This window comes from Brassica napus, chromosome A2, assembly GCF_020379485.1.
Source record: "Brassica napus cultivar Da-Ae chromosome A2, Da-Ae, whole genome shotgun sequence".
NCBI lineage: Eukaryota > Viridiplantae > Streptophyta > Magnoliopsida > Brassicales > Brassicaceae > Brassica > Brassica napus.
Window position 1 is genome coordinate 19,880,077 of NC_063435.1, and position 72,089 is coordinate 19,952,165.

The 72,089-nt window shown below is 34.7% G+C and overlaps 6 protein-coding genes and 1 long non-coding RNA gene across 7 annotated transcripts; 4 read left to right on the forward strand and 3 right to left on the reverse strand.

The window, feature by feature from the left end:
* The first annotated feature begins 1,352 nt into the window (after positions 1-1,352).
* On the forward strand, positions 1,353-4,861 carry LOC106406969 (probable inactive histone-lysine N-methyltransferase SUVR2). Its single transcript, XM_013847731.3, has 11 exons — positions 1,353-1,587; positions 1,739-1,942; positions 2,039-2,092; positions 2,163-2,201; positions 2,277-2,475; positions 2,563-3,551; positions 3,664-3,914; positions 4,029-4,095; positions 4,188-4,238; positions 4,355-4,451; positions 4,592-4,861. Exons 2-11 carry the CDS (start codon positions 1,760-1,762, stop codon positions 4,618-4,620), a joined length of 1,959 nt encoding a protein of 652 aa, XP_013703185.1. The 5' UTR covers positions 1,353-1,587; positions 1,739-1,759; the 3' UTR covers positions 4,621-4,861.
* A 63-nt stretch (positions 4,862-4,924) lies between these two features.
* On the reverse strand, positions 4,925-6,822 carry LOC125588264. The gene is made up of 2 exons (XR_007324643.1): positions 5,374-6,822; positions 4,925-5,322 (listed from the first exon to the last, which is right to left on the reverse strand). It is a non-coding gene; the product is annotated as an uncharacterized LOC125588264 (long non-coding RNA).
* Positions 6,823-7,653: 831 nt separating this feature from the next.
* On the reverse strand, positions 7,654-9,517 carry LOC106409327. The gene is made up of 2 exons (XM_013849976.3): positions 9,279-9,517; positions 7,654-8,077 (listed from the first exon to the last, which is right to left on the reverse strand). The coding sequence occupies exon 2, from the start codon at positions 8,041-8,043 to the stop codon at positions 7,756-7,758; it is 288 nt and encodes a 95-aa protein (XP_013705430.1). The 5' UTR covers positions 8,044-8,077; positions 9,279-9,517; the 3' UTR covers positions 7,654-7,755.
* Positions 8,456-9,569, reverse strand: LOC106409328. The gene has a single exon (XM_013849977.3). It carries the CDS (start codon positions 9,509-9,511, stop codon positions 9,227-9,229), a length of 285 nt encoding a protein of 94 aa, XP_013705431.1. The 5' UTR covers positions 9,512-9,569; the 3' UTR covers positions 8,456-9,226.
* Positions 9,570-29,250: 19,681 nt separating this feature from the next.
* LOC106409043 (acid phosphatase 1-like) lies at positions 29,251-31,108 on the forward strand. The gene is made up of 3 exons (XM_013849729.3): positions 29,251-29,788; positions 30,323-30,532; positions 30,723-31,108. The coding sequence occupies exons 1-3, from the start codon at positions 29,355-29,357 to the stop codon at positions 30,898-30,900; spliced, it is 822 nt and encodes a 273-aa protein (XP_013705183.2). The 5' UTR covers positions 29,251-29,354; the 3' UTR covers positions 30,901-31,108.
* A 4,891-nt stretch (positions 31,109-35,999) lies between these two features.
* Positions 36,000-37,228, forward strand: LOC125588266 (cellulose synthase A catalytic subunit 4 [UDP-forming]-like). Its single transcript, XM_048759523.1, has 3 exons — positions 36,000-36,631; positions 36,732-36,924; positions 36,997-37,228. The coding sequence occupies exons 1-3, from the start codon at positions 36,596-36,598 to the stop codon at positions 37,158-37,160; spliced, it is 393 nt and encodes a 130-aa protein (XP_048615480.1). The 5' UTR covers positions 36,000-36,595; the 3' UTR covers positions 37,161-37,228.
* Positions 37,229-57,683: 20,455 nt separating this feature from the next.
* On the forward strand, positions 57,684-60,651 carry LOC106411423 (glutathione gamma-glutamylcysteinyltransferase 1). The gene is made up of 9 exons (XM_013852184.3): positions 57,684-57,925; positions 58,125-58,281; positions 58,364-58,602; positions 58,697-58,860; positions 58,955-59,006; positions 59,232-59,459; positions 59,563-59,746; positions 59,828-60,093; positions 60,306-60,651. The coding sequence occupies exons 1-9, from the start codon at positions 57,851-57,853 to the stop codon at positions 60,390-60,392; spliced, it is 1,452 nt and encodes a 483-aa protein (XP_013707638.1). The 5' UTR covers positions 57,684-57,850; the 3' UTR covers positions 60,393-60,651.
* The last annotated feature ends 11,438 nt before the right edge of the window (positions 60,652-72,089 follow it).

The following is a 72,089-nucleotide window of genomic DNA, read 5'->3' on the forward strand; positions in this document are numbered from 1 at the left end:
AACCAAGTTAAAGCTGAACCGGTTTAAAACCCGTATTAAACCGTTAAAAATCTGAAAACCGACGATCGAATGAACCGGCCAAATCCAGGTTCGTATGTAAATCAAAATTTTGTTAACAAAATAATTGACTTTTCTTCTCTTAAAATAAAATTTAACTAGATCTTGATCCGTATATCCGTGCGGGTTTTTATTTTATACTAAAATATTTTAGTTTGTATCACAAAATTTATCAATAGGTAATGTAATTTAGATATGACCATAAAAAAAAGTTAATGTAATTTAGTGTTATATATTATCTAACTTTACGATAGCTATATTTATGTAGTTTATAATATTATTACTATTTGATCAAAAAAATATTACTATAAACATTTTAGAAATTTGTTATTATTTAATAAAATTTATTTTGAAAACATTATTGTGTAACAATACTATTTAAATAATTTTTGTTTTATTTCTAAATTTGAACTCTATATGGAGATTAAATTAAACTGGATCTACATAATAGCAAATATTTTTTATTGAAATACGGATAATAATAATAAATATTATTTTTTAAAAAGAAAGTATAATATATTGTAGGTAAGGTATTTCATAAAGACCTAGAATTTTTTTTAAAACAACAGATCACACAAATAGAAAAATAACCAAAAAATGTTTCATTAAAGATGTAAATAACAATTATACTATCACTCTATAAATATATAAATACAACTAAATATCTAATTAAAATAAAATAAAAGGACAATTTTTTTATTTTCGAAAGTAACTTATTTTTGGATATGTAGGTTATATATGATTGAAGGTAAATGTATATTTTTGGAGGTTTTTTTTTATAAAAAAAAATAGTTTTAAATGAGTAATATAACTATGCCAGATATATAATTTATGATTTTCTATTTATTTATATGTTTTGACTATTTTCATTCTAAAATTTAAAATCTAAAATCACCATTCAAGTTATTTCAAAAATTAAAATCTACGGTAAAATTTAAACCGACAATTAAAGACCAAAATCTAAAAGCTAAAAACCAAAAACAAAAACATTCCTTAACTACAAAGAGTTTTCAGTTAGATTTTCTCAAATTAACACGCAAATAATATCGCACTATCAATATCCCATTCTTTTTTTTTTTTTTTTTTCAGTTTGGAGACTTTTAAAATTTGTTTTACAAATAAAGAAAAAGCGTTACTGCAGAGTGCAGACGGATGATTGAAACCGTTTTCTAATTAAACACTGAATCGTTAGGGATTCTCGACGGTCATTTTTATCTAGGCCCGGTTAAACCAACTATTAGCCCGGCCCATCAAGAGGAGAATCAGAATAAAGGAGTGGGGATTTCAACAGACGTCATCAGGAACAGAAAGTCTCAGAGTCCAAGATTTAGCAGTACGAGCAAGTGGGGAAGCACCTGTCGTACAGTCCTCGCGTGTTCTCACGCGCCGACTCATTACTCTGCTGCCGACGCCGACATTGGCTCTCCGGCGTTGTCGTTGGATTTTGTAGGCCACGATTCTACAGCTAAGCAGTCAAAACCCCTTCACTCCTTTGACCTTTCATTAAACCCTAACCCTCACCACTCTTTGGTAAGCTCTTCCAGTTTTTTTTTTAGGGTTTCGTTGTGCGTTTGTGATCGCATGCCCGTTCCTCAGCGTTTCGCTGCTAATCGCGTTTGCTAGGTTTCTTGGTTTTGTAATGTTGATCTGCTTGAGTCTGTGTTTTGCTTAACCGTTGCAGAGCTTTGTGACCATAAAGAGCATGGCACCAAATACGCATGTCAAAAGAGCGTTCAAAGCTATGAATGATCTTGGAATAACGGATGCGCAAGTGAAGCCGGTCTTGAAGAACCTTCTCATCCTTTACGACAAGAACTGGGAGTTGATAGCCGAGGACAACTACAGGGCTCTCGCTGATGCTATCTTCGACAGCCAAGAGTCTCATGTATCTCTACCTTTCTTGTCACATTGATCCACTCTCATTTTTATTTATTTATTTATATCACTTGCTTTGTTATGTCCTTGATATAAACATATGTAGGCCACTGAAGAAGTAAAAGGAAAGGAGAAGAAGGGAGATGAAGCTGAAAGCAGCGTATGTTCTTTCTTTTCTGTTTTATTGCTCTGTTGTCATTCTTAGCTTTGTTGTTGATCAAAACTTTCAGGCTGCGGAAGTTGACAGAGGAAAGAAGAAGGCGCTTGAAGTATGCCAGTTTTGATAGAGTAAGTTTTCTTCAAGTTCTTGCATTTATTCAGTTTCTTTCATGTTTTATTATCAGTCTCTCGAGGAAGATGAAGATGAGCTTGAACCCCCTTTAAAGAGGCTGCGACGCAGAAGTGAAGGAGTCTCTGCTTCAGGGGCTTCGAACAATCCCGACTTGGGAAGTCCCAATTTAGAAGAGCACACAACTCATGACGAAGACACTACTATCTCATTACCATTTCATCCTCAACCAACCGAAAATAACGCTGATGCTGGTTAGCTTACTCTTCCTTGCATTGCTTATTCTGTTGTTCAAAAACTGATATGTAACGTCTCTTGGTGTGTTTCTCTGAATTCCTTAGAAACAAATGGACATGGTGACGATCCTCGTACAACTATTGAGAGATATAGTGAGCAGAGGCTGGCTACAACCCTGGAAGAATCTTCGACACTTGAATTAGCTTCTTCTGAGACGGGTGAAGTGAAGATTAATCTGAGTTTTGCCCCTGCAACTGGAGGATCCAATCTACGTGTACCCACTATGGAGGAACTGCGAAGAGCAATGGAGGATAAGTGTCTCCGTTCTTACAAAATACTCGACCCTGACTTCTCTGTAGGTCGTTTTATGGGCGACATCGTTACTTGCTTCCTCGAACTATCAAAAAACGCAGCCAGCCATTCGCCAGAAACATTGCCGTTTCTCGCGACGAATATTGATGTGTTGAAGAAACCTGCAGCCAACCAGTCGCTAGAGAACTTGCCGACGAATGTTGAAGAAAAGGGAGAAGCTGGTGAGTCCAAGGGTTTAGTAGTAGTTCCAGAGTGCCAGATCTCTGCGGATGATTTTAGATTGATAAGCAGCATTAATGATGTCACTCTTGGAAAAGAAACTCTTGAGATTCCCTGGGTGAATGAAGTCAATAGCAAGGTTCCTCCACCCTTTCGATACATACCCCAAAGCTACGTCTATCTAGATGCTTCAGTGAAGTTTTCAGTTGGGAACATGAGGGATGATGACCAACGCTGCTCCTCTTGCTGTGGAGATTGCTTGGCTCCTTCAGTGGCATGCAGTTGTGCAACTGCACTTAGTGGCTTCCCGTCATACACAAAAGATGGCCTCCTGCAGAATGATTTCCTGGAAGAGTGTGTCTCTGAGGCACGTGACCCGCAGAAACATGTGTTGCAATTTTGCAAAGAATGTCCGTTGGAGAAGGCTAAAAACATAGAGATTCTGGAACCGTGCAAGGGGCATCTAAAGAGGAAGGCTATTAAAGAATGTTGGATCAATTGTGGCTGTATCAACAAATGTGGCAACCGAGTCGTCCAACATGGCATTCATAACAAGCTGCAGGTTCTTGCCTTAATTATTTTGCCAAAGTTCACTTTTTAATATCATATCTCAGTTCTGGTTGATAGTTTCTTTTAAACCTGGACATAAGGATTTCTTTAATTCTATGAATCAGGTGTTTTTCACGCCCAATGGGAGAGGTTGGGGACTCAGGACTCTAGAAAAGCTGCCTAAAGGAGCATTTGTCTGTGAGTTTGCTGGAGAAATATTGACCATTTCGGAGTTGATCAAACGTAGCTCGGAGAAGCTTACCTTTCCGGTAATATTGGATGCACACTGGGGTTCTGAAGAAGCTTCAGGTGTCGACAAAGCTCTTTGCCTTGATGGAATGCATTATGGAAATATTTCAAGGTTTATCAATCACAGGTAAAAGGGGGCCTGCCTCTACGAGCACAATCTCTTAAAATGGGTTTATGTTTCTTTGGTCTTGGCCATTTCATTACTTTATAACCTTTATGTTATATATATGCATATGTTCAGATGCTCAGATGCAAATTTGATTGACATCCCAGTGCATGTGGAGAATATGGACTTTAACTACTATCATGTAATGAAACTAACCCTGGTTTATTATCTAATCCCTTGCTTGCATAAGTCTTTGTATAACGGGAAGCTAATCTGTGTGTTTTTTTTTTCCAGCTCGCGTTCTTCACAACAAGAGACATCGAGGCGCTGGAAGAACTAACATGGGTGTGTTAGAAGTTTCTTCAACTGCTTCTATACATATTTGTTTCTTTTAGAAAATTTCATAGTTAGGGTTTTTGTTGTTGTGCTTCGGTCTAAGAAGTGTTAGACTTAACCTGCAGGATTATGGCGTCGAGTTCAACGATCATGTTTATCCCACGCTTCCGTTCCATTGTCAATGTGGTAGCGAGTTCTGTCGGAATGTTAAGCGGATAAGCAGTGAGTAATCTCATCAAAACATTTTTAATTAATAGTCTCGTTCCTTGGTTTTGGCGGTTACAAGTTTTCTATCAGTTTCTATACATGAACTCTTGACTTTTACTTTTCTTGCAACTAACATTAGTTCTGTGGTGGTGCAGAAAGCAAGAAGGCAAAGAAGAGAGCATAAGAGCTCACAGTGTTGTTGTTTTTTTTTTGAGGATGTTTGGTGTCCCACTCTTTTTGTGAATGAATTGCCAACTTTCCAAAAGCTCTGTGTTGTTGTCTATTCATCAAAGGCAAACAAGCTCTACTGTATATCGTAACTTAGGTTCTAATAGCTCTGGCTTTGGTTTGACCATCTAAAATCTGCTCTATCTATGTATGGTTATGGCTTTGGGTTGTCATTATAAAACATGTCTCCCTGTCTCTACATATGCATAATTTAGAAAATAAGTGATCTCAACTTAAAGGTAGACCTCCCAGGAGATTACTTGTGGAAAGCTTATCTTTTCTGTATATATATGGCTGTGAAGGTAAGAAAAGTCTAAATTCAAGACATGATCAGAGTTTATTACATTACAAAATGATACTTTAAATTGTGCTGCATCATGCTCTCATTTTTAGATATGTACAGTTTTCACCGCTTTAAACCGCAAGCTGTTCTGAAACGGTTTTACCCACCGAGTCTCTGTTGTGAGGTCTCAAGAGGACTTTCTCGATCGCCAGATGAAGAAACAACGGTTGGATTCAACTTGCATTTAGAGGAAGTAACGTTTTTTAGTACCCATCCATTATAGTAGGAAGGTCACAACACCAGGACTCTGCTCCAACAACAACAAACGCAGAACATGAAACTCACTTCCAAAACACACTGTATGTTGGGACATACCTGGCATAAACATACAGCATCAAGATGCCAAGCTATGAGCAAACGAGTTACCTGTTAAAGCCATTGTCTGATTCCAAGTTTCGATCTTTCCATTCAATTCTGGCGGCGTTAGATCCCAAGTTAGGGTATCATCGCAATTCGTTTAGAGTCCCGAGTTGAATAACTCGATGATATCGTAGCTCTTTCATTACAGAGAGCATCCTTCTTCCTTGAATCCCCCAACAACATAACGGTACATGAACGACCCAAAACGATGCGTTTCATGTAGATAGGAAAGCAGGCCCATTTAAATTGTGATGACGACAGAAGAGCTATTGATTTGTATTAGTGTGTTGTTGGATTATAACTTTTGGAAATTCATGACAGTGATGATTTCTACTTTGATTTCAAGATTTTCATCTAATAAAAATTGTAATTTCGAAAGTAGTCATTTTCATATTCAATTCTCAGAAAATCTTAACTTAAAGAACAGGTAGGAAATAACAAAATTAAGTTCAGTTAGTTATACACCATATTTTGGTGTAAAAAATTGCACACCATCTTTCAGTATGTTTTATGATTTTTTACACGTTTTCAGACACTAGTTGTAAAGTTATAATAGTGGATATTATATTTAACACCTCTCTAGTACCTTTTCATTTGTAAATTACTACACTCATTATTTCTAGAAATGTTTAGAAATACCTACTACCACTTTTCGAAAATACATTCAATTAAAAACAGTATAACATTTGGGTTAAATATTTAATGATTACTTAACCAGACGCGCACAACCACACAGGTGTTTGTTTTCATTTTTATATGCGTAAAAATTTGTTTCTACATCGTTAATGGTAAATATTCTTAACATTAACCATATTTTCAAACGTTTATGGTTTTTCTGAACAAAATAATGTTATAGTCAACATGTATGGTCTTCTTTTTTCTTTAATTTTTTTACCATTTTTGCAGATAATTTCATAATTTTTAAAGTCATATATTTCTTCGCTTTTACTCCAAAGCATTGTAGTATATATTTTAAATTATTTTTCACAAACAAGAATGTATATCACAAAATAAATTTGCACATTCTATTCATAAATTTAGATTAAAATGTAAACTATACAGTTAAAAAAAAAATAAAATTAAACTTTTAATAAAATATTATGATATGAATTTCAATTATTCATACTAAAACAGTAGGGTTGGGTCATATATCTTTCTAATTCCAAAATTTTGGCACCCCTTAAAATAAATAAAATAATTTAATTTTTTTTTGGAATTATGATTTTTATTAAAATGAATTAGTTAAAACAAATTATTCCGCGCTGTTATTGTTTATTCTTAGAGTTTGACCTGTGACCGTTTGAATATTTGTTTTCAATTTTAATTCTTTTTTGTACGAAATGGTATAATATATATTTGTAATAAAATGTATTAACTAATTGTTAGTATAACATTTTTAAAAATAACAATTTTATTTATTACTTTTAATAATTATACTTTGGTTATTTTAATCGTTTATTATATCACAATGTTTCATAAATTATTTTATTTTATATTTTATTTATATATCATATAAATTTATTATGATATGTGGTTTTTACTTTATTATTTATTACGAATAAATATCAGAATTTAATACGTTAATACAAAATATATTAATGGCATGTATGGTTTTCCAATAAATTTAATTTAATATCAGAATAAATCTATTGGAAAATATATTTTGGTTAAGATTCGATTAATAAAATCTTAATTTAAATTAGGAAAAAACAATCATACTTAAATATAGGTTCAATAAATATCTCAATGACATGTCATTGTAAATAAATGGTAAAATAATGAATAATCTAATTTTTTTACTCCCCTTTTAATAAATTAGATTGTCTAAGGTTTAATATTTAAGGAGCATGGTTGAGTTTTATATACTTCTACAAATGTTTATAAACTGTTTTAAATATTACAAATGATTTAAGAGGGTTTTAATTTATTTTTTCATCACAACTTGAAGGTATTTATGAAAATGGTTATCTTATAAGGATAAATTTGAAAAGTATATTGTCAAATTTGTGGTAAAACTGAAATTCCCATTAATTTCTTTCATAGTTCAAATATAACCTCCATATTTATTTTAGCAGGTATTTGTAAACTAAGAAATGAAATATCAAATTTACATTGAAATTTCAACACATGAAACTAAAAAGCAAAAAAAAAACCTACAACTTTTAATTGGAAGAGACACATGAGAGTATGAATTTTTCTTTTGTCAATCTCAAAGGAAGCATGAGATTATTTTCTCTAATAACTAGAGAATTTAGTCTTAGAAGCATTGATATTTTTCATAAGAAATTTATCAAAAGTTATTTTATATAAGATTGGAACTTTAACTATATACAAAAAAATGAAAATAAAAAGGCTCAAAAGACAATAATAATTTCGGTTTGATCAAAATCACCGTTGACGAGACCAACCCTTGTCAAAATTCAGATGATAGCTTCGGAGATCATAGCTACTCTGAATATTATTACTACCACTCTTCCACGACCACCGAAAACGCTTTTTCAACCTCCAAATAAACTGTTCCACGAGAACGCGGGGAGGTTTTCCACAACATGAGCACGCAAACGCCACGATCGTTCTTTCCTCTGAATTTCCTAGCCTCGCTGAAGCCGTCGTTGAGCTTTCAATTCGCTTTCCCAATCTCTGAAACTGAAGTCTCTTCAAACCTTGTTTGCTCATAGCTTTTAACTTAGTTTACTCTCTGCGTCTCTCTCTGTGCGATTTGTGAGAGTGAGAAAATGTAAATGTAACGAAGTAAAAAATGATAGAAATATTTAAAGAGCTAAAGTTGATAGATTATGCGGTTTATAACGTGTTTATAATATATATAAACTGGCGAACGGCCAATCCTTTCACCCAACTAAACACAAGTATGAAGATTCATGCCTATCTTTACACACCGTACCTAAACATAAAAACTTGTAAAAATTTAAATTGCACATGATAACAAACAAGGTTTGAACATTTTTATATGATTTATTTCTTAAAAAACAAAGCGTCATTTTAACTACTTTATAATCCAATATCCATATATATCGGGACTTTTAACGGTTCAAATACCACCATGTGTGTGAATGTAGGAGTTTCGACGAATTTGTAGTTTTTTTTTTTGCCTAATCGATGACTTTGTAGTTCATATATGTAAATTAGAAAATTTATTAGTGAAGGTATGATTAGGCAGAGTGTAAGTATAGGCATGGATCTTCACACTTGTGTTTTGTTGGGGCACGTATACTTTAAGAATAGTCCAAAGTGCATCATCCTCCACCCTAATCCAATTTTTTGTACTAATATGAAGAAGTTAATTGCCGACAAGTTTGTTGTTAAAAAATTAGTATTATAAAAAGTATTCAATTCTGTATAATCTATTACCACTTTAATAGACTTATACCACCGTGACATGTTTTTGCACTTTAGTTTTATGTTTTAGTAGGTAATTAAACAAAATCATCTATAGGCAAATCAAGGTTTTTAAACGACCATTTTAACATAGAACAAAAACATCTCATAAAGGAACAACACAACATAATCACAGAGAGTATCTGATTGCATCCTCGGTTTATGCAGTGATTTGATTGTATCCAAGCGTCTTGGTGATAATGGAGGTTGACATATCGGGTTGGTTGATATTTAGTCTCAGAAGCATTGATAATTTTTCTAAGATATACGATTTTGTTTATATATTTGATAAGCATTTTGTTCAACAAATATATACAAAGCTTTTCGTAAGAAACAAAATTAAGCATATGAAAAAAGAACGTACACGAATATTATTGAAATGCTTTTTATATAAGATTGAGACTTTAAGTATATACGTAATATGAAAATAAAAAAGGCTCAAAAGATAATAATAACAATTTGTTTAAAAAGACCAATCGTCATCGAAATTCAGATGATAGCTCCGGAGATCATACCTACACTGGATATTATTACTACCACTCTTCCGCGACCACCTTAAACGTGATTTCAACCTCCAAACAAACTGCTTCAGGAGAACGCGAGGAGGTTTTCCACAACATGAGAACGCAAACGCCACAATCGTTCTTCTTTCCTCTGAGTTTCGTAGCGTCGCGGAAGCTGTTGTTGAGCTTCCGATTCGCTTTCCCCATCTCCTAAACTTAAGTGTCTTGAAACCTTGCTTGTTCATAGCTTTAAGTTAGTTTACTCGCTGTGTGTCTCTTTGTGTGGTTTGAGAGAGTGAGAAAATGTTTAATGTAACCAAGAAGCAAAGAATGAGAGAAATATTTAAAGAGCTAAAGTTGACAGAAAGGAAGAGAGAAAGAGAGAGGTTATGGGGCTTGAAACGTGTGGATGTATAATTCGTAGTCTAAAAGTGTATAAAATATAGTCAAAGAATAGTCCAAAGTGCATCATCCTCCACCATATATCCCAATCTTTGTCTAATAGCAATATGAAAAAGTGATTACTATAAAAATAATAATTCAAATCTATGTTCTCTCTAATCTATTACCACTTTAATAGACTGACCCGTGACATGGTTTGCACTTTAATTTTCTGTTTCAGTGGCTAAACGAAACATCTATGGGCAAACCATGCATGGCCTACAATTTTTTAAACGACCCATTGAACATAAAACACAAACATTTAATAAATAAAGGACCAACACAATGACATATGTGTATTAGATAGAATTGGAACTTGTTGGATATATATTAAGTTACAAAAAAAAACTTTAAAGTGATGTTTTCATATGCAAGTTAGCACTTTTCTACGCACTGATAAAACGCACCTTTTAGGTTATTTATTGAGATTTAGCTTTCGTGGTATAACAAAATGATAAAGATAGTACTGAGAGCATCAGAGGGAGTCGAAAGAAGAGGATGAGAAATTCCGAATTTTCGATTAGTTGTAACTTTTATTGTAAGTTAAGGTGTTCATAAACTTCGCTGTAAAAGCTTAACTGCAAATACGGTGTATTAATAAAAGTAAAAAATCTCTCCCAGACACAAAAGTCGAGCAAAGTTAATACCCCCCGGTTATTCCCCTGTTTTTTCACCTTTATGGTAAAAGGTACCCTGCTTTCGACCTGCATTTTCAAAATATTCTCCTTTTTGGGAGTTTGTCCACCGGTCTCTTCAAGCTCTGCTCTTTAGTACACCGGGTTCTTCCCCCGACCTTCGTCGGAGGGACCGCCGCCACGAGAAAAACACCGAGATTCTGTTCAGTATGACTGGGGCTCCGGTCAAGAAGTAAGAAATCTAAAACCAAAGTGCTCTGAACCTTTCTTCTCTTTCTGCAAGAGGTTAGAGCTGAACTTCCCTGTTGGTTATAACAAACTACTGCACGCTGTGGTGGTTTCAATCGATATACTGGTTGAATTCCGATTACTCGATGGCAAGAAGACTATCTGCGGCCGAGAAAGAGAAGGGGGTGGTTGCGGACAACTACGAACCACCAAGAACAGCTCGTGTGAGAGTGCAAGCTCCTGCAAACTCGTCCCACCTAGAGAAGCATTCTCTTACTCTGATTGGCCGAGTTACCAACCCATCGATTCAGAAGGTGTGGAGACTTATCCCCTTCTTTACAGACCACTGGAGAACTGAAAACCCCATCTTGGGAGTGGACCTAGGTCAAGGAGTTTTCAAATTTCAATTTGATACCGAAAAGGATCTTCAGGCGGTCCTGGACAAGCGACCATACCACTACGCTCGCTGGATGATTATATTACAACGGTGGGAACCTACAGTCTCCCCCACCTTCCCATCTCTCATTCCTTTTTGGATAAAGGTGCAAGGGATCCCGGTCCACCTTTGGACGGATGATACTATCAGAAGTCTTGGAAAGGACATAGGTTATGTGGAATCTGTGGAGATCACTAACATTGCAGCTAGGATGCGAGTTCATGTTAATGGGAGGCTTCCCCTTATAACAGAGTCGGTTATTGAGTACTCTAATGGAGATGAAGAACCAGTTAAACTGGTTTATGAGAGATTGGAGAGACACTGTTCATGCTGCTTCAAATTGGACCATGAACTAAAAGATTGTTTGGAAGCAAAAGCACAGAAGAGAACTCAGGCTGAACGCGACTGTGCAAAGGGTGAAAGTGCGGAGCTGAGGCCAAACCAGCCCCAAAGAGAGGAACTGAGACCAAATCAAAACATGCCTTTCAGATTCACTTCTTCAAGAAGTAATGCGGAGAGTCTGTCTACAGGAGAAACAAGATACTCACTTGAGAGGCGTTATGACAGACGCCATGAGAGAGATAACTATCTTAACTCCAAGGACTCCAGAGGTGAGCGAAACAACCGAACTGCCAGAGGAGAAGTGCAAAGGCGACCCCCTAGATATGTGGCACCAAGGGCGTCGAAAGAAGGTCAACTCAACACAGGAAGAGAAGGGGAAGCAAATTCCCGCAGGAAAGAGCATAGATCTCTCTCACAGAGATCACACTCATACTATCGTGAGATAGTCAAACCTCGTGAAGAAGTAAGACGTGAGGAGTCAAATTCCTCAAAATATCAGCTTGGTAGCTCAAGAGGGGTTCCTCTAGAAGACAAGTCTCCCGACCACTTATCTAAGGAGGCGGTAGAAACAGCTATGGGTGAACTAAGAGATGTAATAAACATATACTCAAGTTGTGCTGACCCTGTTGAAAGCGCAGCTCGCAAGGAAAGGTGTAGACAAGCTGAGGAAAATGGAGAAATAGAGGAGACGGCAGTGAATATGGTTCGAGCCACGCAGGCTACTGTTATAACAAGTCCACCTGCTCAGGGAGCTCAATCCCTGGAGCGTCTCCCAGCCACTCAACGACTATCCCTCCCACTATCGACAGAGACTAGCCAAGAGAGAATCCCTGCCACCCAAAGACTATCGATAGGACATCAACCTGAAGCGGATCAGGAGCGGGTACATGTAACTCTCAGGCTGGGACCACCAAACACTGAAACGGGCCAAGGATCAAACCAAGAAACAGTGGCAACTGTGAAAAGAAAACCAGGCAGACCTCCGGGTAAAAGAAGGGTGCTGGCTAGCCCGAGGACTATCACGGGCGCCAATCCAAGGAGGAGAATTACCCAACAATCTAAACCTCCTCATTGCAAGAAGAAGCTGATGCCAGAGACCGGAACTTCTGCAAGAATCCCCAAAGCTAAGAAACAGAGAACAAATTCCAGAACAATTGCAGAACAAGAAAATGAAGCACAAGGCTCGGATAACCAACTGCTAAGGGATTACTTACCAAGAAAAAAGAAGGCGGTGGATTTTCATGTTCCACCAAGTACAGTTCCTTAGCGATATTGAGCTGTCAGGGGTTGGGGAACCCCCTGACAGTTCATCGCATGGGAGAGATAAAGAAGCAAAACGATCCAGATATAATCTTCCTTATGGAAACCAAAAATCCCACAGAGATGATCCTACAGCGACTGGATCATCTAGACTATGAACATCACCACTTCGTTCCTCCGACAGGACATGGAGCAGGAGGTCTGGCTCTGCTCTGGAAAAAAAATTATTATCCTAGATGTTACCTCTTCTGATGCAAACTGTATTGAAATGAGTATATCTTATGAAGGGAAGAAATTTTTTGCCTCGTTTGTGTATGGCAACACTGATAGAAATACACGCAGAACACAATGGAACCAATTACTCGCAAATGCTACTTCTCGAGATGAAGCGTGGTTTGTCACAGGTGACTTTAATGATCTCCTCAACTCAAACGAAAAAAGTGGAGGCCCTGAAAGGCCAGAAGGATCGTTCAGTGATCTTAGATCTTTCTTCTCGGAAGGAGATCTCTACGACCTTCGACACTCGGGTGACCTGTTATCTTGGCGGGGCCAACGTGGAGAACATTTTGTAAGATGCCGACTCGACAGAGCGGTAGCAAACAGTGACTGGACAGCAACATTCCCCACGGCTAGATGTCAATATTTAGCTTTTGAGGGGTCAGACCACAAGCCATTACTATCTGTTTTCGAACCGGAGAGGAAAAGAAGAAAGGGCTTATTCAGATACGATCGGAGACTCAAAGACAATGAGGAAGTGAAGAAGCTGGTCGCAGAAACCTGGAAGGAAGCCGCGGGCATGCCAATCAGCGATAGAATCACTAGAGTCCGGAGAGCTATAGTAGAATGGAGCAAAGCCCAAGGAATAAACAGTAAACTCGCCATTGAAGTGAAAAAGACAGAGCTCGAAGCGGCTCTGTGCAGCACTGGAAACGATACGGCCCTAATAAGCCATATCACATCAGAGCTAACAGAGGCCTATAAAGCTGAAGAAGCCTACTGGAGGCAGAGGAGTCGACTGTTGTGGTTGAGTCTCGGCGATCGGAACTCCGGGTTCTTCCACGCTTCAGCCAGGAAAAGACGACGAGCCAATGCCTTCTCTGTTATCGAAAATGAAGCAGGAGAACCAGTGTATAAAGAGGAGGATATAGCCAAGGTAATTGTCAGCTACTTCATTGACCTCTTCAAGTCATCGGAGGGGGACCGAACAGACACAGTTAACTTTGCCCTCAAGCCAGTGATTACGGATGAGATGAATGCAAAACTCATAGAGATACCCTCCACTTTGGAGATCCGTGACGCTCTCTTCTCTATCCATGCTGATAAAGCACCTGGCCCGGATGGCTTTTCCGCTAGCTTCTACCACTCAAACTGGTCAGAAATTGGAGAGGAAATTGCTCAGGAGATCAAAGGATTCTTTGAAACAGGCTCCCTTCCAGCGGGCATTAACGACACTCATATCCGGTTGATTCCAAAAACGACGAGTCCACAGAAAGTTTCCGAGTAAAGACCAATAGCTTTGTGCAATGTGTACTACAAGATAATCTCCAAACTACTCACTAGGAGGCTACAGCCCCTGCTCGACTCGATTATCTCAGTGAATCAGTCCGCTTTCGTGCCCGGGAGAGCGATATCAGATAATGTTCTTATCACTCATGAAGTCCTCCACACCTTGAAAACTTCTAAAGCGGAAATTCGATGCTCATTGGCGGTCAAAACAGACATGAGCAAAGCCTATGATAGGCTCGAATGGGAGTTTATTGGAGCTGTTTTACATAGAATGGGGTTCCATTCGAAGGTGACAAACTGGATTATGCAGTGCGTCTCATCTGTTACATACTCTTTCCTCATCAACGGCTCGCCTAGAGGAAGAGTTCGCCCGAGTAGAGGAATCCGCCAAGGAGACCCTCTTTCGCCTTATCTATTCATTTTGTGTAGTGAGGTGCTCTCGGGACTGTGTAATAGAGCACAAGAAGATGGTTCTCTCAAGGGTATCCAAGTGGCACGAGGAAGCCCTTATATCAACCATCTATTGTTTGCGGACGACACTATGTTCTTCCTTAAATCCGACAAGAACAGTAGGGAAGCTTTAAAAGGGATTTTGAAGCGCTACGAGTCTGTGTCCGGACAACTGATCAATGCTGAGAAATCGGCAATCACCTTCTCCAACAAAGCACCTGCTTCTCTCAAACAGGCGGTCAAGCTCGATCTGCAAATACACAAAGAAGGAGGAGCGGGGAAATATTTGGAACTTCCGGAACATTTCGGACGTCGAAAAAAGGATCTGTTTGCGTCTATAGTAGACAAGATCAAACAAAAGGCGAGCGGCTGGTCGAATCGTTTCTTATCGTCGGCTGGAAAATTAGTTATGCTAAAGAGCGTGCTCTCCCCGATGCCTTCTCACGCCATGACCTGCTTCAAGCTCCCCATGTCCATAACTAAGCGTATCCAATCAGCTGTCACTCGCTTTCTATGGGATGACAGATCAGGAAAGAAGAAGATGGCGTGGGTTTCATGGAATAAACTGGCACAACCGAAAGGAAAAGGCGGCCTGGGCTTACGGGATTTTGAAAGTTTCAACGATGCCTTCTTAGGAAAGCTTAGTTGGAGAATTATAAACAACCCTCAAGGTCTACTTGGGCAAGTCCTTCTCGGAAAGTATTGTCCGGAAGGAAACCTACTAGAATGTCAGAACAGATCATCAGAATCTCATGGATGGAAGAGCATCTTAATTGGTCGTGATCTGATCTAAAGAAACTCAGGCTGGCTGGTGGGAGATGGAAAGCATATCGACCTATGGCAGGACCCTTGGCTGAGCACGGCAAAAGTGGAACAACTTATGGGACCAGCTCCCGAAAACTCTCAAACTTGCAAAGTCTCAACTCTGTTCCTTCCTAATTCGACAGATTGGGACTTAAGGAAAATTAGAGAAATCTGCCCAGACGCAGAAGAACAGATTCTACAGATTAAAACAAGCAAGAAAGGAGCTGAGGACAAGTTGTGCTGGATGGGAACAAAGGATGGTGAGTATTCCACTAAGTCAGGATATTATGCTGCATTTAAAGAAGCAAACAATCCAGACTGGGAGATGGAGGGGAACTGGAATCAGGAAGTGTGGAACTTACAAACCTCACCAAAGATCAAAATGCTCATATGGAAGGCACTGAGAGGAGCACTCCCGGTGGGCACCACGCTGCAAGAGAGACACATGCCTATCGACGCCCGGTGTAAACGCTGTGGTAACCCTGAATCTATCATTCATCTTTTCTTTCAATGTGAGTTTGCAAAAGCACTTTGGAACTCTGCTCCTTTCACGGGAGACATTGATCTTAGCGGAATGGTAGATTTAAGAGAGACTTGGAACCTCATAAGGGCGAAACCTTGCTTGCCACCAACGGGTATCTCCAGATGCCACCTAGCTCCATGGATTATGTGGGAAATCTGGACTGCAAGAAACAAGCTCATGTTCTCCAACCTGATATTGAAAACAGAGGATTCTCTGTCTAGAGCAATTATGATGGCACGCGAGTGGCAAGACGGACAGGTCACATCGGAGAAGGCGAAACGGATGAGTAGACCACATCCTCAGGCTACCTATCAGACCACCCTTAAAACGGATGCGGCGTGGAATGCAACCTCTCGACGAGCAGGAATGGGCTGGACATTAACGCAAAATGATGAAACCGCATCCTTCGCTGCGATTGAGAACAATGTGAGCTCACCTTTAATGGCTGAAGGACTCGCTCTAAGAGAAGCTCTCCTCAAAATCTGCAACCGTGGTATTGTGAGCTTGAGTATCCAATCGGACTCAAAAACTCTAATCAACAACATTATCAACAGGAGCCCGGCGCCGGAGATCTATGGTGTAGTAGCTGATATCTTATGTATTTCTGCTGCGTTTGAATCTGTTTCTTTTAGATGGATTCCTAGGGAAGAAAACACAAACGCTGATCTGCTTGCAAAGCAGGTTTTAAGTGTAAATGAGGCTTTTATGGCCTCTACCTAACTCTAAATGAACGAATGATGTTGTGTTTCAAAAAAAAAAAAGCTTTAACTGCAAAACAAACTATTATTTACACTGAAAATCTAACATGACGACTACAAAATGCAAACAAATGCTAAAATCTCTGTCTTTAGTGGTATTATTTTTGTACTTTATAATTATTTGTAGTTAATGCTAGAGATCTGTTTAATACTTGGTTAGTGTCAGCTCCACATCACAAAGCCTAACTTTTGGGTCATAAACCCGTCCCACTTCAGGGCGGAGAATCAAATTACCCACCTTTTATAGACCAACGGACAACGGTGAAGCAAAAAATATATATAGGTATGGATAACTATCACTTTCGAAAAACCTTTATCAAAATGCTTAATAATAATAATAAAAATTTAACCAAAAAAGCTTAACACATCAGATGATAAATTTTATCTTAACTTCTCTCTCATCTCTCGTTTCTCTCTAATCTTGCGGACACCAATATTTTTCTTCTCCTTGCCTCTCCTGCGAGGGTTCTCCGCCGATGACGTGATAGAGCCTTGCCTTTTCATTTTTTCGTCGTTTGGCTCAGTTTCCTATGGAGATTCTTGCGGTTTTTCGGCTTTGGTGTCAGATCTAGCGGCGATGGTGGAGTAGGCTCTCTGCGGTGTATGGCTTCACGGGTTGTATCCTCAGGTTTTTGCTGCGTTTTTTGCTTATAGATCCACATCAGTGGAGGTATCTCCATCCAAGCCGTGCGGTGGAGGAAGCTTGTCGGTGATAAAAACACTAGTAAAAAGTGTTATAGCCACGTTTTCGTGGCTATAAGCCAAAATTCGTGACTATATGACAAATTAAACACGAAATGCGTAACAAAACAAAACAATGGAAAAATCGTAGTAAAAAGCCACTACGACGATGAAATCATGGAAAAAATTGTGACGTTTTGCACGTAATTTGTAAGGCAAGTTTTTTTTTTTTTTTTAACTTAAATTTGTAAGGCAAGTTGCTACGGAATAGCCACAAATATTTTCACAGTAATTTGCCAAGAAATAGCCACAATTTTTTTCGTAGCAATTTTCTAGGAAATTGTCAATAATATTTTTCTTACATTTTCCCACAAAATTGTCACATTATCTTTCGTAACCTATTAATATGATGCAATACTTTTCGTGGTATTTTCCACAAAATTGCCACAATAGTTTTGGTGTCCATTTGTCATAGCTTTCCTCTATCTTCCTTCTCTCGATCTTTCAGATCTTGTTTAAATCGATATATATATTAGGGATATATGATGGTTTTTTAGTAATCTTTCGACAGTTCTAGATAAACTTCTACTTTCAGTGGGAACATCCTAGGTGTTAGCTTCCCTGTAATCCCGTGTAAGTAAGGTTGGTAAGTAAGGTAAGCCATATCACGAAGTAATCCCATGAATGTTGTTAGTTGTTAGTAAGGTAAGCCATGTCATACGAATATTTTCTGGCAATATATTCAAAAAGTTTATAAAAATTAATAGAAGAAAAAAAAGGAGTTGAATGCATTGACGTGATTCTCATTTGGGGTCTCCCCTATTGCATATATATAAAGACTATAGAGGAAAGATTATATTAGTTGGGAGAGTTACATCAAACAAAATTAAATGGAAAGCCCAAAGTGAAATGAAACCCCAAAAAATTAAGCAACACCGTACCACAACCCTTAATAAAATGAAAATCGATATCATAAACCGAATCAAACCCTAACGCCAAATCAGTGTTTAAATCTAACCCTAACCCAAATGGAAACCAAACCCCCAAATAAATCAAAACCCTTACCTTAAATAAATCAAAAACCGAAGTAAACATGCAACCAAAGGTGAATCGAAATCGTAACTGCTTGGGAAAAATACTCAGATATTGAATTCTTCCAGACCCCAGGCAGGATACCGGTGTCCGGGTCCCCCGCTAGAAGATGCCTCGGTCCCCGCTAGAAGATGCCTCGGTCCCCGCTAGGGAACGCTCTGGATCCCCGCTAGAAAATATTCCAGGACCGGTCCCAGAGACCACTCCTTCCTCCGGAAAATAGAAAACTTCCTATATGGAGAACCTTCCATATTTCCAAATATGGAAGAGTTAAACCTACTCAAACCGACTCGGGTCGACCTTAAGACTTCTATATAAGGGGAGATTAGATCTAGGCGACTAAAACTAGAGTTTATATACCAATCTATTGTAGTTTGAGCGCTTTGATCTAATAAAACGTCTCCTTCAAACTTAATACTTGCAAATCAATAGTAAATGCCAGGCTTATCTATCGTTTCGTAGTACTCACAAAGATCCTACAGAAAAATCCCCTAAGACTAACCAAACATGCAAAACCCAATGTGAAAAATTACTTACAAGGGAGATTCAATCCTGGGGTCCAAGGTTAACGACAGTCAAAGGTTTTGGTGGAAGGAGTCATGATTGTTTAAGTGGTTGACGAGGAAGAAATGAACAAAGAGGAGCGTTGTGAAGAGAGAACGAGATGCATAGAGATAGACAAGGTGAGGTTTGTTAAAGAAAGGAGAGCGACGAGGGAGACGAGACGAGAGATTATAGAGAAAATAGAATTGTTGACACTTAGTGAAATTAGAGTCTGTGGGAAAATGGGTTTTGAGCCAATCTGGGAGATAGGTTTTAGGAGGAAAAGTGAATAATTTTGGGGAATGAATTTTGGAGCCAAAACTGAAATTTTGTAAATGGGTTGAAGCCAAAACAATTTTTATGGTTGGGTTTCTTTAGGGTTTTGATAGGGTATATTTAGGGTTTGTGGATTCTTTATGGTTTATATAGGGTTAAAAAAATGTATTTATGGAGATTACAATTTTTTGTAGATATAAAAAATATATGGAGAGAAAAATATGCCTTTGTGGTTTAGAGTTTAGATGAATTTAATGTTTTGATTATGGTATATCTTCTTAAAACCATATGTATAATAAAAATTTATTGCAACTCAAGATCTTATATTTTAATTTCTATTACATTAATTTATTAAAACTTAAGAACTTACGAAAAATTAACTTGGAACTTGAATCAGATTGAGAATTAGAATCAGTACAATACTTCTAACTCATCTTCTGAAACATATTTATCATTTGGCGGAACAACTGACATCAAATCTTAATCCACATCATCTTCTAAAACGAACGATTCAATGAATAATTTTTTACTTCGTGCAAAAACTTGGTTATGTATATCATCTTTTAACGCAACAAGAGAAACTTCAGATGTTTCTCAAACCCCTTTAGGCAAAACTTTACCGCAATGTTTTCTTTAATTTTGAATGAGAACATCTTCGCTCTTTGGTATCTTTGTAAAGATATCCGAAATAAGAGTGCTATTTCTACAAAAATTAATAGTAATTAGTCGATAATAACATATATAAAATAATAATTAAGATTAACTACTATAAGATTAATTACTAAAATTGTAATGTGGACATTTTTGGGAAGTAGTTTCCTAAACGCAAATGAGAAAAATCATTGGATGATGACATCACAATCATGACTTTTCATTACTAAAAGCTTCAAATTAATCTCATCAATACATTTACCAACATTTCAAGCGTACCTATCCCAATTTTTTATATCATTCTTCAGCCATTGCAAAAATTATTATTTTTCCTTCCTTAGAAAACCGAAATATCAGGACCACCATCAATCCATTTGCTTTAATATGTAACTATTTCCTTCTGCACAAAGTAGGCAGATCCATCCTTGATTTAGAATTTTACATTGTGATATGCTCAAATTACCATAGAGAAACTCTCTCAAATAAGAGATTGATTGCAGGACTTGGGATCGAATCCACAAGGACTCTATGATTTCACAATAGATTTTAGTTGTCTCAGTTATGCTAGATAGTAATGATTAAAACAGTAAGCAGGAATGAGAGTTATATTGATTGTAGTTATCAGGATGATGGAAGGTAAACTTAGGGAAACTCGCAGGTACAATAGAAATGTAAACTCATAGATTGACAAGGAAAAATTCATAAAACCTTTCTCGAATTCAGACTCATGTAGTGATCAATCAGCTCTCACTGTACTGATGTTCTAATGCTTAAACTCTAAGATCCCAACTCTCGCTGCGAATACAAATAATTCAAACAAGCATTAAACCCATGCTGATATGTTCACCAAACGCCTAAACTAACTCCCGCTGTGCTTAGTCATTTAGTTCATCTAGTTACAGTTCAAGTAAATGACCATGCTCTCGCATGTCCCAATTATCCTAGAATCTAGGTTAAAGACGATCTGTCCTAAACATAGCATTAAGATCAACAAGACGAATAACTGATTTATTTCCCTAGAAGTTCTATCAGATTTATAATTCATTTGATACCCCTTGAGGAACCCTAAATCTAACAAAGGATTACTCAGACATATGCATAGAGAACATCATACATATCCTAATAAATGGCATGAAATAGAATAGACAAGAGTTATAAAGGGAGTTAAAAATCTTCTTTTTAAAGGAGTTCAGATCTCTCTCTCTCTCTCCAATTCTAATCCTTCTGTTCCAAAAGTAAGCGTAGTCTCAAACAGTGGCGGCATAATAAAAATAAATCGGTTTAACACGTCCATGAGCTTCTTTGCAAATAGGGAAACTTATGAGAAAAATGCAATTCTTGAAAATATCATTGGTCTCTCCACTTCACACTACCGTCGATCCCATGGCAACATTGGTCGACGTTCACATCGTATCTTGACTCTTCTCTCTGCACAGCAACAGATTATTTTTTTTCTTTAAACTCTATTTTGCTCCATAATCTCCAAAGTGCTTCAAAACACACCTGAACCTGTAAATGACCTAAAACAGACTCCAAGTACATAATAAAAACTCTAAACATGGCCTAATTTATGGCATAAAATAGGTAAATATTGGGACCTATCAACTCCTACAGAATTATCATCTTGCTTGTCCTCAAGCAAAACATATAACAAATTTGTGGAAGAGGTTTGAAAATATAGAGACTTACCATTCGTTAGAACCACCACCTTTACCTCTGCAATGTTGCAAGCCACATCAGATCAATACCAACTTTAAAGGCACTTTCATGTAGTTAGCCTTGGCTTAGCAACCATACCATCTAGCCCACAGCTCACAAGACCTAATCTGACATATCCCTCCACTGACCTTATTTCTGAAATTATTCAATAAATGTCTGCAAATCGATATCAGTGCTCTTCGTTGGATGTCTCAGTCCTGAAACTAATACCGATAAAAAGAAATATTATTTTTACAGATACCGAGAAGTAAGTTATAAGGAGTAACGATTACCGGCCAGACCGAGTGGAATTCACCATTCATACTAACTGGATTAAATCTTTTGTTTCTACCCTAGATAACTATTTTGACTTTCAATAGAAAAATTACAAGATACCCCTTTTAAAATGCTTCCATGCTGCTCTATCAGAAGGGTGATGCATCATAAGAATATATTCTGAAAATATCATATATACTCATAAGATTTTTGAAATCTTTGTAATAATAAATCATACGTACTGCCTATTTGTCTACGTGAACACACCAAACCAAACTCAATAATGGCGAAGAAACCAAACTCACATCATAACAAACGTTTGATTCAGTAACTAGAATGTTGTTTCAAAAATATCAAAGTACACCAAACCAAACTCAATAATGGTGAAGAAACCAAACTCAGAACGGGAACACACCAAAGTACACAAAGAACTAATGCCATAAAATGTATTTGTCTACGTGAACACACCAACCCATAATATAAATATAAATAATATGTCTCACCATCACTGCTGTATTCTTCTTCTTAACTCCGCTTGTGTCTTAAAAGAGAAAGGGGGCACATATTTAAAAATTAGAAACCAAGATTTAAAGATACCAAATATTCTTTCGATCACATTTCTTAAAGACGCATGACACAAATTTAATAACTCGTTATGGTTGCTGGGATCATGACCTTCGCCCATAAATTCTTGTAGATGATAACGAGTACTTCTAAATGGAGCTAAAAAAATTCGACGGTTGGCAAACCCACAATCTGCTAAATAAAAAATTCCTGCATAATTTAAACATCGCAAGATCAGTTGTATATACATGTAATATTTTCATGATATTAGCTTAAATTTGTCACCCATACCTTCTGGATCTTCTAGTTTGCAAGTGCTTCTTGTTAGAGCATCACTTAAAATTTTGAATCATGAGTTGAACCTTCCCACCCACGAATAACATACATGAATTTTAGATCAAAATTGCAAGTCGCAGGAACATTTTGTGATACAAATCCTTTACGATTAAGATAGCTTGGAAAATCACATTTTGGCACCATTGCAAATATATGAGTGCCATCTATTGCTCCGATGCAATCTTGTAATGATAAAAAAAATTAAGATGTCAAATAAAAAACATATTGATTTTTTTTATTAATAATACGTAGACAAAATCAGAACTATGTACCTTGAAGTAAGGATAAAACTTTGTGCTCTCTCTTATCTTTGCACATGTTGTCACTCCAGGCTTCGCCATCGGGTCTGGCGCTAAAGTATTCAGTGATTTTAGAACCTTATTAAAGTTCTCACTAGTGGCAAATACTGATCCCTTGAACGTGTCTATTGTGAAACAATATTTTGAACTCTGGCAAATAGTTAGGAGAAATGTAGTAGCACCATCTCTTCAACGCATATATTGTGGGTATCTCGCACACATGTTTTCACCCGAATAAGTTCACACAGCTTGAGAAATGAGCTTGGATACATGTGATATAAAGATCGAAAGTGTTCTGGTTCTTCCTTCAATGCTTTCTGAATGTAATCATAAAGAGAAGTCAAGCAGAAGTCAAGCATAAGCATGAAGCAACACAGAGAATAATAATGTATCGTATATGGTCAACAATGGTGGCTAGAAAAAAATCTTATGCAACAGAATATACAAATAGCCTATAAACTAATGGTAAGAAGAAGTAGAGTACATGTATGTAGCTGGACGCGAAAATTTGTGTCTTATATAATGAACGAGAAATATTGTGTCCCATTGAGATTCTTTTTAGGAAATTTCTAGAAAGATTTTTATATATTACCTTAGAAAGAGAAACTTTTTGAAAACAATATATTGTGCAAATCCATGATACTCAATAACAATCTCCCGAAATCAATACAAAATATTTGATAGCAATGTGGAGAATATTTGTTAAATCTACAAAACTTTTAAAATTCTGTCAACTTTTAAAATCACTAAACTCTTTCCAAATTCTAGTTCCAATAACCCCGTAAATGTTTTGATTCCATGTTTCCTAAAATAAAGTTTCCAAAACTGGAAATTTTCTAAAATGGTAACTTCCATAATTGGAACAACTCATGAAATAGAAACTTTCGTAAAATTGGAAATTTCAAAATGGAAACTACATAAATCAAAAAGTTTCCTAAATTATACTTATGGTTTCCGAATTAGAAGACTAGGTTTATGAGTTTCAGATTTGATATCCAAAACTAAAATAGCCATAACCTCTTAACCGTACCTCGGTTTGTCGATCTGAAAGATGATCTGGAAAGCTGACAACGAGACCTTTCCAAATACTAGGGATTTTTCCGGGCTACGGCTAGGTTCTCGTATATTTTTTTGCAAATGATTCTAGTATATTTTTTGCATTTGTATATGAATATAAATTGTGTATACATATTGCAATCGATTTTAAACTATCAAATTGGTAGAAATTAAAAATGGTTTGTATTATCTTGTGACTAACGAATTAGAAATAATTAGAACTCACAATTTTTTTTTCTGGAAATCATATATAGGATGATAAGAAAGATGGATTAAAAATTAATTAAACTTAATTATGATTTAATTTTTTTTTCTTATTTTTAAGGTTTGTATAAAGCAACAGTAAAATTTACAAACTGATTTAAACTTTGTTTTGATTAGAATCATTGTGTTCCAAAACCAATTAACTCAAATTGAATCAAAATCAATCCATACTTAAAATTATATTCTCTGCACCAGTTCATGAAAGCAGATTATAAATAAAAAATAAATAAAACAGACCAAACCAAATTATATAACAAACGTTTTAAGCAAATCATCACCAAAAATTAATATTTATATAACACAAACCAACAATGACTATCCAAATTAAGAATTTTGGCCTCATCTCAAAGACCTTACTCTTTCCTTTATGTTGGTTTGCAGTTTTAATGATTCTTTGTAATAAACACTCTAATGATTAAATTAATGTCATTTTGGAGCTGCATGATATTAATAGATCTGAAGACAATAAGAGGATATTAATAGATCTGAAGGCAGATAAAGGGTATTAACATTTCTTATTATCTCACCTAAAAATTCATCTAATTTTTTTAGAATCTAAATCTAACATATGAATTACTCAGATATGATCAATGGAACCCAAATCATATTCTAAATAAATTGCATACATAAATCTAATAAAAAGATAAAAGACTTTGAAATCATCTCTCTGATGAGTTCTAATCTGTCTCTCCAAAAAAATTAAGTGTAGCATAAAATGGCTTTAGAGTAAATATATGTCTATAACATGTTAGGAAATTTCTTGCAAATATTGGAAACTTTTGGATCTTTCGCCAATTCATGAAACTTGCAAAAAAAAGTCCTCGGGATTTGTGTATGATGGATGTTGATCGGCATCATGCCAAAATATGGTCATCAACTTGCTCTCTTCATCTGTGACTCTCTCCATGCTCCAAAGTGCTCGAAAATCTCCAATCTTGTCAAAAACATACATGAACCTAAAATGACTCGATAAAAACTTGAAATATACAATTAAGACTCTGTTTCGAAAAAAAAAATACAATTAAGACTCTAAAACATGACTTATATCATGGTCAAAACCCCATAAAACCATGATATATCAACTCCTTCAAACTTAACTTTTGTTTGCCCTCACGCAAAACAGAGGATTAAACCTATGAAAAAGGTTTGAAAACGTAGGAACTCACATATCCTTTAGAACACCACTTTCACCACTACTTGTTGCAAGCCACATTAATTAGTACTAAACTTAGAAAGTACTTTCATGTATTTAATCTCTGCTTAGCAACCAAACCATTTTCATCCCACAGTTCATACGAGATATTCAAACTCACCACCACTGACCTCATTTAAAAGCTAAATTGCAGTCTAAACAAGGATTGATCACAAGACACATGGACTCTTACCCATTCAAGTTTCTGACCCGTAGACAATCTTACTCTGGTTCATTTCCTCTCTCTTTTCTCGCTTCACCCAGTAGATTTCTCCATACCTTGCAAAGTATCATTTTACTTTTTCTATCGACTAAGTTTATTAGAAAAACTTCCATGAAATACAAGCATAAATGATGGTTGTCACGAAGCACCTGATTCACTTCTTTCTTACCTCTATCTTTTTTTTTTCATTTCATTCTATCTTTTTTTATTAGTGAAGGGAAAAGAGAAAGGAATTATACTTACACATATTAGTCTTTTCAAACCTAGACGAGGAATCCGATCAAGTGTATACCAAGGCCCAAAAGAAGAGATTCAAGTAGATTAATATTGGAGGTCAGCTTTGGATCCTTCATACACCCTCACAAGCATGGATGTTATTGGCAGAACAATCACGCTTGGCTTTTCCATATTGTACAATCTGCAATCAATAACTCAAATAATGGTGCGACGTAATAGTTAGATGATTATTTCCAAGAAAATCTCATAGTTCTCAACTAAATCGATTTTGTCTTCGAATGGTCGGATGGTTGCTGGCGTGTCTGGCTGGAAGAGTGATAGCAGCGGCCAGGCGGTGAGCTGTTCGTTGGTCGCTTTTTGCACCTCTTTCTGTTGAGAGAAGCGTGCCGTTATGGTATCCATGAAGTCAGACACGGTCGGTGCTGCTACCACTGGGGTGGGTTCCGGCTCCTCACCAGAACTCGACTTTCCGTGAGTCATGATCGTTGTTAACGCTACTTCATTCTGCTCCACGGTGGGCACACACTGTTTGATCTGAGTTTGGTCGGGACTCAGTACAGTAGGACATAACTCGTCAGTTAGTTAGTTCAAAGGCGTTTTATTATATCGGAAAAGAGTAAATGGTTAGAGATTGGAAAGAGTGAACATAAAAGAAAGCCGGTGCTCGGAGATCTGGCTAGGAAAGTACAAGTTGGCAAGAAACAGTGAGTAAATTTTTGGGATCCCCTTCTCATTAGTCCTCCTCCTCCTTATATAGATAACCTTACTTTACCTTCACCCTAAGTCTTCTTGCCCTAATGGGCTTGGTCTTGATCAGACCGAGCAACTGGGCCAAGCAATCAGGCTTTTGAGCAGAGCTGGCGTGTTTGCTTTGTGAAGTCAAATAAAGCAGTCCTAACTGGGGACCGCTTAGGCGGAGCTGATGTCCTTTGCTGGCTTGTCGGACCAAATCTTCTATTTTATAGGTTTTGCGTGGATGGATGCAATCCATCTCTTACATTTTTGATAATTTTGAACAGAAAGTTGAAAAACAGTAGTTCAAGAAAAGCATTCTTGTCGCCTATATAAAGTATGTGAATCCAGACTGATCAAGAACTGAATGACTTGTCAAGAATTTTATCTTGTACAAACTAATAAATCTCTCGATGAAGGAGGATCATATTAAATAGAAAAATAAATAAATGAGAATGTGTGAGATATTGTAATAATGAGAACAAATAAAAGGGTTAGGTCAACAATTGCGCATGAATTCTACAGCTATTTACAAACTTGATTTCAGTGATTAGCTTAATTAAGGACGTGTAAGATATACCTATTAGACTTGTTCAGCATATACAAAAAGCTTGTGCAGATGTTCGCCTTAATCTGTTAGAAAAGATTAAGATATATAAAGATTGTTGTAATAAAAAACTACTATCAACGAATATTCAATCCGACTATCAGCATGGCCATACTCGATCAAATATGCTACAATATATTACAACTTGGAAAAAAAATACCACGGATGTGCCAGTTAAGTTGGTTTAAGCGCAAGTGTCGGTGTTCTTGTATTCTTGGGTTCAGTGCACCGTGGGAAGGATGCTTTGCGCCATAATTAATATTAGCGCCGCCGAGTCCCAAACCGGGAAGATTATTTGGCCAAAGGTCCGGACAGCTCCTGGTTATTAAAAAAAACTTTTGAAAAAACATGGATGAGAAATCAAATAGTGTAAAATGAAAAGTTACATACCAATTATAACTATATCCGACACGACTGCACGTGTGAGGATTAGGCTTTGAGCAATATAGACCCGTTTATACAACCAAAATATGGTTAAACAATAATTGGTTTTATTGGTTGTTATGTTCTGGTTATATAGACCACTTCAAAGTTTGAATAATGTAATAGATGTTTGTTGGTGTAAAAAAAACAATAGAATAAGACAATCAATGTATACTGTAGGTAATTTTAGCACTAGATGTTCTCCGAACCCTTTTCATCGATCTTCTTGACAGATTAAGAGACTTCAACGCATTTATACCAAGTATGGTGTAGTTTTAAATTAGGATAACATAAAACTGTATAACTAGAAATCTATTACAATTTTTTTAAAGAAAATTTGTGAAGACAATTTTAAAATTTTGAAAAGAAAATGTAGAGTGTAACACGTCTTTCATAAAAGTTCAACGTAATAATCATTCGATATGTAAACTTCACAACATAAAATTCCAAATTAGACACCAGGATCATTAAATCTTCTAGTTCAAAACAATAGTTCATCATGTGAACTTGTTTTGAATACTATTTAATATATTAAAAGATGCATATAGTTCTTCTCAGATCATGACAGCAGTAATCACGATTTAAATCTAAATGGTTCCAGCTTGTATCAAATTAATTAAACACAGCCCTTTCTCAAAAAAAAAAAAAAAATCAAACAACATACTACGATAAAAATGTGAGACCAACTACGTATAATGGTGAGACATTTTCTTATAATGGTCATGGACCTCATGCTCTACAACTTTGGTCGGTTTATTATCTGTATAGGTATGCTCATTTTTCGTGTGTTTGCAACTTACATACGTACCATCGGATTTATATCCCGATTACGATACAACAGCAGTGCGAATATTGCGTTTTGTGTTCGGAGTTCGGATCAGTTGATTACGTATAGGTGCAACCTTTTCGATTATATCCTGAAAATATATTAGTAAGAACACATTTATTCAGACGACCACGACGGTTGATTATATTAAATTGCATGAGCTGGAATAGATGTTTTTCACTTTATTTTCTTCAAGTTGCCTATTTCACATCAAGACATGGTGCCCACTTTCCTTCCACTAATATTATATGTATAGCGATTATATTATCTATGTAAAAATGTGCTGTCGTTTACATTCATCCCAAAAAATAATTTAATGTATATACTGTATGTATATGCATGATCACATCAACATGATAAATTTAATCTGTAGGACTGTATATATTGAACAACACTTGGACACAAAATGTATAACTATAATATATTCTAACTCTTTCTTTTGTTTTTATTGATAAAATGAAACCGACTCGAATATACACAAACTGACATAGTGTAACGAAAAGTTAAAATCATCTTTACATAAGAAAATTAAGTAAGAAGTTCGATTTGAAAATGTCACGGTAACATCACTGACAAATCAGTGCTAAATCTAAAAACAATTATCAACTTCTTTTTTTCTTGTAATGTTGACATCTATACTTCTACATCTATTTATACACATTACCATATTACAGAGAGATCTCCAAACACAAGTAATCTTCTTCATCTTTCGATTCCATCATCGACAGTATGGCTAGATCCTTGGTGCTCTCGCTAACACTCGCATTCCTTTTCATCGGAATGGTCTCAGCTCGTGACTGGAACATCCTAAACCAGTTCAAAGGACTCAAGTCTACCAAAACCACCACCAGCCAAAAGGGGGTCGCCACATTGAAAGATCCAAACCTAACCGGATACTGCGAGAGCTGGAGAATCAACGTGGAGCTTCACAACATCAGAGACTTCACGGTGGTGCCACAGGAGTGCGTGTGGTTTGTCCAAAAGTACATGACATCATCTCAGTACGAGGATGACGTGGAGAGAGCCGTTGATGAAGCTATCCTCTACCTCGGAAAAACTTGTTGCGAGAAGAAGAAATGTGATGGCATGGATGCTTGGATCTTTGACATTGATGACACTCTTCTCTCCACCATTCCTTACCACAAGAGCAACGGCTGCTTCGGGTAAGAAATTGAGTTAACCATGTTGATTAGGTTTGGTTCGAATTGTCACAATTTTAGTTTTTTTTCTTGGGTGTAGATAATGATTTTTATTTTTAATATTTTTACATTTATATAATCCTGTTTCTTGAAGTTATATATTCTAGATTTTTCACACATCTTAATAAAACACATTAAATTTGTATAGTTTTTTGTGTTTATTTTTTTCCATAATTTTAAGCGAATAAAAATTTAACTAGTGCAATTAAATTTTTTTTTTAATTTGCAATTAGGTAATAAAACATGCATTGAAAATATAAAAGATGGATCTTTTTGAAACAAATTTATTTTTTAGAATATGTAGTTTTAAGAAACGGAGGGAGTATTAGTTAAATATCAGTAATTTATATGTATATTTTTTTTCTCAGCTCGGTTACATTAATTTTGTCTTAAATTTGGTTGGTTTCCAGTGAAAAGTAATATGAGTTAGTTACAATATATTAGCTTCATATAAATAATTACATTTTGGGATTATAATTTTACATTGATTTGAATCAGTGGTGAGCAATTAAACACGACCAAGTTTGAGGAATGGCAAAGTTGGGGAAAGGCACCAGCGGTTCCAAACATGGTGAAGCTGTTCCATGAAATCAGAGAGAGAGGTTTCAAGATCTTTTTGGTTTCTTCTCGCAAAGAGTACCTCAGGTCCGCCACCGTCGAGAACCTTATTGAAGCCGGTTACCACGGCTGGTCTAACCTCCTCCTCAGGTATATATTGTTCCTCTGTTCCTTCGAGTCTCAAGTCTCAACAGTTGTCTTAGAACAACACTAGTACAAACCACTAGCTAGGTTATATGTCCTAATCCATATAAATATATGAGCAACCAACATTTTGAGCTCTCTGAAGTATTATAGTTTGATCTGGATATAATAAAATTGTCAAACCTAAAAATTGCAGGGGAGAAGAGGAAGAGAAGAAGAGTGTGACCCAATACAAGGCAGATGTAAGGACATGGCTTACAAGTCTTGGATACAAAGTTTGGGGAGTTATGGGTGCACAATGGAACAGCTTCGCAGGCTGTCCAGTTCCCAAGAGAACCTTCAAGCTCCCTAACTCCATCTACTATATCGCTTGATCAAATCATATATTACTGATCTAACCAAATAAAATAAGATCAGATTTTCAGATCTGATTCTTGAGTCGTTTGATGGTATCATCTTTTTGTTTTCCCATTTCTGGTTATTATAACCAACTCTTTTTTTTTGTGCAACTGGTTTATGTAACCAACTCAAATGCTTATGATGAGTGATATATGAACCATGATCATCTTTGTTTCTGTTGAATTCACTGTTTTATTTTGTATTACCATTTTGGGCCTTTGTGAAATTGACTTTTGTTGAATAAATCCTCCCTCTCTCTATCTGATGAGATTAAACAAAACTTGGGTTCACCCCCTGTGGTGAACTCTTATATTCACCTCAACTCTCTACACCAATTAAAGTACCATGTAGTATTAGTTAAAAAGGAAATAAAATTAAAGAAAAAAAAACAAGGAAAATATGTGAAAAAAATATAAAAGAAGTCGTTGTCAAAGAAGAGAACGTGATCTCTATTGCCTCTACTTTTTTCTTCTTCATCCTCACAGAGAAGATATGAAGCTTTATTTGTCAAGTTTAAGTTTCTAATTCTGTGATTTTAAATCTAATTTCGACTTTATCTTCTCGAAATCCAATCAAATCATGTTCTCTTATGAGATAGATAAACAATAATCTGCATCAATTTCTAAACTCTAAATCCTAAACCTAAATCGTAAACTCTAAACTTTATTTAGATGTATTAAGTTTGGGTTTAGAGTTTACAATTGAGTTTGGGTTTAGAATTTATAATAGAGTTTAGGTTTAGGGTTTACAGTTTGGGTTTGGGTTTGGGTTTAGGGTATAGAATTTGGATTTAGGATATAGAATTGTATTTGAAAGCACATAATAAGAGACTCAAAGCTTGACGAATGAAGCTTCGTATCTTTTATGTGGGGATGAAGAAGAAAAGCTGATGTCTTTTATTTTTTCAACTGTTTTTTTTTTTTTTCTAATTTTGTTTTTACTTAATCCTACATGATATTTTAATTGGTTTAGAAAATTGAGGTGAATTAAATAATTCACCACAGGGGGTGAACCCAAGTCTTCTCCATTCAAAAATGATTCGGTGAATTTCAGATACCAAGTATTCAGCAAGACAAAAAAAGTAGTCAGCAAGACTTTTTTTTTTTTTTTTTGATAAGTATGTGAATATCATATAAATGAAGCAGATTGTACATGTACAAGGTTAAAGCAGTTCAGCCAATCATTGCCAAAAAAAGATAAAAACAATGAAAAGCTTATCTAGTTAGAAACAGGTTCCTAACTAACGGGACTTAGCAAGAGTGCTTAAGCCAGCAGCCGAGCAAGTTTTGAAATTTCTTCCGAGACTTCCTAGCGATGATAGTTTGTCTGATGAGTCTGTCAATCTTCCTGAATGTTACTTGAGGAGTCGATGCTGGAGATGAGTGGAGTCGTGCGTTCCTCTCGAACCATATGTTGTATACCGTGGCTTGAATCACCAGCAAACGGAGAGTCGTGGGGCAGATACTGTCTTTTCAGATCTCTTAGAAACACAAAGAGTTATAAGAACAACTTTTCTTATTAGCTTTAGAAACTACTCAAAACTAAAGCTCTCAATATGTTTCACTTAGATCATATGGAACACCTCTCCATTAGACCTATATTTATATGAAAGACAATTCCCTTTAACATGTGGGATATGGAAAACACAAACCTAACCTAAATAGAAACTTCCTTTTTCTATTTCTAGGTTTCCTTATTGTGTTTATCTTAACATATTAAACATCTAATAATATGTTAAGTTTCCACAAGCTTGGAATTATCCAACATTCACCCCCTTAATTCCAACTTGAATTAAGGAGATCAATTTCTTGAACTCCGATTAAGCTCCTCATTTGCTTGAACTCAATCATCAAGTAATCATCCTCCAGCACACCATGGTGTGCGAATCCACCCATTGGATTCACATCTTTCTCAAGGTTAGACCGGATGCTCTCCTTGCTTCCGTACCGCTCCTTCTTAGAATCGGTCCAGTTCTTGTAGAACCTTCTCATGACCTCTTCACTTAAGTTGCGATGAGCCTTGTGGCTGAACCTCACTGCGATGAAAACTCTGGTCACGTCCGCCATCTTGCGTACGTGAGCTCTGGGAAGGATGTCGGCCTTCTGCTCAACACCCAACTGATTTATCTCTGGTTCATCTTCAGCTTTTGAGAACCTTGACTCCATTGGTACGTGCGTTGTGTCACACGCTTCCACCTTTGTGTCACACACTCCTCCGTGAGTCGTGTTGTACACTCCTACGTGAGTCGTGTTACACACTTCCATCTTTGTGTCACACAGGATTCCTTGAGTCGTGTTGCACACTCCTACGTGAGTCGTGTTACACACTTTCATCTTTGTGTCACACAGGATTCCTTGAGCATACCTCTCTTGCTTTATTCTGATTCTGGCTGCTCCTTGAATCACCTCTATGCCAAGGTAGTACGTTAGCTTACCTAAATCTGACATCTCGAACTTCTTAGACATCTCCTCCTTGAATTGCCTAATCATCTTAAGTGAAGTTCCTGTCACAAATAGATCATCAACGTAGATGGCTATGATCAAGACGTCTCCTCCTTCAGTCTTGTAGTACACTGATGGTTCCTTTGTGCACTTCTCAAATCTCATCTCCTTGAGAACCTGATCAAGTTTCACACTCCATGCTCTGGGTGCCTGGCGTAACACATGCAACGTCTTGTGTAACACACAAACTCGATCCTCTTCTCTTTTCTTCTCAGAACCAGTCGGTCTATCTACAAGCTCCCATATCTTGTTTCTTGTGATAGACTCCAACTCGTCTTCCATAGCTTCAACCCAATCTTCTTCACAAGATAGGTTGAACTCATCTGAGGCAATCTCTCCTCCTCTATCGGTGCATCCTAGATTGAACACATCTGAGGCAACCTCTCCTCCTCTATCGGTGCAACCTAGATTGAACATAACTGAGGCAAACTCTCCTCCTCTATCGGTGTGAGATCTTTTGAGCCGATAGAATGCCTCACGATTATCTGCTGGCGTTGGTGGTGCACTTATTCCACACAAATCTCCAAGCAATAATCCTAATGGCTTTGATGTACAAACCATGGCCTTAGTCGGGAATGAATCTCTGATTTGCTTCCCTGCGAAACATGTGTTACACACGCCTTCTTCGTGTGTGACACTCGGGAATGAGTGTCTCCTTTGTTTCTCTGCGAGACATGTGTTACACACGCCTTCTTCGTGTGTTACACTCTGCATTCCTACGACCATCTCCTTCCTTACCATGTTGTTCATCACTCCATAGCATATATGTCCTTGTCGAGCATGCCACCTCCATGTAGCATCTACGTCCTTGACATGTAAATATTCCGGGTAGCTTATCTCCATAGGGGTCTTGTAGAGACGGTTTAGAGATCTCGTCACACGAACTAGCAACCTTCCATGCGAATCTGTGAGCGTTAAGAAGACATCTTTCATGTTAACCTCACATCCGTTCTCTGTTGCTTGCCCAAGACTCAATATATTGTGCTTCAGATCGGGTGTGTAGTATATATCCTTGAGTGCCTTCTTCTCTCCAGTCTTGCACACAAAGGTAACCACACCCTTTCCTACAATGTCAACACACGATCCATCACCAAACTTCACCTTCCCTTTGGTGTTGAAATTCAAACTCGAAAAGAACTCCTTGTTCCCTGTCATGTGATTGCTCGCTCCATTATCCAAATACCAAACACTTGCATTGCCTTTGTCGATATCAAGATTCTTCGGAATCACCTTATCTTCGTTCAAAAACACCACCTCGTGTACGTAGAGTGCATCGGCCTCTTCTGTCTCGTTTAGGTTGGTTTCTTGATCCTTCTCTGACTTCTCGGGACAGACAGTTGCGTAGTGACCAGGCTTGTCACATCTCCAACATATCAGTTTTGAGCGATTCTTTTCCGAGTTGTTATCTTCGGTGTGTGACGCACGGTTTTGGTTGTGTGACCTACCTCGACCTTTGCCTCTACCGTTCCTTCCTCTTCCTCTACCACGAGAATTCTCATAGCCCCTCTGACTATGTTCTTCATTGTTCGAAAACATCAGCTTCCCTTGGTCTTCTTTCTGAGTTTCTTCTCCTACACGCTCCTCGTACGCCTTAAGCCTTCCAACTATGTCTTCAAACCCCGTCGAGTTGAGATCTAGGACTTGCTCAAGTGATGCTACGATCTGGATATACTTGTGTCTTGGAAGACCCTTCAAGAACTTCTTGACCATCTTGGATTCTTCTATGTTTTCTCCCAACGAGGTTGCTTTGGATGATAGGCCCGATATCTTCCCCGCGAAGTCATCGACCGTATCTGCATCATCCATCTTCAACCTATCAAACTCTGCCATCAACGTCTGAAGTCTCGCCTCCCTTACACGATCAGCTCCTGGGTGTCGTGACTTGATGGCGTTCCAGATCTCTTTTGATGCGGTTTGTTCTCCCACCTGGAGAATCAAAGTCTCTGGAACAGATTGAAACAAAAGAGCTATCGCAACATCGTTCTTCTTTTGATCATCTGAACCGGGTTCGATTGTGTCCCACACTTCATGAACACGTAGTAGAACCTTCATCCTCATCGACCAAACTGTGTAGTTTGTCGATGACAACATCGGACATTGGATGGATGTAGATCCAAAGTCCTTCGTGCGTGGAGCCCTAGTCACGTCAGCCATCTTGCCGTCGCGATCTCTTATTCACAAGCACCAAGATCTTAAGCTACAACTTAAGCTTAGATCGAGTCTCCAACCTGAGGCTCTGATACCAATTCAGATCTCTTAGAAACACAAAGAGTTATAAGAACAACTTTTCTTATTAGCTTTAGAAACTACTCAAAACTAAAGCTCTCAATATGTTTCACTTAGATCATATGGAACACCTCTCCATTAGACCTATATTTATATGAAAGACAATTCCCTTTAACATGTGGGATATGGAAAACACAAACCTAACCTAAATAGAAACTTCCTTTTTCTATTTCTAGGTTTCCTTATTGTGTTTATCTTAACATATTAAACATCTAATAATATGTTAAGTTTCCACAAGCTTGGAATTATCCAACATCTTTAAGGTCTGACCAAGCAAGGAGCGCAGTCCAAGTGTGGAAGAGGACCGGTCTGTATCCCAAGCGTTTCAACACCAGAGTCCATAGCTGCTCACTGAAGTCACAGTGCAAAAAGATATGATCACGTGTTTCTGGGTAGTTACTGCAGAGACAACAGGAAGTATCAATCTGATGGCCCCAAGAGGCTATTCGAGTTCTTGTAGGTAGGCGGTCCAGCTGAGCAATCCACATTATGAAGGCATGACTCGGAGTGTGACCACGAAACCAAGATGTAGTATGGTTTAGTCAGCAAGACTTGAGCTAGAAACATAATAACTTGAAAGCTAAGCTAAGTTATACAAACTCTAAAGAATTAAGAGGAAGAAGTTGGAAGCACTCAAACAAAAAATATATATATATAAAATAAACTCTAACTAAACTGAAGTGTCTCCTTCCACCAAATATTTTTGCTGTCACTTGAAGCTTTCTTCTGACACAAACCTCACCTTACAGTTTGGTACAACCTTAGTTTCCTCCACAGCAATTTCTAAGAATTTCGCCTTATCTTACCGGCAAATATCAAAACACATAGTCTCATACATTCCTCTATCTCTCCTGCTCTGCTTTCGAGCTTAGCTTGCGTCACCATGGAACCAAACACCATGACCAGCTTCGACGATAAGGTAATAAGAGTAACAAATATGGACACTTGTTTCCTGCGTTTTATTCTTTCATATGGGTTTGCGTAAAAACCTCAAAATAATTACTTTTTTGCTGATACAGCATCGTCATTCCTCCTTCTCGTCAAAGATCTGTAGAATCTGTAGCTATGAGGTCAAAGACGGGGACAATGGCAATACATTCGTGGCTTGCCACGTGTGTGCATTCCCCGTTTGCAAACCTTGTTATGAGTACGAGCGTCGCAACGGTGAAAATTGTTGCCCTCAATGCAACACTCCCTACAAACCCAACAAAGGTAAACTTAACTAGCTTGCCACTTTTTGTTATTTGTTTTTTTTTTTTTTAAAAGGCTCTCCAAAAATTTCAGGAGATGAAGAAGAAGAAAACAATGGTCCGGTTGATTCAGATGGTGAATTGGATATCAAGAATCGCAAGGATGCTTCCTCCATTCACCAGAATTTTGCCTATGGATCGGTAACTTACACTACAAGAAAACAGCGGTATTCTGACGGACGTTCCGACGGAAAATGAATTCCTCGGAATATACCGAGGAATTTCCGAGGAAATTCCGAAGAAACACAAAATTTGGTTTCCTCGGAATTTCCTCGGAATATACCGACGGAATTCCGAGGAAAATTCATTCCGTCGGAATATTCCTATGGAATACCGAGGAAAATTGTATTCCTCGGAAAAAACCGATGAATTCCGAGGAAATATTATAGACGTTAGAGAGCCGTTGGAGAGCCGTTGGGGGATTTTAAATATTCCGAGGAAATTCCGACGAACTAGCCGTTTGCATCGGAATTCCGTCGGAATTTCCTCGGTCTGTCGGTAGGATTTCAACTATAAATACAAGCACCCCTCTTCCTCTTCATTCACTCCATATCTTCATCCTCCCTATCACTCTCTTTACACACGAATTTGATTCATAAAAAACATGTCTTCTTCAAATTATTTTTGTTCTTGGATCGATCGACCTCATTTGGATCCGAACACGAGATTGCTTACGGAAGAATACCAACAAGGTATAACCGAATTCATGGGGTTAGTTCACCGACAACCGGAAGCAAAAACATGTATGTTAAGATGTCCTTGCTCTAATTGTAAAAATAAAAAAAGTTATTAAACAGTGGGATGTTTGGACTCATCTATATTTGAGTGGGTTTACTGAGCAGATCGTAAATGATCATTTTAGAGGGGAAGATTTACCCAATGTCGAAGCTAGGAGATTTTATGATATGTTGGATGCTGGAAAGCAACCATTGTACGAAGGTTGCAGAGATGGTCATTCAGCTTTATCATCTGCTACAAGATTGATGGGCATTAAGACAGATTATAATTTGGCTGAAGACTGTGTGGATGCGATTGCTGATTATGTAAAAGGTATTCTACCCCAAGATAATGTAGCTCCTGGCTCATACTACGAGGTTCAGAAACTCGTAGCTGGTCTTGGTTTATCGTATCAGGTAATAGATGTATGCAGAGACAACTGCATGATTTATTGGAGGGCGGATGAACAGCGGGTTTCATGCAAATTTTGTGGGAAGCCTCGTTATAAAGATACGAGTGGAAGAGTTCCAGTACCATATAAAAGGATGTGGTATTTGTCTTTGACGGAAAGGTTGCAGATGCTGTATCTGTCTGAACGCACAGCGCAACCAATGAGATGGCATGCGGAGCACTCAACAGATGGTGAGATCATACATCCTTCAGATGCAAAAGCGTGGAAGCATTTCCAATCAAAGTATCCCGACTTTGCGTATGAGAGAAGAAATGTCTACCTTAGATTATGTACTGATGGTTTCAACCCGTTTGGCAAGAGTGGAAGACAGTATTCTCTATGGCCAGTCATTCTTACACCAAACAACCTACCCCCAAACTTGTGCTTGCGATGAGAGTTTTTGTTTCTCTCGATTCTCGTTCCCAGACCAGAGCATCCTAAGAGATCACTTGATGTGTTTCTTCAGCCACTAATATATGGGTTGCAACAACTATGGGCTCAAGGTGCTGAAACATACGATGTTTCGTATAAAGAAAACTTTCAAATGCGGGCAGTACTAATGTGGACAATAAGTGATTTTCCAGCATATGGTATGTTATCTGGATGGACAACGCATGGAAGGCTATCATGTCCATATTGTCAAGATAACACTGATGCTTTCCAACTAAAACACGGAAGGAAAACGTGTTGGTTTGACTGTCACAGGAGATTTCTACCACCAGATCATCCATATCGTAGAAGTAGGAATTTGTTTACGAAGAACAAGAGGGTGTTTGATAGTCCACCTCCAGAAATTCGTGGGAAAGATTTGAAGACACAACTTAGAGATTTTGGTGCAGAAAAGACGCCAGACGTCGGTGGACATGAGCGTTTTCCGGTAGATGGTGTTGGAAACCTACATAACTGGCACAAAAAAAGTATTTTTTGGGATCTGCCATACTGGGAGGATCATCTACTAAGGCATAATTTAGATGTCATGCATATTGAGAAGAACTTTTTTGACAATCTCATGAACACGATCCTTAATGTTCAAGGTAAAACAAAGGATAATTTGAAGTCAAGACTGGATTTAGTCGATATATGTGCTCGTTCAGAACTTCATGTTGATGAGAATGGTAGGGCTCCTTTTCCCATATACCGACTTGATGCAGCGGGAAAGGATGCGTTCTTTGATTGGATTTCAAACGATGTGGAATTTCCAGACAGTTACGCATCTAATTTGCGTAACTGTATCGACAGAAAGGAAGGAAAGTTTACTGGCTTGAAAAGCCATGATTTCCATGTAATGATGCAGCGCCTCCTTCCGTTTGCCTTCAAGGAACTATTACCACGAAATGTTCATGAAGCAATTGCAGGGATAAGTGGTTTCTTCCGCGATTTATGCACAAGATCAGTGACTCTTGAAGGTATTGAAAATTTGAAGACTCACATAGCCGTGATTCAGTGCAACCTTGAGAAGATATTTCCTCCCTCATTTTTTGATGTTATGGAGCATCTTGTTATTCACCTGGTAAGAGAATTGGAACTTGGTGGTCCTGTGCAGTATAGATGGATGTATCTGTATGAGCGGTATATGTTCCGTTTGAAGAAGATGGTGAAAAATTTAAGTAGGGTGGAAGGTTCTATAGTCGCACAGATGATCAATGAAGAAACTTCAAACTTTGCCGAGTACTACTTTCCAGCAGAAGTTCAGACCAAAAACAGAAGACCTGCTCGGCATGATGATAGAGGCGAACGGGCAACATATCATTGGAAGGTTCCAGACATTTTCACAGACGTTGGACGACTTAGCGGAAAACCAAAGGACCGTCGACTTACTAATCAGGAGCGCAGTCATTTGCAAACATATTTACTCACCAACTGCGAAGATGTTCTTCAATATGAGAGGATTTTCATGGCAGAAAAGCGGTTCGAATATAGATACGCCACAGAGGACGAACTAGAAGAAATGAAGCAGAGAGAATTTGGTGGATGGATGTTTACTTATGTGAGTGCTGGTTTGGCCAGAGGTGAAACATTTGACGATTGGATACGCGAGATGGTCGTTGGACCAAACTTTGTTGTGAAGTCATATCCGAGATTTTGTACTCGAGGATATGCATTCACAACTCAGAAGAGGAGACGTTCGAGTACGACTTATGATGCTGGTGTTTGTTCTGCATCAGGAGATGATGTATACTACGGACACATACATGAGATTTTGGAAATCAAGTATTTGGGCATGGTTGGATTGCGCTGTACTGTTTTCTATTGTGATTGGCACGACAACACTCCAGATCGAGGTGTGAGAACAGATGCATTTGGTGTTACATCAGTAAATTCGAGACGGAAGCTGCAATATTATGATCCTTTCTTTCTTGCTTCTCAGGCCGATCAGGTTTGTTATATCAAGTACCCCCGGGTAAGAAACAGAGATAATCCATGGGTTACTGTTACAAGACTCAACCCGAGAGGCCGAGTTCAGGGAAGTTCTGAGCTGGAAGACCCACTACAACCAAGCACATCCGGCAACTTAAGTGCAGCAGAAGATTTAGGTGGAGTTGGCCTTGTAGTCGATTTAACCATCTTCGGAGAGGAAGCCGCCGTTCACGTAGAGGATGAACCAGTGATTGGAGAGTTTCACCAAGATCCAGATTCAGATTCATCTGGTGATGACGACTCGGAAACAGACTAGCGTCGACTTTTTTTTTTTTTTTTTAAATATAAATACCGAGGAAATTCCGAGGGCAGATAGGTTTTCCTCGGAATTTCCTCGGAATAGATCTTGTCGATTTAAGGATTTGATTATACATTCCTTTTCCTCGGAATTTCCTCGGAATTTTCCGAGGAAATTCCGACGAAGATAGGGTTTTCCTCGGAATTCCCTCGGAAAATTCCGAGGAAATTCCGAGGAACTAGGGGTTTTAAACCGAAAACAACGTTTTGCGGATTGAATAACACATATATAACCTTCATTAAGTGTCTTAACCAGATTATGAAGTCAAACTTTGGTGTTTTACCCAATAACAAAAACTTTTACGATTGCATGAATGAAAACCACACAACATAAGAGAAACACTTATACACTTTAACAAACGGTAAAAGGAATACTTACAATAATTTTTGAAATTTTGTTATTTCATGGTTTATGATCATCTATACAAAGAATCCTCAATGGTATGCATTATAATTGTATAAGAAATAAAATACAGCAAAAATAATCGATGTTTTGAAACCCCAAACCCTGGTTCCTCAGAATTTCCTCGGTAATTACCGAGGGTATTCCGAGGAAACCTTGTTCCTCGGAATATTTTCATTTAACCGGGTAAACCAAGCCGCCAAATATTTCGCGAAAATTGAATTAATGATTTCCAAGGAAATTCCGACGGATATTGTAAATATTTCCGAGGAAATTCCGACGGATAATTTCCGTCGGACCCCTCATTTTATTAGGTCGAGCCCGACCTTCTTCCCCATTTCTCTCCGCCGCACTCTCTCTTTCCCCTGCGATTTCGTCGACTCCTCTCTTCTCCCTTGCGATTTCCGGCGCTTTCTCTCTTCTCCCTCGCGATTTCCACCCTAATCCTCATGTATGAACCCTATCCCACTCTCTTAGGTTAGATTTGTATGGTTTTTAAGTAGATTTGATGATTTTGGAATGAGATTTATAGATTTTGTTAGGGTGAATGGTAGATTTGTGTAAAATCGAGTTTGATTATTTATTTCACTTGATTTGAATTTTTTTTTTTAGTTTTTATTAAATTTGTGGTTATAAAAACTGAATTTGTAATTATATATATATATTGAAAACGTTTTTTGTATATAAAATCTATTTTTTGCATTTTAAATTCATTTATATATTTATTAAACATTTTTAAAATCTATAAAACGTTTTTTAAGATTAAAAATCATATATATAATATTTAAAATCATTTTTTATGTGGTTATAAAACGTTTTATGTATTTTATATATAAAATATAAATTTCTATATTTATTAAACATTTTTAATATTATTAAAACTATTTTTGGTAATTATTAAACATTTTAAATATTTTTAAAACTATTTTTTGTAATTATTAACTGTTTTTGGGATTTATTTAAACTATTTTTTTAATTTTAAACTATTTTTTATTTATTAAAACTTTTTTTGTTAATTATTAAACTATTTATATTTTTGTGATTAAAAACTATTTTTTTAACTATTTTTTATTTAAACTGTTTTTTTTAATTTAAATTATTAGAACTAATTTTTAAATATGTTTTTTTTAATTTATAGGTCTAATGATGATCAGACCCGGCCTCGCCAGCGTCGCATCCGGGGTGGTATGGGGAGCCAGTCTCGGGGTTCGTCCAGCCGTGTTCAGGATTCCGTTTCGCCCCACAGCTCCTGCCATACATCTCCCTCTCCATTACTCGCTCCCGCTGCTGCACCCGCTCCTGCTCCTCCGGGTCCTCCGGGAGTGATGAGTGTTGCGCAGTTGGTTCGACAGCCCGGTCGTGACCATCTTCCCTATTTCACTGAGTATCCACATGGACATGGTCAAACATGGTAATTAAACTTAAATTTTTTTCCTTAAAATTTGATTGATTATTAATAATTTGTTCTTTTTATTAGGTTCAACCGATCCGGGAACGGAATCAGCGCATGGATCAACCGTATGATGTACTCTGTCCTCGACAGTGGACATCCGACTTTCACTCACTTCCCTCCCGAGAAGCAGCATCTGTGGTTTCGTCAGTTTGCGGTAAGTATTCAAATTTTTTACTTATATTTTTTTATTTATTAAAACTATTTTTTGTGATTATTAAACTATTTTCTATATTTATTAAACATTTTAAATATTATTAAAACTATTTTTTTAATTATTAAACTATTTTTTATTTATTAAAACTTTTTTTTTGTAATTATTAAACTATTTTCTATATTTATTAAACTATTTTTTATTTATTAAAACATTTTTTTGTAATTATTAAACTATTTATATTTTTATGCTTAAAAACTATTTTTAAACTATTTCAGCAAGAATTCAACTGGAATTCCGATGATACGCTCTCTATCTATAACCATTTTGTCCATAAAGTTATGGACAACTATGGGAAGCAGATGTACGAGTGGAAGAAGAAGTGGGAAGTAAACAAGGTAGTTTTTAATTTATTAACAATTTTTAATTTATTAAACTATTTTTTAAATTATTAAACTTTTTTTTTTTTAAATTAAAAGGTCCCAAAGTCGATGAACGACACGGTCTGGAAGGAGTTGTGTGAGCATTGGGATAAGGAAGAGACGAAAGAAACTTCTTCCACCAACTCCAACAACCGCAGGAGCGACCGTAAAGGGAAGGGCATCTACAAGCATAACTTGGGTGCCCAATCTATTGCCACTCTCGCGGATCGCATGGTAAGTTCAACCGCTTTTTCTTCAATTATTTAAGTTTCGGAATTTTATTTTTTGTGCATTTTTTCAAATTTCTAATGTTTGTTTAATTTATTTTTTTTCAAGGCGGAAGAAAATGAGGGCGAGCCGGTTGATGATCTCGCCCTAATGAAAAGGGCGTATACCAACAAGAAGACCGGTCAGATTGATGATGGTCTTGTGAGGGACGTGGTCGACCTGGTCCAAACTCAGGTGTATGACGAAGTGTCTCAGCTTCAAACCGATGATGACGATTCGACGGCTTCGACCAACTTGTCCCGGGTTCGAATCAACGAAATCGTTGAATCGGTAAGTTTTTTTTTTTAAAGTTCAATTTATTTATTTCTTGATTTTTATTTTATCATCAATTTATATTATCTAAATTTGGTTATTTATATTTCAGTCGGTTCCAAAGAAGAAGGGACGTTTGGTCGGTTTGGGTCGTCGCTCCCGGTCGGCTGCTCCTTCTTCTGCACCACCGCCATATGTTGATCCAGAAGTTCTTACGGCTCAGCTGAAAGACAAGGATGATCGGATATCTGCGTTGGAGACCCAGATGGCAGCTCAACAGGCGGGCTATGAGACCCAAAAGAGGCTGAACGAGCAGATGATGGAGATGATGAAGAGGATGTACCCGAACGAGGTGTTCCCGAACATTCAAGCCCCGTAGTTTTTTTTTTTTTTTACCAAAAACTCGGAATGTTTTATTTAACTTTGAATATTATCTACTATGTTTTAATGTTTTATGTTTTATTCAATTTTAATTTTAATTTTAAATTTTTGAATTTAAATTTTAAAAATTTTAATTTTTTTTTTTAAAAATAATTTTTTTAAAAAAAATAATTTTTTTTAAAAATAATTTTTTTCGAAATTCCGAGGGAATCGATGTTCCTCAGAATTTTCCGAGGGAAAGGCGTTCCTCGGAATTTTCCGATAAACATTCCGAGGATTATTTCGTCGAAACTTCCGAGGATTGGACCATCGGAATTCCCTCGGTATATTCCGAGGAATCTTCCGATGAACTTTGTGTCCTCGGAATTTCCTCGGAATTTTGTTTTCCGACGGAATTCCGAGGAAATATGAATTTCCGAGGAGATATTTCCGAGGATTTTTTTCGTCGGTATGTCCTCGGAATAGCGTTATTCCGACGACATACCGACGATTTTTTCCCTCAGTATGTCGATGTTTTCTTGTAGTGTTATGACTGTTCGATGTTTAGTCTTCATTAACTATCTTCTTTTTTTTGTTTGAAAAATGTTAAATTTGATTCAAAAGAAAAGACAATGCTACTTGTTTATGACTCTTTCCAAACATAAAATAAAATATAGGATCTCCTCTACTTGGTCATTGGCTGTCTTCCCCCATCTCGAATCAAGATTCTGAATATTTTCTGGCTATTGTAGGAAAATGGAGACTACAATAGTAAGCAGCAACGACGTCAAAATGGCCGAGCCTTTTCTTCCACCGGAAGTGGTATACATACACATATATATTATTCGTCATTTATGCATACATATAGAACTAAGAGAAAAAAACTGAGACTAGCTTCTGTGTGATTTGATTTGAAGTGTTGGGGAAAACGATCGACGACGGAAGCAATTTTCTATCTGGAAGACATCGAAGAAGGCTCGAAGGGTACGAGCACGATAAATCGTCTCTCATGTCGCAGAAAAACTTCGACAAGAGATTTGGGATGTCCCCTGTGTTCATTGCATGGACGTTGATGGAGAAGCGAGGGTTACCAGAGGCGACGAACACGAGCTCACTGATCAAAGAAGCGATATATGTCATTAGCTGTGGATACGAAGAGAAGACTGAATGGGGCAAAGATATCGGATGGATCTAGGATCAGTGACAGAAGATCTGTAGATAGTTTTTATTATATTTTCTGGGTTTTTTATACATATATAATCTATTCTATTAAAAGAGAAGTCATGACTTAATTCATGTGTGATTTTTTTTTTGGACCAACCATTAGAAAGTTGTTAAAATTAATTTTTGTATAAATATTTAAATTATTTGAATCATTCTAAGACAACCAAATCAAATAGATATTCCTATATTTACTCTAAAATTATATCTGAATAAAATATTTTTATATCTTTTTATTCCTATATATATATATATATCATTTTTTACTAAAACAAACCTTTTAAATATTTAAGTAATTTCGTGTTTGTTTAACATAAATGTATATTCATTTTTCACTTAATTTTTTTTAAAATATTTAGTTAATGTCTGTTTATTTTAAAATTAAATTTATATTTAATTTTAACTAAAACGACATTTTAAAATATCTAACTAATTTTCTAATTATAAGTAAACACATGTACAATTTTTTATTAACCTGCGATATTAATTCAATATAATAGTTTTCAATAAATGTTTGGTCTTTCACAAGTAAAATTTTTTAATTTAGAATTTTATATCACATCATTTAAAATATGAAAAATTTAAAACAAATAAATTAAATTATTGCATATGAACTATAAAATTTTTGTGTTTAAAAATATTATATTAAACAATTAGTAATATGGTAAATATTATAATTAATTATGTAAAACAATTAATTATATGTGTAAAATAAAATAATCACCCGCACGGTTGTGCGGGTCAAGATCTAGTGTTATGTTAAAAATGCTAATTTTGAAAATTTAAGTTACTATATTTTAGATAATATTATAAATTTTGAAAAAAAAATTTAATGGTAAAACTCCTTTTAAACTAAAGATTTACCCGTTAGGACCTGTTAAGATTTAATTCATTAAATAAAATTAGTTTGAGATTTTTTTCATTAAATACTTAGTTTATTCGGTTGAAAGTTAAATATAGGTTTCTATACTTAATTATATATATTTGTGTATCTCCTCCTTCGTCAAAAGAAGGTGAGCCGTCTCCATTAATTTATTTATCTTTCACTCTATACCTTCTTCTTACGTTCTCATTCTTCCTCTTCTATTATCATTCTCTTCTTTTCCATTGCTTTATTCCTTCATGCTTTCTATGACCGTGTGCGAAGGAAAGAGGCATTCTCTTTATCTTCCTGTTCATTACCAATCGATCACCACCGTATCCATCGTAGCTGATATACATGGAGCCATCGTTGCTCTTGTTGCTGTTGTGTAGCGGAGTTGAGCTGAGACGTGGAGTAGAGACGAGCGACGGAGCTACCGCATCTCATCACCACCGACGCCGTCTCACCATCACTGATCCACATGACCATAAGTTGTGGCCCACCGGTGGTGCATCCCATGTCACCGGAGACATTGCCGTGTTGTCGGAGATTGCGTCGTTTGGTTAACCAAGGAGAAGCGTGAGATCTAGGGTAAGATTTACCTCTTTCTTGCATTCCAAGGTTCCTCTCTTCCTTTTGATTAATCGCCTGCCACCTGAGTTCTCAACCGTTATATATTAATTAAGAAACATTACAATATTATTTTGTAAACACGTGTCACCATAGAATGAAATTCAGAAATATTATACAAAAGAATATTCACTTTCCTAAAATAAAAGCTACGTAATTACCTAATATCAATAACGTATATATGACATTAATGATTATGAATAATGTATATTTGATAACAATTTTTGTATCTTAGTTTTTTTGTTTAATTTTATGTTATTAAAATATATTAAACAATCACATTAACTATATAATAAAAAATTAATTTAATATTTTTTTATATGTTATATTTTGAATTTTTAAAATGACTATAAATTACTAAAAATTAAAAACATTAAATGTTTCATCCTAAAATTTTGTGATCAATGATTTTTTTTTGTAATAACAAGATACAAATGATCATAAATCGTATGAATATAAAATCTCATATTATAAATTAATATATTTTAGAATTAAACTATATAACATATAAAATACATAAATATGTTAAATCTATAAATTTGTATTGAAAAAGTATTGAAATCTTAGTATTTTAATTTTGAAATTTTTATTGAAAAAATCGCACATTAGAAATTTTGTGTTTATCATATGAGTATGAATTCTCAATAATAAATATTTATAATCAAATATACGATGTATATATCGTCCATATCATTGAAACTTAATTATACTGTGTTAAATAAATAAAATAATTATATTAATTTATTTACCAAAAAATATCGTAAATAAAAAAGATGTATTGTTTTGATTTATGTGCTTAATCAAATTTAATTATATATATATATATATATATAATACCTAAATGAACACAAATAAATAATAATAGATAAAAATTATTTTTCTATATAACTTTCATTCCGCGCAATTGTACGGGTCTTAATCTAGTGTTTTTTATTATGCATGCACATTTTTATTATCTTCCTCACGTGTTAATGCTGAGAAGCCGAGACCGGTTGTTTTATTCTCTAATCCCTTTCCGGTTCCCGTAGCAAATGTGAGAGTCTATTCAGTAAAACCCGTATCAGTGTAGAATTTTTCCTATCTCAGTTTAGATTTTGATTCCGGTTGTTTCTGGTTGTTTTATTCTCTAATCCCTTTCCGGTTCCCTTAGTATTTTAATTTTAAAATTTTCATTGAAAAAATCGCACATTAGAAATTTTGTGTTTATCATATGTGTATGAATTCTCAATAATAAATATTTATAATCAAATATACGATGTATATATCGTCCATATCATTGAAACTTAGTTACATACTGTATTAAATAAATAAAATAATTATATTAATTTATTTACCAAAAAATATCGTAAATAAAAAAGACGTATTGTTTTTATTTATGTGCATAATCAAATTTAATTATATATATATATATATAATACCTAAATGAACACAAATAAATAATAATAGATAACAATTATTTGTATATATAACTTTCATTCCGCGCAATTGTGCGGGTCTTAATCTAGTGTTTATTATTATGCATGCACATTTTTATTATGTTCCTCACGTGTTAATGCTGAGAAGCCGAGACCGGTTGTTTTATTCTCTAATCCCTTTCCGGTTCCCGTAGCAAAGGTGAGAGTCTATTCAGTAAAACCCGTATCAGTGTAGAATTTTTCCTATGTCAGTTTAGATTTCGCATCATGATCCGTCTGTTTGAGTCTTGATTGTTAGCTAGTTCATTCATTGTAAATTGAAACTAGGGGTCTGGAAGATTCAACTGTTGATTGAGTTGTGTGATGTTAAGTGATGCTATACATTATATATATATGTATACATAGTTATGAGTAGAGACCATGTGCGAGGGCGGGGGTTCAGAGATGTCTGACCTAGCGATGCTACTATAGAGTGCGGGGGCTCAAAGACATCTGGGCTATCGATGCATATTATCTGGGGCGTGGTGCAGAGACGTTTGCATTCGACGCAGCTTTGGAGGGCGGAGGTACAAAGACAGACTGTACTAGCGACGCCATGTATATATATCCGTATGAGGAGATGTGGGATGTGTGGTTTAGATATGCACTATCAGCTCACTGGTTGTTCTGTGTGATGCTTTAGGCGTCTTGTTTGTTCATGTTAGAGCTAAACTTCCATAGTAGGAGTTCTATTCACTCAAGTCAGTGGTTTGCGTGTTTAGCATCTCATACCTCACTGAAAGTCACCTTTGTTACTCACCCCTCTTATTTCCTTGAAGGTGAGCATGACGAGTAGTTGGATATCTGGACGGTTTAGTGTCTTGGGATCATCATATTTTATTTCGATTTTTATTAATGTTTACATGACTTTTCGATTCAATGTATTTGATTTTAAATGATAAACTCGTTTTATTTTGGATTTATTTTATTAAAAGAATTGATATTTTATTCGGTTTCAAATAACTGGTTTAATTCGATATTTTAGTGGTAGTAATACATCGTTCTCGAGAGAGGAGGAGACGGGTGTTACAATTTGGTATCAGAGCGTGGTTCCGTCTAGGCCCTGACCCGGGACGGCGATTTATGGGATTCGGATTACAATGATTTTCAATGTTTCGCGATTGGGAGTTAAAAAAAATGATACCCTTATGTCCAGTATCTTTGATAGTGTCTCTTAACTCTTTTATTTTTGTAGGAGAAGACCATGTTTCAATTTGTTTCCATTGTTTGATTTATCTTGTGTTCTTCTTTCTTTCGTAGTCGTTGAAGTTCTTTTCAGGTTCTTTTTAGAATTCAGGACGAATTCCGGTTAAGTGGAGAAGAATTGTAACGACCGTGGCTCGGCTTCTCTTTAAACCGGTAATGGTTTAATATAAATTATAATTAATTATCTATAAAACCAAGCCGAGTTATATTTATTTTTATTATTAATCATGTATATAGGTTTCTATACCTAATTATATATATATGTATATCTCCTCGTTCGTCAAAAGAACGATAGCCGCCTCCATTAATTTATTTATCTCTCACTCCATACCTTCTTCTTACATTCTCATTCTTCCTCCTCTATTATCATTATCTTCTTTTCCATTTCTTCACTCCTTCATGCTTTCTATGACCGTGTGTGAAGGGAAGAGGGGTTCTCTTCATCTTCTATGTTCATTACCAACCGACCACCACCGTATCCATCGTAGCTGATGTCCATGGAGCCATCGTTGCTCTTGCTGCTGTTGTGTAGCTTATTGGTTGTGTAGCTTATTGGTTGGTTGTATGGATTTTGTTTCATGTGATTTGGTTTCATGTTTTTTGGTCATGCTCAACAACGATCTTGACATTACTACTATAATCGGAATTGTAGAGTGAGAGTGTGAATCGGGAGAAAGAAGGAAGTATGAACAATGTACGTGATGACAACACATATCCAAGTTTTATTAAAGAACCAATTGTTGTCATTATGGACAAACAAAAATCAACCATATCAGATTTAGTGAAGCAGGATGGGAGACGCCAGACAAAGAAAGATGTTGTTATGGCACTCTGCTAGGCAAATAATGATTGAGAAATGAAGCTTGTTGCATCACAGCAATCTCCTTTTCAGGGAAACAACACAGCCAAACTGATCATTCTAACCAAGAAGATTGGTCATGGATATGATCCATTTGCCACCGTTGACAAGCAGAAGGTTAAGGTGCTTGTTGATTATTTGAAAAAGACCCATAAGTAATTTTCTCACACATGCATATTTGTCCAAACTGATTGTCAAGTTTTTCTGATCGAGTTTTGCTGACCTGAGTTTTGCTTTTTGCAGAGATTATAAAGTAGCCTTTTTTAAAAAAAGACCTCCAGGAAGTGAGAGTTTGTGGTATGCCATCCTCCAAACTCCCACGAAATGGCTCGTCGACTCCATAAGTCCCGTAAACACTACCCCTTCGGAAGAATGCGGGAAGACTTCCCAAAGACTTCGGGAATACTTACAGAAGACTTCCAATGCAGTCTTCCCATAGTCTTATGGAAGTCTTCCCAATTTCTTTTGAAGAATCTGTCTGACTTGTTATGTTTTCAATGCAACATGTTGATTTGTTTTATCAATTTACTGTGGCTTCGGTTTTCCAAAAATCGAAAGCATTTTAGGATCGATAGGCTTTGCTTTCTTGATCATCATTTTGGACAGATGTGGGTCAACAAGTATGGGGAATTTAAGAGCTCAGAGCCAGGTTCCAACGGTTTATGAAGAAGGCTCCCTGCCGGGTCGTATAATCTTTATGCATGCCTAGCTCCAAAATATGTACGAACTACAATGATGCTTTTTTCCGATTTTGTAGTTTGTACAAGAATCTTGATGCTTTTGTCCGCTTTTATAACTTTGAAGTACGTTAAAAGGGTAGAGAATATGATTGACCTTTTTGTAACCTATCCTCGTACCAAACTAGCCTTGTACAACTGGTTTGGTAGGATAAACTTTTTTTTTTCTAATGTCTGAGACTAATTCATAAATCATAACATAGTAGATAATTCATAACACAATAGATCATTCATAATACATAGAGAAGTCATAATACAATAGATAATTCATAAGACAATAGAGAAGTCATAAGACAATAGATAATTCATAACACAATAGAGAAGTCATAACACAATATATATATAGATAGGTGGAAGACTTCCTAGAGAAGTAGACTTTCACAAGACGAACAAGAGACTCCAGAAGACTCACAAAGAAGAAGACTTAGAAGACGTATAGAAGACCTCCAGAAGACTTACTGAAGACTTACTAAGAGAAGTCGACTTGCAGAAGACTTAGAAGACGTATAGAAGACCTTTGGAAGACTTACAGAAGACCTACAGAAGTCTTAATGAAGACTTACATATCAGGTTGATTGCAGTTTGGACGTGTTTGACGAGGCTGTCTGCAGTTTGAGCAGCTATAATCCGTGTGTAGCTTCCGCGGTTTGTGTCCTCTCATCCTGGACAGCTCCAACCAAATTTGCCATCTTGACTTCTTTTGTCGCCCCAGACCATGCTTTTCTTCCGGAGGAAGACATTTGTGTGGCTCAACTACTCCAACAGAAGGATATATATTCTCTAGGTACCCTGCATACAAATACGTCGTCGAGTATAGCAGGCACACAAGTGTGGTGATATTCAAATTAGCAAATGATCAAGGTGCTATAACATGTGAGCAAGATATTTTCTCGATTCCATAGACACCACAATCACACTTGACATGTTCCAAATCAACAACACAGTCATGTCTGCCACTTGTTACAAAGAATCGACATCCACCAATTTGTTGGACACTCATCGTATCTGCTATCTCTATCTGCTATCTCTGAACGGATTGCTAATAAGTATTCAACTCCCCGACTATGTTCACTTGTGAGATTCATATCATCTTCTCGCCTTTTCCAATACCATCTTCCCAGCTTCTCCCTTATGAACTCCAAAAGGAATGTTATGGGAAATCCTCTTGCTGGCTCCAGTGCGGAGTTAATAGATTCAGATATGTTGCTTGTTTTCAGATTGTACATTTCTCCATGAAAATAAACCCGTGACCATAGTCTCATGCCTGTTTCCTCTAAATATGTTGCAAGCTCCGGGTTAGCACTTTGAATCTCGTCCATGTACTGGTCAAAGTCGTAATCTGTATGAGCATAAGCAGCACTTTTAACCAAGTACAAGAGATGTTTTCCTTTATACTTTTGGACAATGTTCTGTTGTAGGTGATAATGGCATATAGCTAAGGTTGCCTAAGGAAACATGTTATCACATGCACTTTTAATGGATGTGTGCCGGTCGGAGACTATAACCAAAGCATGCTGATCAGAGACACATCTTCTCAATTTTTTGAAAAAACCATTCCTAAGAATGATCATTTTCACCATATACAATTTCAAAAGCCAATGGAAATATCTAAAAATTACCATCTTTTGCAACTGCAACTAACAGAACACCTGCATACTTCATGCTTAGGTGAGTCTCATCCACCATGATGACCCTTCTCTAATACTGAAAACCAGCAATAGAAGCTCCAAATGATAGAAATAGATACGTAAATCTATCCTTATCATCAAGTTCTATACTAGTGATAAAACCCGGATTTGCCAACTTGATTTGCTCCAAATATGAAGGCAGCCTTTCATACCTATGTTCTGTTGTTCCTCTTACCAATTTTTGTGCATATAACAATGCTATGTATGAAGTGGTGTAATCTAGTTTCATGCCAAACATGTTCTTCGTTGAATCTTGGATATGCTTCAGATTTAACCCATCAATGATTCCAATGCGATCTATGAAATGCTTACCAACATACTTCGGAGTACAATGTTTCTGTTGTGCCAGTCGGTCAAACCCAAAACATGTATGAGTTTTCAGATACTTGGTTACCCAAAATGTGTTTTTTCCATGTTTCATACTCGCTCTAACCTTCCATCCGCACCTTGTAACACGACATCTTGCCACAAGTATAGTTTTAGTAGCCTTGTATATTTTGAAGGAGAATTTCTGCTTCACAGCTGACAACCGCAGCTCTGAAACCAGTGCATCTCTATTTACAAATCTCTGGTTGACATATATATTGTCAAAAGATGTCCCATTTGAGCTTCCTCCTTCACTAGCATATGTCTCTTTGAAACCCTCAAAGCAAATATCATCTGCCTCTTACTCATCCTCATCCTCATCTTTAACTTTTCTATACACATTGTAATATGCAAACTCATCATCTACTTCAGCCGCATCGAAAAAATTAGCATCCTCCTCCCCATCATTTTTAACTTCATTAACATCTTCATAATATTCTTCTTCCTCTTCATATGAAACTTCATCAACATCTTCACCATCTTGGTTTCCATCAATGTTGGCATCACCAACAATCCTCATCCTGCCTTGGCTTGATACCCAAAGACGTACAACATGTGTTTTACTTATTATCTCGATCAAGTTCCGAACTTGTCTATCACTTGTAACATGAATAGAAGGACTATTATGAGCCATCTATTGCATCATTTCGTCTGGTAACAAGTAAGTTAAATTCATAACCTCTCTGTTCATGTCAAGGTTGTAAGCTTCTTGAGCCATTTCAACAAGTTCGGCATGTGTAGAACCATCACTCAAAAAGAACATTCTCGCTCCCTTGATATTGTCTACCACAAAATCTCAAGAATTATCTATGAACAACCATTCTAAATAGACTACAGGTAACTGACAAATCATATGCAAAAAAAATCAGATTAAAACACATTAGCAAACATAGGACATCAGACAAAAAAAAAAACAATCGCAGAAGACTCTCTTCTGAAAGTCTTCTCATGGAAGACTTCTTAAGAACAATATTAAACATAAATATTTGTAACCTCATAATTACTACCAATTAAGTTATGAATTCCACTCGGAAGTCACAATATTGACTAATTAACAAGAAAATATTAAAAATTCATTTTAAGTTAGGAGAAAATTGAAGTTTAATAAATATTTACATAAAAGACTGCTTAAGAAGTCTTCCATTTAGGTCATTTTTGTAATTGCAAATTTACGAAAGAAAACTTCTAAATAATCTACTTTACAGAAGACATCTTGAGAAGTCTTCCTTTGAAAATATTGGCTTACTTTTGAATTTGAATTTTTTTCGAAAATGTCAAGGAAGACTTCCAAGGAAGTCTTCTCGGATAAACATGTTAGTTTTGCAATTGACCGAAGTTTGTCAGAAATTTGACTTTTTATATAAATCTTCTCAAAGTCTTCCCGAAGTCTACTCAGTGTTGCACGAAGTCTACTGAGTTACTTTTGCAATTGACTATATTTGACTTTTTCCAGAGAAGACTTCAAAAGTATCTTAGTGTCAGAAGACTTCAAAAGAAGTCTTCTCTCCCAGCCAAAGGTTTGACCAAAACGCGGATTAAAATTTGAGAAAACTTCTAAAGAACGTTCAAAAGTAGCTCACGCAGACTTCTTTCGACAGCGAGAAGACTTCGAGAAGACGTTCAAAAGACTTCTTTAAAAGTTTCTCCTAGAAGACTTCCCGAGAAATCTTCTATAAAAAGTCAAATTTCTGACGAACTTCGGTCAATTGCAAAACTAACTTGTTTATCCGAGAAGACTTTTCGAGAAGTCTTCTCTAGGATTTTCGAAAAAAATTTGTTAACAAAGAAAAGTTAGAAGACTTCTAGGGAATACTTCTAGGGAAGTCTTCTTTTTTGAAAAATACACAAAAGGTCAATTGTAAAACTCACCTAAGCATTGACAAGTCTTCTTGACGAAGAAGACTTCTAGATGATCTGAAAAAAATAACGATTTCATACCTTCAACCCGTGAGATGACTTACTTGGTTTCTCCAATCACCCAAACTTCACGACAATAGCTACCAACTCGTTAATAACCAAGCTTCATGACCTTCAATGTCTCTATGAACCTTGCACAATTTGGAATCAAAATCTTCAGTTTCTTGGACAAATTTGGAGAGATAGAGAAAGAGATGTGATTTGTATGCATAAGAAATGAGACCGAATGAGAAAAGTTTAAAACTTTAGTGCATTAACACCTTCAAAATGGCTGTTCATGGTGGTTGGTGTATTGATGACAATGAAAATATTGTAAATATTTGGTGAAGATGATAATAATGTAAGACATTTTCAACAAAAAAATGTTAATTACATTTTTGTGAATAAATCGAACTTTTATGATGAATAGGGCAAGAGAAAGTTTCAAAAAACATAGGTCATTTTTGTGTTTGACTACAAATTTTAGGTCATTTTTGAAGAAAACCCTTTAATTTTTACAATAAGAGTATTGAAAAAATGACATGACATTTAGCTAGTTGAATGTATTAACGTGTTAAAACCAAAATAAATGGGTCTCACAAAATTAGGTGTCTATTTTGTATTGAATGTTTGAGAATTTTAATTTTCTTATTTCTCCCTAATTTTTTTATCATAAATTATTTATAATAAATTAATTTCTTATTTTAAGATTTTTAGATAAAAATTCATAAATTTTTATACTCTATAAATAGACATTTGTTTCATTTGATTTGGATATAGAAATTTTTTTTTCTCAAAATAATTTTCCAAAAATCATACCAATGAACTTTTACTTAAACTTTTAAACATTTTAAATTATTATTTAAAATTCTTCTAAAAAGTACTTAATTTTTAGTGATTTTAATTTATTTAATTGTGAGTTGAGACTATTGTACTAATTAAGTTATTTGTTTTTTTATTTGTTGTTTTTCTACGTTGCATCATTTATTTAAAGTTTCTTAATTTTGTAGCAATATTAGTTTTGTATTATATAAAAATAGTTAAGAATATAAATACGAAATTAAAAAAATATTTAAAGCTATGTAATGTTTTTTTAAATTTAATTATAATCGAAAATATTATTTGAAGTTATTTTTAAATTGTATTTAGTTTTCTAAAATACAAAATATTCATATATTTTAAATTTTAAGTTTAAGATATGAAATTTTAAATATATTTTAATATGTTGTTGTTAACAATAAAAAGAAGATAAAAATATGTAATAAAATAGTGGAGTAGAGTGTTGAATTTTATTAAATAAAACCAATCTAGGTAAAAAAAATTAGATAGTTGTTGAATTATTATATGGAAAAAATAGATGAAGTGGAATATGAAAAGTGTAATTTAGGGTGTTGAAAAATTCTGACAATTGTACATGGTTTTATACACGATCATGTACAATGGTTCAACACTAATTTCATTATCAATATCCTTGTTTTCTCTTATTAACATTTCACACCATCTTCTTTTTCTTTCACCTCGTTTATTCAACTTCTATATCATGTTAACCCTTTACAATGGTTTGTTTAAAAATGTCAACACCCTACCCCATTATTTTTAACTTACATATTTATTTTTTTACAATATAATCATTATATATTAATAATTTAATTGTAATTAACTTGAAAACTAAAATAACATATAAGGATTATTATTGGGATTTATTTACAAAAAAAAGTTTTTTTTTGTCATCAACTAAACAGATTCATACTGACTCTATAAACCAAACTGGGAGCTCCACATCCATGTGAACGACGAAAGACGAACTGACACTGCGTGCTAGACTGTCTGCCTTTGAATTTTGCGTCAGTGATAAATGAATGATCTCCGAGCTGAGGAAACTTTTTTTCAGGGTTTTGTGATCTTCTAAATAACTTGTAAAAGCTGGTTATTCTTATAGTTATGAAACCATCTTCACCAATTGAGAACAATCTTTTACAAAAAAAAGTTTAAAATATTAAAATAGTTGATTATAATAAAAAATGACACATAAAATGAGTGTAGTCTCTATTTACAGATTAAAACATCTTAATTTTTTATATAATTTTGATATTTTTAAAAAAAAAATTTATTATATAATAAATTCTTTCTAATTATTGGATTAAAATTAAAATCAAATGAAATATATGCCTAGCCAATGTAATTTTTTTTTGTCCAATCATGGAATGACACTTTTGGCAGTGCTGGGCCACAAAAATTGGTTAATTGTTTTTCAACCCTTGAAACCTTACAACGGTTATTAAATCCACGTAGAAAAGATACAATATTTCAATATTTTCGTTAAGGATTTTTAAAAGTTGAAATTCACTTTCAATATCGTATACAACGGGTCCACGGTCTATGCAGGAGCTGCACTGCACCGGTGACCTGTCAGAGGATCCAAGTGGTTTGAATATCACGCCAACTTTGACCAAAGACTAACGGTGTCCACACGACGTCAGTTCCGTTTATTCATCCCAATTCTAAACCGTAACAGAACCATATTTGTAGTAAAACAAATCGAAGACGAACCGGCCCGGATGTAATTAACGGCGTTTCGTCGTGGTTTACACGTTTGACTTGAGCGAGGGAGAGAGAGAGATAAAGAGAAAAAGAGAGAGCGTTGACCTGTGAGAGTCTCTACTATAATACATATCGCCTTCACATATTCAAATCTCATCACGCCCAAAGTTCAAAGTTTACTTATACGAATCCCTTGTAAGAAAGAAACCTGTGGTAATGGCTACGGCGGGTCTCTACCGGAGATCTCTTCCTTCTCCTCCGGCCATTGACTTTTCTTCTGCCGAAGGCAAGGTACGGTCGTACGGATCAAGTTTTTCATCCATGGATTCCAATGAAAAATTAGGTCTTCTAGGTTTATGAGCAGTGAGATGTTACTGTTTGTTTCCGAAGTAGTCGCCTTGTTGGTTTTATACTTTTATTACAGTGGGATATAGTCTTTGTTCTTGCTATATGTGTTGGCTTAGTTACTAAAAACATATGTTCTGTGCAGAAAATATTCAGTGAAGCGCTGCAGAAAGGCACAACGGAAGGATTTTTCAGGTTGATTTCTTATTTCCAGACGCAGTCCGAACCTGCGTATTGTGGCTTGGCTAGCCTTTCAGTTGTCTTGAATGCTCTTTCTATTGATCCTGGACGTAAATGGAAAGGTATACTATTTTTAGTATCATAAGAGAAGCAAATACGTCCTAGTCTACTCCGGAGTTTTTTGAGGTTTGTTTCTTCCAATAGGACCTTGGAGGTGGTTTGATGAATCGATGCTGGACTGCTGCGAGCCACTGGAAGTGGTCAAGGCCAAGGGTATTTCCTTTGGAAAAGTTGTCTGTTTGGCTCATTGTACTGGAGCCAAAGTGGAAGCTTTCCGCACAAATCAGACCACCATTGCCGATTTCCGCAACTTCGTTATCAAATGCTCCTCTTCTGAGAATTGCCATTTGATCTCATCATATGACAGAGGAGTATTTAAGCAGGTAACTTCTGTCTTCTGAAGCATAGCTTGTGAAACGTTAGTTTCTTTAGCGATCCTGCCGTGTTGATCAGGATTGTAACAAACTCTTATTGCAGACTGGGTCTGGTCACTTTTCACCTATTGGTGGCTATAACGCTGAAAGAGACATGGCTTTGATTCTTGATGTTGCCCGTTTCAAGTATCCTCCTCATTGGGTTCCTCTTAAACTTCTTTGGGAAGCCATGGACAGCATTGATCAGTCAACAGGGAAACGTAGAGGGTAACATACTCATTTTCATCTTTTTTCTATTCTACTGTATCATGAAGTAACTCTTTATAAGGTCTGATGGTGTTCTGTGTTGTTCTGTTCTCAGGTTCATGCTCATATCTAGACCCCATAGAGAACCCGGATTGCTTTATACTCTGGTATGTTTGGTTGCAATATAGATTCTCTAGATGCTTGCTAATATTCATTGTTGCATTTTATTTTAAAGCAATTTATCACTCACAGCCATTACTGGTTTGATGTAAATGTGAATTTGATTCGCCTTTCTCGAAACCTTAGGAAAACAGCTCTTACAAATGTATTGCATGAAATTCAGATCCTTGTTACATTTCATTGGTAATAAAAAAAACTTGTCTATACAACAGTGCTGTAAGGATGAAAGCTGGATCAACATAGCCAAGTATCTGAAGGAAGATGTTCCTCGTCTTGTAAGCTCACAGCATGTAGATAGTGTGGAAAAAATCATATCAGTTGTGTTCAAGTCACTTCCGTCAAATTTCAACACATTCATCAGATGGGTGGCTGAGATCAGAATAACAGAGGATGCAAAAGAAAATCTCAGCGCAGAGGAGAAATCGAGGCTCAACTTAAAGGTATACATTCCTTTTCCTTGTTTTTGCTTATCTGTTATTTTCCAGCGTCATCCTCGCTGCTCTTTGACTCTTACATGTCTGGTCTCTTGTTAATCTACTGCAGCAAGTGGTGCTGAAAGAAGTGCATGAAACTGAACTGTTCAAACACATCAGTAAGTTCTTATCCTCAGTTGGTTACGAAGACAGTATGACATTTGCTGCAGCAAAGGCTTGTTGCCAAGGAGCTGAAATCTTGTCTGGATGCTCATCAATAGAGTTCTGTTGTCGGGAGGTGAAATGTGTCAACGGTATGTCATATGCTGGTACTTATACTAAGTTGACTGTTTACATTTTGTTCAATATTGCTAAAACGATTTTACTACATGAAGGTGCTGTCGAGGTGGAAGGCACGGTGGTAACTGGAGTTGTTGTGCGTGACGGGAGTGAACAAAATGTTGATCTATTGGTGCCATCGACCCAAACTGACTGTGAGTATGGTCCGGAAGCAACTTATCCAGCAGGAAACGATTTGTTTACTGTACTTCTGCTGGCCTTACCTCCACAGACATGGTCAGGGATCAAAGACCAAGCTCTTATGAATGAAATGAAGCAGCTCATTTCTATGGCTTTCCTCCCAACTATGCTTCAAGAAGAGGTAATTTTTTTATACTAGTTCTATTTAGAGTCACTGTTCTATCTCTTGTGGAAAAGGGTCAAGGTCTCTTTACTTGTTAGGCAGAAGCCTTTTGGGGAAGAGACAATAACTAAACCTATGCTGAGCCTGAGAGTTTAGATCTTACAAAGTAACATGGTGATTGGTTAATTATCAATATGTGAACCAGATGAAGTAACATGGTGTTATTACAGGTGTTGCATCTTCGACGCCAACTTCAGCTGCTAAAACGATGCCAAGAGAACAAGGAGGAGGAGGATCTCGCTGCTCCTGCCTACTGATTCGTCTGCCCAAATTCACAAATCTTAATCGTCTCTCTTGCCCATCTGAATCCCAGTTACTCAAATTTATAACTCTTATTGTTATAGTCTCTTTATTATGTGTATGATTCAAACTCTACTTGCCTTTAATTTTTTTACGACCAAAAACTATTTTATTACTCAAACCTAAGGTGATCCGGGTAACCATACTTCAAACTCTACTTGCCATGAGAGAGATTTGTAACATATATATATGTGTGCGTTCTCTCTTTACTATTAAGTTATTAAGCCTTTTGCATCAAAAATTCTACGGCTGATTATAAATTACTCTTTTACACACAAGCACATGCTGATTATAAATTACTCTCTTACACACAAGCACATTTGGGTTGTCCCTTTCTAAAAAGCTTAACCATTTGCCCAAAAATATTCAACATTTTTTTTTGTGCTTAGAATAGTGTTGTGCTCTAGTTGGAGAGAGTGAAGAATTAGTGAAGCCAATTTCATGAGAAAATAATCTCTGTCTTGCGTGTTGAGATTCAAGAGTTGAGTAAAAATACAACAAGGAAGAGGAAGACCTCGCTGTTCCTCTCTCTTAATCCAATCTTAATTACCAATAAAATGCTAAATTACTCAATATAATTAATGTTTTTATATATGATCAATTAATGAAATTTAAAACAATATATTAAATTATTATGGGAAAATTGCTAAAAGAGAACAAAAAAACAAGGTTGTTGTCCCTTTGGTATAAAACCAACATGAAATTGTCTCAATAGTATAATTTTTCTCATAATCCCAAAAATATCCCTATATTTAATCTAATTAAACACAATTTAAAAGTTAATTTAAATTTAAAAAAGAAGTTAATGGAAAAAAGGAAAAAAAATTGAAAGACAATTGAAAAAAAAAAAAAGGGTATAGATATGCATCATAGAGAACAAGAGTTTGTGAGAAGAATCAAAAGAAAAACTATGGAAAAATCATAGATTGATGAAGAAGAGAAGGGAAAATCGTTTTTTCTTTAATTTTTTCAAGTAAAATCGACCATAACACATTTTAGGAAGTTATAATATTTTTAGGAGATTTTTAAAATATTTTCTTAACTGAAATTTCATTAATTTTCGCAAAAAATCAGGTATCCTTATCCGTAGAAGGCGACTTCTAAAAGTTTTGAAGAATGATAAAAATTCTGAATACACTTTCTACTTTGAGTAGACGTAAGAGTACATTGTAGAAAATACATTTCCCGAAATTTAGAATACTTTATAAACGTAGAAGATGCATTCGGAAAGAAAGTGGATACCTTTACGATTAGTAGAATGCACATTCCTCTTTTTTAGAAATTTAGTAAATAGTAAAATGAACGTTCTAAAAGAAGTAGACGAACGTGTTTATTTTAGAAATTATTTTCTACTATACCATTTTTCGTTGAAGATGCATTCTACTTTTAGTAGAACGTATCTTAAAAATCTTATTTACCAAGTTTTTGAACAAAAGAAAATTACCAGCTTGTGTATATGGATGTTTTATTAATTGTTTATATTTTTAATAATTTTTTTGATTCTCAAAATTATTTATTTTATTCGTTTTCAGAAATACAAAGGGTAAAAAGGAGAAAAAATGGACAAAATAAATTTTATATCAAAAGGACAACAACTTGTTTTTTTTTGTTCTCTTTTGGCAATTTTCCCAATTATTAATAGTTATATATATCAGTTATGAACTAAAGTAGTATTTACATTTGCAATATTAACGAAATATAAAGTTTATAAGGACTAAAATGATAGATATTAAAGTTGGGAAAATTACATGTTTACCACTTTTTTGGTACCACTTTTTTATTTTTACCACCACTAATGAGACATTTTCAAAAATACTTTCTTCGTTAAGTGACAAAAAACTCTTATGCCCTTGTTATTTATATATAAAATAAGTTATTATTTAAATAAAAAAAATAAAAAATAAAAATAAAATAATAAAAAAAATAATAAAAAAAAAAATAATAAATAATAAAAAAATATGTTTTCGAATTATACTTTTTCAAATTTGAACTTTTTTATAAAAAAAAATTTTTGAATATTTTTTTTTCAAATCTTTTTTTCGAATTTTTTTTTTCAAATTTTTTTTGAAAAACGAAAATTATGTTTGAAACTATTTTTTATATATTTTTTTTAGTATTTATATATTTATTAGAATTATAAATTTCACATTCCAAAAACCCTATCCACCCCTCAACTCTAAACCCTAAGTCTAGATTAGTTAACTCTAAGAGTATAATTGTATTTTACCTTTCATTAAAAGTGAGGGTAAAAGTGGTTAGTGTAAACATGAAAAGTGGTACTATAAATGTGGTATTTGTGGCAATTTCCCATTAAAGTTAACAGTATTATTTAGAAGACAAATAATTTTGAGGAAGTCAAAAATATGAAACCTCAAATATAAAGTTTTGTACACTGAAAATATTTGAGGTTTCACTGTACAAAACATTATAATTTGAGGTTTTGAGGTTGCTCTTGGAGAACATATCTATATTACTAAAACTGAAGTACCTTTCGGTACTGTTTGGAAGCATGAATAACAATATAAATGAGATTTTTTTGGAAACATGGATAGCATTATTTTTACTACTTATTTTTATTTACACATTTAGCCATTTTATTTACAATAAATTAAGTACTTCTTTTTTGTATTTCTTTTTATTTACAGATTATGCCACTGCATTTAAAATAAATTTAAATTAATTAATTACAATTCCAAAGTTTATCTAACCAAATCGATATTCATATATTGACCATTATTAATATTGTACGAATATTAACTAAATAGTATGTTGTTAAATATAAAAATTTTGAGAGTTCATTTTCAGGAAAACAAAATATCATAAAAATTAATAATTATTCATAGAAAACTAATGCAAAAAAAATAAAAATTTTAGTATGTTGATTCATTTTAAAATAAATTGACAAAAAACAACAAGTTAATATATGAATAGTACAATTACATCAAACTGCATCAAGTTAAAATTTTTTTAATATAATATTATGTAAAAATAAAAAAAATATTATAAAACATCTATATTAATCATAAAATAATATATTCTACTCTATATGTAAATTACAAAACATAAAAAATATACATGAGATTTTTTTTTATAAAACCAGCAGATTTATGAATTTACGTTGGACAAAAGTTAAATCAAATATATGCGCGGAGGCACGGGTCAAGTTCCAGTATCTTATATATTAAAATAGAAGTCACAACTTTGATTCATGTGTGATTTTTTTAAAAATGGACCTAATGGACCTATTTATAAAAATTCATATTACATTTTAGTTTAGACTAATAATAATATAATTTTTAAAATATTTTAATCATAATATCTTTTGATATCTTTTGATATATTTATTTTAAAATTCTAACAAATCTGTTTAAAAAGATTTTTACAAGATCTTCATTTTCGAAATTATATTTAAATATTTTTGCTAATTTCGAAATTAGTTTAAAATATTATTATACATTAATATATTCAGTTATATAAAATTAAAAATAAAAAATCTATAATATTTTATTTATTATATAATCATAATCAATCATATTAAAATAAAATTATTATATTGACCTAAATATAATAAAATTGTATTAAATTTATATATTTATATATTTTATTTTCGTAATTATAAAATATTTATGTTCAAAAATAAAATCTAATATGTTGGTAAGATGGGTTAACATTATCAAACTATATAATACATGCATAAAAATTAACATGTATTTCTTTAAAGTTGATAATATAAAATCTTTGTAACTACTTTAATCATAATATATTTTCATTTTAAATATAATATATATTTATATATTATATTTTAATATATTAATTTACTTAATAACTAAATGCAAATACAATAAGATAAATATATAATAAGAAGTGGTACACATACGATTTAAACAATTAATTAATTATAATATGTAAATTATAAAATTACTGTATTTGAAATAGTTATATAAATATTTAAGTATATGATTAACATTAAAACATATATACCACTTATGTTCTAATACAATAATTTATATATAGAAAAGTGAAAATAAACACCCGTGCGGTTGCACGGGTCAAAATCTAGTATTCTATTACAGCATAAGTACAAAATAATACTTGCCTAATTTTAAGTAATTTCTTACATATTTTCATTCCTTTTTAAGCTAATTACTAGATTTTGACCCGCGCTTTGAAAGCGCGGGTTTTTTTTATTATAAAGAAAGTTTGATATGAATTAGTATTTTTTGATTGTATGTTATTAGTTTATTTGAGATTTTGTATGTATATATTATTTTGTAACTCTCTCTTAAGTATGAAAATTTTATCCGGATCCAAAAAAATCAACTGAAACCGAGTAAAAGATATAGGTCTGGTTCGGTTCCGGATACATGGCAAATTACCTATTGGGTATGTTTTTGGACATGCGATCTCGGTTTGGGTCTGGATCTTACCGGAGACCCGATCGGGTACCCAAAGTATGCGAAATATTTTGTTTAGATTAGGTATTTTTGGGTATTTCGGATATGTTGCTGGTGTTACATATATTCTTTTAACCTTCAAGTTTAGGTTTTCGGTTATAGTTTTGGATAAATTTTCAAAAAATTTAAAATATATTTCAGGTATTTGGATAACTTTTTGGTTCATCGGATCTCATTTCAGGTAAAATTAGTTTTTTGACTATTTGAATATTTTTGGGTATTTGTTTGAATTTTTGGGTGATTGTTTGGGTTTGGGTGTTTTCGGGTTTGGATGTTTTCGGGTTTTTGGGTACTTCGGGTTTTTTCGGACTGATCCGGACCCGATACATTCTTGAAAATTATAGGTATTTTAGAGATATTTCAATTATGGGTCTGAACCAACCTGGACCCGAAAAAACTAACCCAAACCCAAACCAAAAAATTTCAAATATCTAGTTGGCTCCAAATCTTTAGGACTCAAAGGATACAAAATAAAAAAGAACCGCCAGGTACCTAACCCAATGACCCCAATACTCAAGGCTACTCTCTTTCAATATATTTGTGTGTATTTTATAAGAGTTGCATTTGTTCACTTGATAAGACTTAAGATTTGTTTGGCATATTTTTAGCTAACTAAATAGTATAAATTTGTAGGGTTTTAATATTTTTTAAAAATTTATCTTAAATAATAATTTTTACTATAAATTATTTTTTTCGTAATACATATAATTTTTTAACAGATGATTTGTTTATTTTTTTGTCAAATTTGATTTTGTAAATAGTTGGATATATGTTTGACAATTTTGAATTACATTAAAAATGTTAATTTTTTCAGTGTTCAAAAGTTTATATTTTGTTGATAAGTACTTGCCGTATATTAATAATCAGGTTAAAGGTTGTCGTGAATATTGAAAGATAAGTTATATCAAGGATTAAAATGTTTATATTGAAATCAATATATGGTTCGCAATCTTTAAAAAAAATGAATTTATCAAGGTATTAAATTTAGCAAGAGATATTAATATGATTATGTGGAGGATGATATTGCTTTAATTGTCGTTATTGTATCCTGTATTAATATGGCTATTAATTAAAATGTTAGATGGTTAGAGAAAATAAAGGTAGGATCAGATAATATTAAATGAGTAGGTGCAACAAACCTTTTGTAAGCAGATTTTTAGGATGATTTTATTTTAATAGTATAGATTAAAATATATAAAGTAAGACCAAAAAAAGTTAGTCTAATAAAAAGTTTCAACAACCTTGTATAAGTAGTTTTTTTCAGAATGCTTCCCTTTTAATAGTATAGATAACCACTTCATTTATCGTCTTTTCTAATTAATTCAACTTTATTTATTACAGAATTACAAAACATAACTATTATATCTTTTAAATTCTTTTTTCACTTTTTCAATTACTTCATTAATTGCATTTACAGTAATAATTCGATATAATTTATTTTACGTATTAACCATAATAGTTTCAGAGGTTTGAACGAAGTTACTCTATTTCGTGACGAGAATTCAAACCGGGTAACAAAATATTTTTATTTGTTTACATAATTAGTTAGACAAGGATATTCAGAATACATATCAGATTTTTGGGTATTAATTTTTTTGATTTTGAAATTAAACTTTGTTTGGATATAATAAAAATTTCTTGCCTGGGTTCAAATCGGATTCATAGAGGTCCATGCAGGTTCATAAGAACCTAATATTAGACAAATAACCCATATGCTTAAAAAGTTACAAACAATTTGTTAAAAAAATAAAAAGTAACACCCGCACAGGTCGGTCAAGCTCTAGTTTTCATTATCACCAGTCCAGAGATTGAATCCTCAGTAAAACCCTGAGGCTGATGCAAAGGTTTCTCGAGACAGGAACCACTAACTAGATTTGTAATGACCTTGGTTTCTTAACTTTGATTATTATTGTTAATAAACCAAAGCTCAACCACTAGTCTCTCTAACCCTAAATGTGTATCGCTATGTACATATATTCATCTTGTTCCACAAAACACAGCCACCTTTTATTTGATCAAAATCGTGCGAAAGAGTTGAGCTGCAAACGGCTTACACCATCTTCCTCTCTATCACATCCTCATGTCTCGCTTTTGTCCCTCTCTCTCTCTTTTTCACGTTTTTGTTAGAGTCCATATCAAGGAGGAGAGTTGTCTTGCGCCATCATAACCACTCTTTTCTCTATGTTTCAGCGAAAGTCGATCTTCAATAAAAGTTATATGTAAATCTTATTTGTATTTTCCCAAGGTAATCTCTGCAGAACGCATCAAGATCATCTGGGGAAAATTAGGAATTGCTAATCAAATCAATGAATCGTGACACATGAATTTATGGGTGAATTCTCCTTCCACATATAGATCCTCTCCAATAAGCGGTTTACCAATTGAAGCTCTATACTAAACGTCATATGTGTTTTACTGAGAGTTCATTGTGCGGTCCACATCTTCGACCAGTCTGGAAGTAAGGCAAGTTTTGGCAGCCAAATGGAAACTGATTGGAGTAATATCAATGGTTTAAATTTGAGGAGATTAAGGAATTTAATTTGACCGTTCAGATTGATGCGTTAACGGTTAGTGTGAGAGTTATGTTTTTGTTCCTGAATGTTTCTGAATCTGTCAGTTTTCTGGTATGTATCCTTTTGGAGTAAAAAGTATTTGGAGGTTCTCTTGGTTTTAAAAAGCGTTAGCTTCCCTCGCCATCCGCAAGGTGAGGTCTACCGATGTCCTTTTGCCTCAGCGCCTCATGTGGTGGCAGCATGCATATATTGCTAGAGCTTTTATAAGTTGTCTCTAAGAGCATCACTAAAAGCAATCTTATTTTTAAGGTTGGAAGAATCTTAAATTTGAGGTTTGGAGGTGTTTTTCCGTAGTGGTAAAACCTTAAGTCTAACCTTAAAAGAAATTTATATTTGCATTTTCGTCCTTCATATTAATCAAAACTGATTAAAGTTATCAAAACTTTGTATAAAATATAAAATATGTTAAAGTAATATTAGTGAAAATATTGATTAATAAAAAATTATGTTATAATAAATAATAACTGAAAAAAATTAATTAAATCATTAACTACAAATAAAATACTAAATTACTCAATATAATTATTCATAACTGATATATAAACTAGTATTTACATCTGCAATATTAACGAAATATAAAATTTATAAGGACTAAAATGATATATATTAAAGTTAACAATATTATTTTTTTTGTCGATGGTTAATTATGTTATTACAAATTATGAGAAATATTACAAGACAATTTTACAGCCGGTAATTTTACCTGCTTTATGAGGATTCACGTCTGACTGCATCATCGTGAGCCGTCCTATGAGATCCATGTTTGATGGTACTCTTTGTGTTATGCCGAAGATCTCCTGTATGTTTTTTCTCCATAAATCTGTATAAATCGCCTTTGCTAGGATTCGAAACCCAGACTTCCTGGTGTAGAAGTATTAATGAACCCTTAGTCAAACCACTGGACTAAGGAGGTTTCAGTTAACAATATTAATTAGAAGACAAATAATTTTGAGGACTTTAATAATATAAAATTTTTCAGATATAAGGTTTTGAGGTTTCCCTGTACAAAACTTTATAATTTGAGATTTTGAGGTTGCCCTTGGAGAACATAAAACCTTATATTTGAAGTTTTAAAGTTGCTCTTGGAGATGCTTTAAGCGATTAGCTGAGCTTTATTGATTTTAGTCAAACCAAATTGGTTCTTACACAATTAGGCTATTACACCGAGTAATAGATTCATCTACAAACCCTAATTCAGTCTTTATATAATAGTTGTACAAACTTTATATTCTTCATCAGTTTTTTCTCTGCTATTTTTTTTTCTCTTTGTTCATGGAAGAGGATTTAGGATTCTTTTGCTTATGGTTACATGATTTAGAACTATAGATAACCTAAAACTCTACAACTATTATTTTTGATTTTTGGTTTTACCTAAACCGAATACGAACCATAGCAGATATCCGAAGAAAGCAAAAAAAAATAAATCAGAACACATAAATTTCTTATATCAAATAAAAAGCCAATGTTAAATAACTATTCAAAATACTTAAAGATGCCAATAAATATCTAAAACATGAATTATTGATTCAAATTTATATTTTTGTATTTGGTTAAATAATTAGATTTTGTTTCGACAATTTCATTTGAAGTTTAATTATGATGCATTTCTTGTGAAATTTCAATAAAGTTATTTATTTTTGAATTTGAATATATTTTTTTGTTTATTTGGTTGTTAGTTGGTGGCTTTTTTTTTTATGTTTCTCACCAACAAGATTTCCTAGTTTTGAATCTTCTATCCGGAACATGATTTTCCTTACCCTGGAAGAAAACATCCTTTCCTTTTGTGCCCACAATAGGCGAGGAGGGATTCAAACCCCGACACTGTGATTCTAGCCATGTGCTCTATTCTTCTGAGTTATAAGACTAACCCCATGTCCACTGGATTTGTTCCCAGAAATACCCTATAAAAATAATTGTTTTTCTCTCCCAGCCATTTTGAGTTAAAAAAGCTATAAAAGTGCCTTTCTCTCTTTTTAACAACTTTAAAATCATGTCACCAAACTTTTATTAATGCAAATTGTTTAAACCTTCCATTTTTTTTTTGAACTAAAGTGTGTACTTTTAAGTCACAAAAAATATTTGGATAACTAAAATCTGAATTAGAACTGTACCTTAAATAAAAGAGACCCTAAATAAAATGGTTTCAATTGGGTTTGTAATCTCTTATATATTAATTGAGAAACATTACAACTTTCTTTTGTAGCCACATGTCATCACTAACTATAAGATGATTTTAAGAATCCATAGAAAAATAAGTTGGTCCATCTAAACATATATTATACTTTTTATTAAGCTAATTATTAAATTGGTTAGTAGTGTACAAAAGAATATTATCCATTTTTTTCTTAAATAAAAGCTACAGAATTACCTAATATGATTAACAGATATATGAGAATTAATTATTATGAACAATAAAGATTTGATAACAAGTTTTATATCCTCCCTCTTTTTTTTGTCTAATTTTATATTATTTAAAGAAATTAAACAATCACATTAACTATATAATAAAAAAAATTAGATATTTTCTTATATGTTACACTTTGTATTTCTGAAACGAGTATAAACTACTAAAAGTGTTAAAATTCTACATTGAAAATTTTGTGATTAGTCATTAATTTGTTTTGTTATAACAAGATAAATGATAATATAATCGTATGAATATGAAATTTCATTTAATAGATATTCATATTAAAAAATATATATATATATTAATATCTTTCAAATTAAATTATATACTATATAAAAATATATAAATATGTTAATTTTGAAATTTTCATTGAAAATGTATTGAGGCCTTAATATTTTAATTTTGAAATTTGCATTGAAAATTTTTCACATTGAAAATTTTGAGATTAATGGTTTAATTTTTTTGTTACAGAAAATATCTAAATGTTAACAAAATCATATAAGTAAAAAAATCACAATAATAAATATTTATATTAACATCTACAATATATCTATGTCAATACAATTGAAATTTAGTTATATAATATATAAAATAAATAGAATGATTGTTTTGATTTAGTTACCAAAACATTTATTGCAAATAAACAAGAGCTAATGCTATGATTATATGCTTACTTTAATTTAATTACATACATAATACATAAATGAATACAAAATAAATAATAACATGTAAAACTCATTTGGATGTATAATGTTCATCTCGCGTAAGGCGCGGATTTTAACCTATTGTTATAATATATCTGAATCAAACCCAAAAACTCAAAACCAAATCCAAAATATCCAAATGAAACTAAATATCATGTTTCTGAAAAATGAAATCCGATTGAATTCGAACAAACCCTATTAGAAACGTGAACATCCCTACCTAGTTTGACGGAAGAGGAAAATAATTATTATTTTGAATATTAATTTTAGGGACAATTTGTAAAATATACTTTTTATGATTTATAATTTGAAATATACGTCTCTATTTTTATTTTTTTGAAAACTACACTTTCTAACATGTGATAACACAGTTTTATCCTAATTTTTAATTCAAACTAAAAATTAAGAAATAATTTATGTTTGAGATATATATGTTTAAGTAAATACATATTAATATTTTAAAACAATTTGATACGTTTTCCAAAATATGTTAAAGATCTTTTTTTTACCTTTTCAGTTTTCACAAAACAGAAAATTCATCCAGCAGATTACAATCAAATTTATATTCCTCAATCACACAATTTTGTTAGCATTTTCTGTTAGGACAATATTTGTAATTTCATTTTGATATATTGATATTGGATACGAGTTGTGTGCAGTGTCTGATTTGGAACTCATTTTCTACGTAATTCATCTGGATTTGTTTTTGAAGAATTTTCTACCATGATCTTTACTTTTTGTTTGTATTTGTTATACCCATATTTATGTTTTAAGAACCTCATAAATTTTGAAGAATTTTCTAAAATTGAAATTTTATTGTTTTTCTTTGCTATTCGTGTCATCCTTTATATGGTGGTTGTCCTTCACTTAGTCTAAACTTTAGAATCTGATGAAATGTAAAGCAAACATTTGATTCTTTTTTTATATATATGTTTGTTTAAGTAATTTAGTTACACATGAAATATGCAGATCATCATCAGAGCTATCAACAAACGAGAATCAATCAAGGAAATTTGTGAAATCCTCCAGAATATCCTCAGCTTATCTTGTGACCTCGCTGTACTCTCTTTTATCTTTATTCCTCGTACACTAGCCAAGAGTGCTCTGCTAAACTGACTCACCTTGTAAACTTTTAAATTTCAAATTAATGCATTTACCGTTCAAAAAAAAAATATGCAGTTCAAAACAAAGTACTAGAAAATAAAGGGAGAAGGAGATCTAATAATTTGAAATCAAAGAAAATAATACTAGACATGCAACAATGCAAAAATGGAGCTGTATTTCTTTTCTTTTTTTCTCTTTACAGTCTCGTATTATTAAAAGGTCCAACAGACCAATATGAACAAACGCAAATATATATGGGGTCAAAAGATCAAGACTCAAACGAAAGGTAACAACTGAGACCTAACGAAAGCCCATAAAGTGAAGAGGACAACTCATGATCAGCATGTAGCCACGTGTGGCATTGCGAAGCAAGAGGGAAACAGGTGGCTCACAAGCAGAGACATCCTCATCC

Excerpts from the sequence above, each read along its gene's own strand:
- LOC106406969 (XM_013847731.3), top strand. The coding sequence starts at position 1,760 with ATGGCACCAAATACGCATGTCAAAAGAGCGTTCAAAGCTATGAATGAT. Across the intron at positions 1,943-2,038 it reads TCGACAGCCAAGAGTCTCAT|GCCACTGAAGAAGTAAAAGG; the intron begins GTATCTCTACCT and ends AAACATATGTAG. Across the intron at positions 3,552-3,663 it reads GCATTCATAACAAGCTGCAG|GTGTTTTTCACGCCCAATGG; the intron begins GTTCTTGCCTTA and ends TCTATGAATCAG.
- LOC106409327 (XM_013849976.3), bottom strand. The coding sequence starts at position 8,043 with ATGAGCAAACAAGGTTTGAAGAGACTTCAGTTTCAGAGATTGGGAAAG.
- LOC106409328 (XM_013849977.3), bottom strand. The coding sequence starts at position 9,511 with ATGAACAAGCAAGGTTTCAAGACACTTAAGTTTAGGAGATGGGGAAAG.
- LOC106409043 (XM_013849729.3), top strand. The coding sequence starts at position 29,355 with ATGGCTAGATCCTTGGTGCTCTCGCTAACACTCGCATTCCTTTTCATC. Across the intron at positions 29,789-30,322 it reads AAGAGCAACGGCTGCTTCGG|TGGTGAGCAATTAAACACGA; the intron begins GTAAGAAATTGA and ends GATTTGAATCAG. Across the intron at positions 30,533-30,722 it reads TGGTCTAACCTCCTCCTCAG|GGGAGAAGAGGAAGAGAAGA; the intron begins GTATATATTGTT and ends TAAAAATTGCAG.
- LOC125588266 (XM_048759523.1), top strand. The coding sequence starts at position 36,596 with ATGGAACCAAACACCATGACCAGCTTCGACGATAAG. Across the intron at positions 36,632-36,731 it reads TGACCAGCTTCGACGATAAG|CATCGTCATTCCTCCTTCTC; the intron begins GTAATAAGAGTA and ends TTGCTGATACAG. Across the intron at positions 36,925-36,996 it reads TCCCTACAAACCCAACAAAG|GAGATGAAGAAGAAGAAAAC; the intron begins GTAAACTTAACT and ends CAAAAATTTCAG.
- LOC106411423 (XM_013852184.3), top strand. The coding sequence starts at position 57,851 with ATGGCTACGGCGGGTCTCTACCGGAGATCTCTTCCTTCTCCTCCGGCC. Across the intron at positions 59,007-59,231 it reads CCGGATTGCTTTATACTCTG|TGCTGTAAGGATGAAAGCTG; the intron begins GTATGTTTGGTT and ends TCTATACAACAG. Across the intron at positions 59,460-59,562 it reads AATCGAGGCTCAACTTAAAG|CAAGTGGTGCTGAAAGAAGT; the intron begins GTATACATTCCT and ends AATCTACTGCAG.